The sequence below is a fragment of the Meles meles genome, chromosome 6 (genome assembly GCF_922984935.1).
Source record: "Meles meles chromosome 6, mMelMel3.1 paternal haplotype, whole genome shotgun sequence".
NCBI lineage: Eukaryota > Metazoa > Chordata > Mammalia > Carnivora > Mustelidae > Meles > Meles meles.
This window is the reverse complement of record NC_060071.1, coordinates 61,747,075-61,819,163: the sequence shown is the minus strand read 5'-3', so window position 1 is coordinate 61,819,163 and position 72,089 is coordinate 61,747,075. Positions and strand designations below refer to the sequence as shown.

The window sequence follows — 72,089 nt, the reverse complement described above, 5'->3', positions numbered from 1 at the left end:
CCCAGGACCCTGAGGTCATGACCTGAGCCAAAGGTAGAGGCTCAACCCACTGAGCCACCCAGGTGCCCCCATATTTTTTAAACTTCTAGTAGCTCCATTAAAAAAATGCAAATAGAAACAGGTACATTTTAGGTAATTTTAGAACAGGTAATTTTAGGTAATTACAACAGGTAATTTTAATAGTGCATTTTATTTAAATACCCAAACTATTATTTCATTAATAACAAATTATTAACAAAGTATTTTATCTCCCCCCAACTTTTTGTACTAAATCTTTGAAGCCAGGCTTATATATTACACTTATAGGACATCCCAGTTTGAACTATGTCCATTTCCGTTGTTCAGTCATAGCTGCATGTGTCTAGTGCTTGCTGGATTGGACAGGGCAACTCTAGATGGAAGATATTAATGCTGGGACACTGTTTCTTAAAGATTGTAAAAATTCGTTGTCAGCTGTAAATGAGAGTAACCTATTGAGAAAGGCTTGAACTGTAAAGGCACTTATTAGTTACTTAGCAAGTATACTGAGGGGAGTAGTGTGTTGTTCAGAGGAATAAAAATGCATCAGGGATCTAGGACCTTTCCGGCTTTTTACCTCATGGGTCTTCCTCAACACATTGGCCTTCTTTCTTGTGCTTGTCATCTCATGCTCACAAGATGCCTATAGCAGCTTCTGATATCAAGCTCTAATACCTAGAAAGAGAAAGTCTTCACCCAGGAAGGAAAAGATTCCCCCCAGCAAACATGCCCTGACATCTCATTGGCCAGATTTGCCTCACGTGGTAACTGTTTGCTGCAAGGGATCTTGGAAAACTGAAAAGTTGCATAGGGGAAGAGAATGGCATAGGACGGCTTTGCCTTCGAAGATCAGTCCTGATAAATTGCTGCGCCAAACAAAAATCAGATGTGGTGGAAGAAGAAGATGGCTACAAGGCTGGCAGTAAGTGATGTCTGCCTTGGGACATTCTTTCAAGGAGAGGGGGACAGAGGAAGATAATTTTATAATCAAAATGGCCTTATAATTAAATAATAATTACACTAATAATTGCTCCCATTTACTGAGTATTAATGTGTTATGTGTGTTTAACGGATTACCTAACACACACACACACACACAGATGGGTTACTGTCAGTTGTGGCTGATAGTATAATCAATGTGTAATTGTCACATTGTACTATGAACTACCCAGGAGCAGGAATACATCTGTCCTTCCCTGCTTTCCTTCCTTCCTTCCTTCCTTGGTTTTATTTCATATCCCATATCACAGTATTCATCAATATTTGTTAATGAGTGACTCATCTTACTCAAGATATTTTATGTCTCTCAAATTTTGTTTCTAACCTGTGTCACCTTTTCTCTTCAAAGTCTAGTGTGTTCATCTTCTTTTTTTTTTTAAGATTTTATTTATTTACTTGACAGAAAGAGATCACAAGTAGGCAGAGAGGCAGGCAGAGAGAGAGAGGGAAGCAGGCTGCCCGCTGAGCAGAGAGCCCGATGCGGGGCTCGATCCCAGGACCCTGAGATCATGACCTGAGCCGAAGGCAGCGGCCCAACCCACTGAGCCACCCAGGCGCCCCTAGTGTGTTCATCTTCTTAAAATCATTTGTACCTCTACCCACATTCTAGCCTCAGGCACACGCCCTGGCCCCTGAAACGCCTTCCATAAGCTCCCTATTGTTCTTATTTGGGAGGTTGTCATGGGAAATCACAACCAGCCAATAACTCAGCAACTTCTTCACTTGAGTTTCCTTTCTACCCAGACTTATCTGAAGACCGTAGGGAATTAAAACTAGTTTCTCCCACACAGAGTTGATGATTCCTGGGCCTATGTTGTATGACCTCTCTCAGTCTTACACTTCACTAAGCTCTTTCAGTTGGGGAGGAATAGAGATAAATCAAGTTTCCTCAATTATTGGGAATTTATTACATGGAAAAAAGAAAAGAAGTCTCATCTTCTCACCCATCCAGGCCTCACAGAGAACAGGAGTGTTATTTAGGATAAATCAGCAGTAGCTGGGATGACTATAGTAATTTCCATATTTCATCCCCTTAGAAACAGACATGCAGTGCTTGACCATTGTGGTGATGCATCCATTTTCTAATTCTGCTCCACTACCACATAATCTCTTTTTCTCCTGCCTACCCCATGGCATCTGTTTAGTCATAACTTCCACTGCTTTCAGGTCTCTGTGTCATTCTGCTGTCTACTTAGAGTTTCTCTGAGGTCTTCCTTCAGAATTCCTCAAGAGAGTGTATATCTTTGAGTTAACTTTCCAGGATCCTTCCAAGATCAGTATTCTTCATTGATTAGAGAGGCCCATGCCAGGTTACAGAACACCGGTAATTATAGATTTATGCTTTCTCTCAGGCTCCTTTCTCTAGTTCAGTCATCTGTCTTCAGAATGGAGTCCTAGGGTAAACAATGTATGATCTGTGTCTAAGTCAAGTATCTTAAAATTCTTTAGCCTTAATGTTTACCTAACCTATTATCCCCAATTAAAAATAACCCTGAGACTTTTATTTCAGGGGATTTTAGGAAGTCAAATCATTTATCAACCTCCCCTCCCCAGTTTTTCTCATCCTATCTTAGGACCAGAAGCCCTTCTGTTTGTTACATGTCAATTTTAATCAGCCATAACTTGTTCTTGGTTTCCCTTTCTCCATCTTGTAAAAGTGGTTTTATCTAGTGGTTGCCTCTTTGGGGTTGGAAGAGCTGGCCTTGAGAGGAGCATGAAGGAACTTTTTGGGTTATAGAAGTTTCATTTATCTTCTGAAGTGTTGGTCACATGATATGTACATCATAGTTTACTAAAATGAGTTCTTAAGATTTGTGTGTTTTTAATCTGTGGAAATTACTCCTTAATATGATTAGTTAACAACAACAAAAACAACAAAGTGGTTGTTAGGGTCCCAACAGGAAACAGATAAACATTCATTTTGGTAATTTAAAGAGAGTTTAATAAAAGGCCATTTACAAAAGCATCAATAGGGTATAGCACTCTAGAGCTGGAACTTAAGTTCCCATTAATACTCCTATAATGAAGAGGCAAAGGAAAGGGAGAAGTTGCCAGAATGTGATGTGCCAAATGGAGAAGACCGTTGAGGCAGAAGTTGGAATCTCTGGTCAGTGGCTATAGATAGTACATCTCAACCCTATGGTGCAGGAACTGGTAGAATAAATGCCCTAATCTCAAGTTCATCCTTCCCTCCCTCTGATCTCCTTGGACATAGCTAACCAGAAACCTGAGAGCAAAGAAGCCAATATACGTAGTCTATACAATGCAGTCTCACAGGAAATAGAAATAGAGTAGAGAAGGATGGAGAACAGATCTGGAGGGGCAGTCAGCCATCCAGCATTGGGTTTTCTGTTTTCTCTGAATTACTTCACATGTAGACACTGCCCCTCCTATAACTCTTTAAAATGTAAGGAAAGTAAGCAAGATTATGGCATGTATAATAGTTTCTGGAAAGCCTGAGATAACAGAGGGGTTTACAATGAAGAAAAAGCCATTTTAAAATCTCAAGTTGGCTTTCCCAACTCCTGAGCCCATTGGCCATGCCTTATACAGAGAGAGTGCCTCACTGCCTTCCTTCTCAGCCCCAGCCATGTTGTGTTGAAAGGGCCAGTCCACCTCCCCCCAGGGGTTGTTTCCTTGACCACTTCCTCCATGTCTGAAATCTGATCCTACTTTCCCAAGAGAGAGGGGGATTCTTTTCCTTTTCTGTTTCCTTTCTTATCCAGGCTGACCAATAGTGGGTGTTAACCTTAAAAGTAAAACAGCCATTTATTTTACCAGCAAACTGGGTTTATGTGTGAATAGCAGAGAGAATGCAATTCAGGATGAGCTATGGCAAACAAGGGGAAGTCTGGAGATCAAAAGAGAGGAGCATTTATAGAGAAAAGCAGGAAATTGGAGGTCTCCTTCAAATGAAGTCTGTAGGAGGGAAGCAAAAGTTCAGGGTGGTGATAGTTTTCTCACTGGCCAAGTTTTGGTATTTCTTATTGGCTAATCTTGTTGCTGGATAGGGAGAAATTCTTCCTTCCTCCTGCTGGGTAACAAGTAGGTTTCTTTCTGCTGGGGTCTGCAACTGACCATGAGTATTAGGGTGTGAGATCTCCCCCTTCTGGCCTCTTTACTCCATTTTAAATGAGTTATTATTTATTCAGTTTTGGATGGGAATATTCATTTTATTTGAAGAAACCATTATCCTCATTATAGGTAGTGGTCTGGCAGTGGTACATACTTCCAGTCAGCTATGGTCAGAAATGTAGTGTCATGAGCTCTGGAGGTTCTAGATGATGAGGGGTCATGTCAGGTTTGGGAAGAATACCAGTACAGCAAGGTTAGGCCAGGGCCTAGAAGAAGGTAACAGAGGCTAGGACTGTTACGTTGAGGTCTGCAGGTGGGTACTCAGGGCCTCTCAAGAGTCCCAGGTTGGAAGACCTTGAATTAAATTCCATGTTTATCATTTGGCCGCTATGTGACCTTGGGCAAGTGACATAATTTCTATCATTTCCATTTTTTCCACCTCCCCCTCATTTTTTTAGAGAAATGATTATGTGAAAATGTACATGGAAACACTATAAAACTCTGTGGTCCAAATGAACATAAGCACTTCCTTTTTTGTAACTGTCAATCTTTTTCTGTTGCCACAATAGTCACTCCCATTATGTCATGCAGTAGTTTTCAGGGGCAAAAACAAGCGGGGGAGGGGGGAAGAGAGGGGATGGGGAGGTGTGAGGAAATACATGCCTAAAGGTATATTGTGATTGAGAGCTTAAAAAACCCTTCATGGAGATTTTTTTTTTTTTTAAAGATTTTATTTATTTACTTGACAGAGAGAGATCACGAGTAGACAGAGAGGCAGACAGAGAGAGAGGAAGGGAAGCAGGCTCCCTGCCGAGCAGTGAGCCTGATGCGGGACTCGATCCCAGGACCCTGAGATCATGACCTGAGCCGAAGGCAGCGGCTTAACCCACTGAGCCACCCAGGCGCCCCCCTTCATGGAGATTTTGATATAAGGTTACTCTCCTATATCTCGCTGAACAGGATCATTTCTAGTTGAGGGCCACTTTCTAAGCAGAAGGTTACAAACTGATGGAGGTAGAGAGGGCGAGAAGATTTGTTTTGTTTGGCTTTCAGAAAATTATGAAGATTTAAAATGAGATATCAAAATTTTAAAATCAGATTTCATATGAAAAAATAATGTCTGTCTTCTCTTGAAATAGAGAATTTTTGGCAGAATGAATCCTACATTCTCAAATGCCAAAATTTGGCTGGAGCCAAATAGTGACTTCCCCTTAAGAAGCAGCATACAGCCATCCAGCTGTTGTCACCTATTTGTGTCACCTGCCCCTTGACAATGAAGTTTGCCATCCTTGGTCTAGACTATCAAGGAATCATTGCTACTGCAGCCAGAAGGAAGCTCAAGATGTCACTGAGACCTGGCTTTGCTTTTAGTCAGGTCAGGTTTTTATTTCCCCATTTATAGCAGATGCCTCCTGGTTCAAATGATATGCCCAGTCTTACCCAGGTTGGGGCAATGGAGGAAACTGAGCAGAATTGAGGTCAACTCCCTCCCAGTGAAGAGCCTTTTCCTAGCACAGTGTGTTCCTTCTCAAACAGCGTATCACAGTTTCTGAAGCCCCGTCAGTGGAGCCATTGTGAGGAAAGGTCAAACCTTAGATGAGCGAGGTTTCTGGACTGCAATGCTTCCAACACCGGAACACACACAAGTTCTCGTGTGGCTGACCTTGAGCCCAGCCGCCAGCTCCACTGGAACAAACGTGAACTTCAGAGCAGGGCCGGAAGGGCTGTGAGTTTGGATCAGCTAGTGTCCTTGACCCTTTGGCAAGGATCCCAGACTGAAGAAACCCTCTGGGTTTCTTGGTGTGGGATGGGGAATAAAGATGACAGAGGGGAAGGAGGGGAGAAATACAGAGTATAGCTGTTTTCTTTTCTCCCAGAAATTGAGCATTTGTGTTCCTGGGCCACACGTGTGCTGTGAGGTTTTCATTTTCTTTCTTTTTTTCCAGCTCAGGGATTGGTGTGTTGCTGTATTGCTGAGTGTTTGTTTTGGCTGCTAGAGGAAGTATTGACAAAGGAAGTGGTAGAACAAACATAATTTTGTAAGCAGCCAGCCTGAGAGGAACAATAAAGCAGAACTGGAGACAGCATGTCGGGGTTGAGATTCTTGGGGACTGTTTAATGCCAGCATCCCGGGGGCTTGCAGCCACTGAGGAGTGGGAATGTGGCGGCTTTTAGAGCAACAGAGGATTCTGTTGAGCTGTGCTTTGCAATTCTATTTCTGTGCTGTGGTGGATGCCTTCTCTGGGCCTCGGCTTCTCCCCTGACCCCCACCATTTCCTCCCATGTGTTAAATACTAGAGCCACAAGCCTTTTCTGAGGAGGGGATAATCTGTACCAGCAAAATGGTGTCTCTCTGTGTGTGTGGTTAAATAAATAAGATTATAATACGGAGTTATGAAGAGGATCCCATAAAAATTTGGTGTTAACTTTAGGAATTTTAAAAACACCTGAAGATTGTCAAACCCCCAAGTGATTATTTCATGAAATCTGGAAAGAATACTCTTTTACTTTGCACCTGTCTACACACTGGCTAGGTTTGGGAGGAGACTTTTCACACATTCAAGTGATAGTACCAAGGGATCTTGGTGGGCTTGAGAGATAAGTTCAAGAACTCACTTGTGAATGGTAAATATACACACAGCATCATGGATATATGTTGAAGAAACCCCCTTTGCTGTAGATTTAGAAAATGGATCAGGGCAGATCAGAGGGGGCTGAGGTACAGTCCCTGCCAGAGACAGGGGACAGAATAACATACACTTTGATTTTTTCCCAATGGTGAGAAATGAAAAGGTGTACGAAATCCCATGTTTGCATGATTGCTGGGAGTTATTAAGTGTTGGAGCCTTGACTTAGACTGAACACATTCTCTGGGCCTCTGGGTACAAATGTTCCTTAAAATGTTGATTTTTCTGAAGCATTTTCTGCAGCTAAGAAAAAGGTTTATCTTTTTCTCTGGAATAACCTTAGAAGGCCACCTAGATATTAGGTAACAGCTCTGCATGAAAAGCTGTATTGTTATCTTCGAAAGGCTAGATTAGCTCAAGATTTATAACATACTTTTATTTTTCTTCTGCTTTCATAAGGTAATAAGGGAAGAGGGTAAGGTGGTGAGGGCAGACATCAGTTAGAGAGCACTAGGAATTTACAGGAAATATCATTATTTTGTAAAACTGTAGCATGTTTGTGGTCATTTAGGCCATTCAGATATGTAAAGCCTTTGGTTCACTACTGTTTCTCAGGGTAAGGTCGTTTTCCCCATGTAGGTCTGGGCAAATGGAAAGATGGAAGTGCTATGTAGGTTGGATGGAAAGGGAGGTTGTGAATGTACAAGTCATTAAATGTGTGAAATATATCTCTAAATGGGTATCAGTTTAAATTTGTCTCTAAGTGGGTATGAGCAGGTGTGCCTAGCTGACTATGGTTTTTGGCACTTTTAGTTTTCTGGATCTCTGCTGAAACTGTCACCTTGGAAAGCAGCCGTACCTTATGCTTAAAGGTATCTGGAGCTCCTGCTGATTGTTCTGCATGAGGAGAGGATAGCCTTAGTACTGTCTCTTGACTGTTCTCTTGAATTTTCTTTTTTTCCCCATCTTTTTTTTTTTTTAAAGATTTTATTTATTTGACAGACAGAGATCACAAGTAGGTAAAGAAGCAGGCAGAAAGAGAGGGGAAAGCAGGCTCCCTGCCGAGCAGAGAGCCCAATGTGGGGCTCGATCCCAGGACCCTGAGATCATGACCTGAGCCGAAGGCAGAGGCTCAACCCACTGAGCCACCCAGGCGCCCCCCCCCCCATCTTTTTGATGGGGAAACTGACAAACTGACAAATAACTGACAAATAAAAATTGTGTATATTTAAGATGTAAAATTTGATGTTTTGACACATGAATACTCTTCACTTTCCATGTTATAAAACACAGAGAAATATCTTTTGGGAAATTAATATTTTTCTTAAAGTGTACTGGCATCTATTTAATATTTGAGTTAATGAGGGAGAAAAAGGGAGCTTTCACCAAAGAATGTGGAAACAGATTCTGGCATAAGCTCTGGGAGGGGGAAAAAAACCCCAAAAAACAAAACCCAACTTACTTTTGCTGGGCTGTTGGGAAAACCACATATCATCCCTGTACTTTGTTTTCACCTTTTCATCTCTGTGTCATGGAAAGATCTTATTGCAGCATATATTTTCTGAGATGGTCCCAATTTTGAACATTTATAGTGCCTATAAATCATTTAAATGCCAGAGAAATGCCAATATTTTATCATTTTAGTATCAATATAATGTGACTTAGAATAATTTTTTTATGATACTCTTCTGGGCCTTTTAAAATTTTTTTTTAAAATTAGCTTTATTGAGATATAATTCACATACCATAATATTCACTCATTTAAAGTATTTAGTATATTCACAAAGTGTGCAACTGTTATTGCAATCTTAATTTAAAATGTTTCATTATCTCATAAAGAAATCCCTTAGCCGCCCAGCCATTCACCATTCTCTTCTACCTCCAGTGCATGGTAACCACTAATCTAATTTTTCTCTCTGTAAATTTGCCTATTCTGGGCATTCCATGTAAATGGAATCATACATTATGTAGTCTTTTGTTACTAGCTTCTTTCTTTAAGCATTATGTTTTTCAGGTCGCTCCATGTTGTAGCAGGTATCAGTACTTCATTTATTATTTTTATTTATTTATTTATTTATTTATTTATTTATTTTTAAAAAGATTTTATTTATTTATTTGACAGACAGAGATCACAAGTAGGCAGAGAGGCAGGCGGGGTAGGGGGGGAGCAAGCTCCCTGCTGAGCAGAGAGCCCAATGTAGGGCTCAATCCCAGGACCCTGGGATCATGACCTGAGCTGAAGGCAGAGGCTTTAACCCACTGAGCCACCCAGGCGCCCCTTCATTTTTTATTTTTGAATAATATTCCATTATATGGCCATCCTACATTTTATTTATCTTTTCATCAGTTGAGATGTTGGGTGTTTTTACTTCAGGCTGTTATGAATAACGCTGGTATGAACATTGATGTATAAGATTTTGTATGGACATATGTTTATATTTCTCTTGGAAATATACCTAGGAGTGGGCTTGCTGGGTCATATGGTAACTATATTTGCTTGTAGAGGAGTTTCTAGAGAAGGCCAGGACCTGCAGCCTGGTGACCTCAGTGGTTACATAGCCCTTGTTATCAAGAACCTTTACAAAATGTGTCAGATAGCCGCTAAGGTGACACCTAGTTAACCCTGCCTCCTGGTGCTCACATTTTTGTGTAATCTCCTCCCTTTGAGCTGGGTAGGAACTTTGACTTGCTTCCTACCAATAGGATATGACAATCATGGCGGGATGTTCCTTTGGTGATGCTATATTAGGTAAGACTCCTTTTTTTTTTTTTTTAAGATTTTATTTATTTATTTGACAGAGAGAGATCACAAGTAGGCAGAGAGGCAGGCAGAGAGAGAGAGGAGGAAGCAGGCTCCCCGCGGAGCAGAGAGCCCGATGCGGGGCTCGATCCCAGGACCCTGAGATCATGACCTGAGCCGAAGGCAGCGGCTTAATCCACTGAGCCACCCAGGCGCCCCGGTAAGACTCCATTTTAACAGACCAGAGACTTTCCTTGAGGGTTTGAAGTAAGTAGAGATGCTCAAGAGACCCATGTAGCAAGGAATTGCAGGTGGCCCCAGGATGTAAGGGCAGCCATCAACAATACAGCTGTCAGTCGTACAGCTGCAAGGAGGTGAATTTTACCAGAACTGGAATGAACTTGGAAGTAAATTCTTTCCCAGTTGAGCCTTTGATGAAGATGTAGCCTGGGTAATACTTGATTGAAGCCTTATGAAATGCTAAGCAGAGGACCCAGCTAAGTAGTGTCCAGATTCATGGAAACTGAGATAATGAGTATGTGGTATTTTAATGCAGCTAAGTTTGAGGTAGTTTGCTATGCAGCATTAGAACAGTAATTCAGGTTTAGGATTTGGTTCCATTATATAATCTGAGCTGTGTGCCACTGAGTTTATTTGTCAAGGGAAATATCCTCTTTATTTATTTGTATGATTATCATAAAAGGACAAACTGCTGTAGAAGTTCAGGTGTGTGCTTGGTAGCTATGAAGAGACTGTGTCTGAGGTATAATTTCTAAAATGGGAAAAGGATAGTGGTGGAAATAAACAGTTCTGCTCTGCCTCCTTGGCTGGAATGGGATACATGGATTTCTAGAAACTTCCTTCCAAGGAGAAACATAATCAGAATAATAGTAACTTACATAATGAGTACTGCTATTTATTAGGGAGTATAGCAGTGGGAGGATTAACATGAACTTGAGGTCATGCCATTTAGAGTTATGGAATCTTTCTAATTTGACTAGCCCTCTATGCAGACATAAGCTTAAAACTTGATACTAGCTTTCCCTTGCACTTCATTAGCCACAAAATAACCAAACAATCCCAGCATGTTGAACATCACTTCTATTTTTAGAACCCAACTAGGACTATTCTGTCCTTCTTAGTCATCCATTTCTATATTTAACAACTTTTACAATCAGACTTTTTAACTTACAGCTTGCATAAATCCTTTCTTCTTCAGTTAAAGCCTGTGTTCTTCCATACCTGCCCCTGAACAGATGGGAACACCTGATTATATGACTCTCTTGATGGCCTTTGTCATACCATTTTGTTCTGTTACATTTAATTTTTTACTGACTAAATTGAAGAGAGTGAGGTGGATTTTATTCTGTAGCACAGAGACACATGTGAAATGCTTTTTACTTCCTCTGTGTTCTTACTTTAATTTCAAACACTGAATGGATGACTCAATGTGCAGTAACTAATAAAAAAAGTCATGCCGCTTCTATCATACAGCTAGATAACTAACCAGACTCACCTCAGATGACTTGGAAGTTTGTTATTAGGGGAACAAAGTAGTTGAAAGTGATAGGAAATGAATGTCTTATAACCAGTGGAATGGAAGATTGAATCATTACTGAGATTTCCATCTTCCCATATCTCATGCTAGTTGTTTCATAAAGAAGCCAATCATTGTTTTGTTAGGAATAAAATCACCTGTCTTTCTCCTTATAGTCACAACAGTGCCATCTACATTCTAGCCATAGTGAACAGAGATATAATGGATGGAATTTTTTTTTTTAGGTAATGTACATTATAGAACAAGTTTTCCAGGAAACAACGAAACATTATTTGGACATGGTAAGTGTAGCTCTTCCCATGAATAGGGTCTTACCATTTTTCTTTGTTTTTACTTTTTATATTGATTTTAAAAAGGTGTGATCGCTCTCTTATAGAACAAATAGGGATGATGTTTATATTTATATAGTTGATTTCATTTACTTTTGACCATTATTTTCATTTACGGTTATCAGAAAAACATTTTTACCTCTTTGCCATGCTGGGACATTAGGTTGTGGTATTGTCTTATTTCCCCATTCTATTCCCCATAGCTCTACAATATTTTACAATAGAAGTCTTTGGGTCTGTACTTAGTGTTCTCCATTTATTCCTCTTGGTAACTTGTGGGCAGGAATTTTCCGGATGGCAAATACTATCTTGGTTGTTCTTTATAATGCCTGGCTCCTTGACCCTCTTGAGTGGGAATATCAGTTGGTCACACCTTGTCTCTGTAATTGTAATTCCACATACTTCACAGAACCTTTTTATAGGGCATATTCCTGTTCATTTGGACCCAAACAGAATTAGTAAATGTTTCATTATAGTTATAAATTATAAAATGTTCTGAAAAGCAAGGTTTTAAAAATAAGTGTACCAGGCATATGTTGTCATGAGGATTAAATTGAGATAGAGCTGATTCTAAACATTTTGCTGTTTTTCTCTTTGTCCTAAATACAGGCTATGCTAGGTAATTTTCATACCATTGGCCCTGCCTATTCCAGTTCATTCTTTGCTGTTACTTGTTGTTCATGTGTTAAATACCACATTAACACCTCCCTGTTACTTCCACAAGAGACAGCATGACTTAGCTGATTTTCAACGTGCTTCACTCTTGGGACTTTATGGACATCAGACTCTGTTTAGCATTATTTTGCTTCTGAATTATCCTTTTAAGTGTCTGTGCTCAAGTTTCTCTTAAATTAGAAGCAAGTTGAGATAGTACATGCCCCAGTTATTCTTGTTTTACTCAGAGTTGCTCATTCTTGCATTCATCTAAGAATCATGCCCCTTTGTTTTATGTTTGTTTTGTGCCAATCATTGTGTTGGGTGCTCAGAATACAAAGATGAATAAAACATTATTCCCTGACCTGGAAGAACTTCTAAAGATGGAAAGAGGCATGAAAGCACATCATTATGACATGATTTAAGTACTCTAGCAGGGCTAGGAGCCCAAAATCAGCCTGGAAGGGTCAGAGAAGGCGACATGTCATTTGGGTCCTGATGGATGGATAAGGATTTAGCTGATGTGTAGGTATGAGGCGGTGGCGGCTGCAGAAATGATTTCTAGACTGAGGAAATGGCACAAACAACAGTGTGGAGGCAAGAAAGGACATGGTTGGCTTGGAGAATAGTGAGAAGTAGGGTGTGACTGCAGTGTTGGGTGTGTGTCTGTGTGTGTGTGTGTGAGTGTGAGTGTGAGTGATGGGCTCTGGAAGATGAGCTGGGGTGGGGGAAGTTTGGAAAGAGGGAGATGCTGTAGGCTGGGTGTGGAATTTCTAACTTGATTTTGTAGCAATGGGGGACAGTGGAAGTCTTAAATAGAATAGTTAAGTTACATGATAGGGAGACAGTGCACACAGAGGTGTATAGATTAGACTTGAGATAGCAGAGATAGGTCAGAGGGAGGCTCTAAAAAAGTCAGCTAATGCAGCAGCCATGGAACCTTCTAATAGTAAAATCTGACTATGAGGCTCTTGCAATTAGACTGAGAATTAAGTCAAGGGAAAAGCAATGCAGAGGAGGGGCTGCAGCTGAAAAACATTTCAGAGGTAGAATTGTCACGATGTGACTGATGGGGTGAGAATGAGGAAGGGAAAGTGAGGATAAAATTAATATCAAATGTATGTAATCAAGTAAATGGCTAAGTGTTAATAATTAAGTAAAGCGTAATTCCAGATTATGGTCTTTATGAAGGCAGAATAATGCTTGTTTTGATCCTGGGTTACATGGTACAGCATTTGGCAAATAGTTGATGTTCCACAAATAGTTACTGAATGTTGTAAATAGATATGAAAATAGCTAACAAGGAAAAATGCCTGCTCTCCTGAAGGCATATGAAAAATGGCCTAAGCTGGTCTGGGGGACAGGGAAAGCTCCTGAGGAAATGCTATTTAGGCTGATCTATAAAGCAGTTGTCATGGTGACTAAAGGCAAAGGAACAGCATGTGAAGAGACCCACAGGCAAGAGGGAAGCTGGTATGGTTCTATAATTGAGAGAAGTCTAACAAGGATCAGTAGGCACTGATGGGACCAGAGTGTTATATTATCTATTGTGCTGCATAATAGATGACTCTAGAACTTAGAGACTTAAAACAACAGACACCTATTATCTTATAGATTCTGTGGGTCAGGTATCCAGGAGTGGCTTAGGTGGTGATTCTGACTCAGGGTCTCTCATGTGGTTGCAATAAAAATATTGGCTTGGATGGCAGTCACCTGAAGGGTTGACTGAGGTTGGAGCATTTGCTTGCAAGAAAGCTCTTGCCTATGGCTGTTGGTTGAAATCTTGAGTTCTTCACTGGCTATAAACCAGGGACCTTGATTCTTTACCACATTGAGTCCACAGGGTTGCTTATAACATGGCAGTTAATTTTTTCCAGATAAGTGATTTGAAAGAGAGAGAAAGCAAAAAGATACAATGACTTTTAATATCTAGCCTCAAAAGTGATATGTCATCACTTCTGTATGCTATTGGTCACACACACCAATAGTAATACAATGCGGGTGGACTACATAAGGATTTGAATACCAGGAAGATAAGATCATTGGGACCATATTATAGGCTGGCTACCACAAGTGGTAATGAAACAAAGGCTAGATGGAGTACGGTTTTTAGGCCATATTATGGGTCTTAGACTTTATTTTAAAAACAATGAGAAGACTTAAAGGGATTTCCAGCAGGGTCCACAAATAGGACTGGAGATTTTAGGGGCAAGACTACTCCCTGAAGGGTGTAGCAGAGTGGCAAGGTGGAAGCATGGCCTTATTTCTAAGGCCTGAGTGCGTATTTGTTCATTCAACCAATACTTATTGTAGAGGTTGGATGTGCCAGGATATTTGTCAGGTATGAAAATGCAGAGGTGACAAGACCTACTCATGCCCTGACCTCCTGTGCCTTACAGTCCAAGGACAAATAGAGGTTAACAAATGGGAGTTTGTTACACAAATGGAGTTACACTCCAGCACAGTGTGTTCTGTAATAAAGCACAGGTTTCTGTGAGAGCATTTAGAAGGGCACATTACTCATTTGGGAAAGGAAAAGACTCCTGGAGGAGGTGCCATTGAAATAAGGACCTAAAAGATGAGTAGGCAAATGGTCATGTTCATACATGAACGAAGGCCAGGAAATGAGAAAGCAAATGGCTTGTTTGGGGAACCAAACTAGTTCAGTGTGTCTGGAATCTTGACTGAAGGTGGATGTGGGTGGAAGGGTGAGTTGTATGAAGTCAGTGTGGTAACTGGGATCACATCAGGATGAGCTCTTGGTTCTTGTTAAGGAGTCGGGACTTTGGGGGAGAAAGAGGAGTTTTCCAAATGGCTTTAAGAAGAGAATGGGTACTTTAGAATGAATACCTTGGCTGCAACATAGAGAATAACTTGCAAGTGGCAAATTTGGAAGTTGGGAGAAGAATTTAGAGGTTATAATAATAATAAAACAAATGTGAATTGATGGTGGCTCAGGTTGGGGTGAGTGAGAATTGGACTTAAGAGATATTTAAGAGGAAAGTTGCAAGAATCTTGATTATTCGGTTGGAAGGTGAGGAAGAGGAAATCTAGGGTAGTATCCAGGATCATGGCTTAACCTTCTGAGTTCTGAATGGTGACTAAGACAGCCACAAAAGAAGCCAAAAAGGATACTATGATAAGAACTTTAGTAGAAGTTCTGGTCTGGATCTCTCTGATCATTTACTGAGATTCAACTATTGGGGGAGAAGGAGATCAGTTAAGGTTGGCTTTGTCAAAATCTTCTGAAAGTTATATCTTGGACCCTGCGAAGAGGGAGCTTACAAATGTAGAGTAGCTTCTTACTAGGGAGTTTGGAGGGCAGGAAATAAATAGTTCTTAAGAGTTATAAGGATTTGATCCAACTCAAGGGCAAATGAATAATGAACTTTTATATACCCCAGAAGATAATGGAGTAAATTCCATGAGATTTTATATGGTAGGAAAGGGAAAGTCAATTCTTATCTGGGATATTTTGCCAAAAACATTCTATAACAGCAAATTTTCCACAAAAGGAAACTACATCCTTTTTATTGGTATAAAATGCATATCATTTCCAGGCACTATGAATGCATATCAGTTATTCAGTACTTTTCTCTTCAAGGTTCTTAGTTCTGAGAGAGTTGAATTAGTGATGAAACCCATTTTACAATACCAATTTCCGAAATTACACTTCTTGGAAGAGTGAATTATCATCAGGAAGCCACTGTGTGTGTGTGTGTGTGTGTGTGTAGATATACATAATAGTGGCTCTAATTGAGACCTCATTGACATTGGGGGTCAAGAGTTAAAATTATGTCAAACACAGAGAGCCAAATAACTTTTCATTTGACTCCCTCTTCTCCTCACTTTATCCTAGATCATTACTACTCCCACCACTGCTTTTATATACCCAAGCTAGTCTGATTCATCTGCTTCTCCTTCCTTCTTTCCTCCTACAGAAACTGCTAAAATTATTTTCTATTGAGTTATATCAGTATTTCTGTAGAACTCAAAGCTCCACCTTTAGGTTCCATTGAGTATAGGCTCAAAGATGAGCTTTTATTTGGGTGATTTTTCTGACTTTTCTTGTTTTCCTTTCTTGCTTGTGTCAGAGAAGTTCTTTGTGGTCCATTCTGTGATTTTATGAAAGAAGTTTTTGGAGTTCAGTAGCACTTGCTGTTTTGCACCAAGTGAGCTGAAGACCCTTTCCAGGAAGCAAAGGTAGTTTTCTTCAACTGTTTGTTGTCCTGTTTTTTGCTTCTCTCACTTTCTCCCATCACTGCTCTGTAGACTCCATCTCGCACTAATTATTAATGCTTGATGTCCTGCCCTTTTGGAGGAAGCCCTTTATGCTTCTAGAATTATCTGGGCTGTTTTTTTTTTTTTTTCTTCAAAATGTAACTCTGCAGACAGACCCTGTGCTGTACTCTCTTCCAAAATATTTGCATTTGAGACATTTCATAGAAAAATTAATCCATGAGCAAAAGCGAGTTTGTACAGGTAGATGCATTTGCTGAGAATTATTGAAAGGAATGTCAACACTAGTTGAGCCAGTCACTCAAGTCAGAGGTTTGTCCCATGGGGCAGCTGCCATATGATGAGGCTCAAACAGGATGAATTAATTTGAAGTTAGCAACTCATTTCTGAACTCTTAAGCTCACTTGCTCAGCCTTTTACCTATGAAACTGGTTTTTTGAGCTATCTTTAACAAATGCACAGACAAAAATAATTCTGTTAAACACCATTTAGTCTTAATTACCACTGACCTTAAATATCTTTTAAGGTGTCTCCATATGATCAAATTTTTTTCTCATTTTACTGTTGAAGAAAGTAAAAAATAGGGGGTTAAGTGACCAGATCTAGTTACTATATTACACTGAGTAAGAGATGAGATAGTTGGAGAAACCAGTTTTTAAAAATTGTAGCTTAATATTGGATCCCCTTAAAACATCCTAAATTAAAATTTTTCTTTTCCTTCAATAGCAAATGTTTATTGAGTACTTATTTGCAAGGTACTATGCCATTTGTTAAAGACAAAAGACGTAGATTCTATCTGCAAGGATCTTGTAGCCGTGGAGATCCTGGGGATAATGATGTACTCAGAAAGAAATAAAATGAGTCAGTGTATGTTAAAGATGGTTCTAATGTGCAAACAGTATGATAAAGCATGTCAGGGTGATTAGGAAAAGGATTCTAAAAAAGGTGGAGATAAGAAATGAGAAAAGATCCTTCTGTACAATCCTCCAGACTGGTAGATAGAAGTGCATGCTGGTAGGAGGGTTCTGGAAACTAGGTGACCATTTTAGTTGAAGAAGGGATTTAAATAGGCTAATTGTGGGAGCTTCTCATCTAGAGGTTAGTAGGCCTGACTGCAGAGTCTTTAGTAACAAACTGAGACAAACTTTCCTCTGGAAGTTACTAACAAGCTCCTGAAGATTTTGGACAGCAAAATGATAGCTTTTCAAAATATATTTATGGAGTGACAATTATGTGTCAGACACTATTCTAGTATAGGATGCAATATCAAGTAAGACAGAGTCGGCACTGTCATCAAGCTTGCAGTTTAGTGGAAACAGACAAGTAGACAGGCATCTACAAAATGTATGATAATTCGACAATGAGACAAGTATAGGTAGACCTGGAAACACATAGAGGAAGGATCCCTAACCCAGGATTAAAGGATTAGGAAAGGCTTCCTGGAGGAATGTATTGTTGAACTAAGTTTTTCAAAACACATATTTTACTTTCTCTGAAAAAATAATACGCTCATATTTTAAATATCAAACTATTGTCAGGACAATGAAGTAATGTAACTGGCAGTAATGAGCTGGAGATACCTGTCCCCCCAACCCGTTCCGCGGTTGAAGTGATGTCAGAGAAAGCCAGGTAAAAGAGAGTCTTGAAAATACCAAATACCAAATTATAATAAAAAAAAAAAATCACTTATTAAAAACCAGGAAAACCTCTTACTGAATGAGAAAAGACAATCAGAAGATGCCAAAACAGATGAAAAAAAACTGCTAGAATCATCTGCCAAAGATTTTAAGACTGCTGTCATAAAAATCCTTCAGAGTAATTATGAACATGCATGAAATAAAAAAAAAAAACCCTTCTCAACAAAGAAATAGAAGATATAAAGAAGAACGAAATGGAAATAATGCAACTGAAAGATACAGTTACTGAAATGAAAAGCTCAGTTGATGGTCTCAAAAGAAGAATGGTGAGGCCAGAGAAAAGAATCAGTGAACTGGAAAATAGATCAATAGAAATTACCTTATGTAAACAACAGACACTGAACAACTTAAACAGAGCATCAGAGACCTGAGGGACTATAACAAAAGATGTAACACAGTGTCATTAGAGCTCTGGAAGAAAAGGAGAAAAAGAGCAAGATTTTAGAACTATCTGAAGAGATAATGGCTGAAAACTTTCTAAATAATAGCAAAAACCAAACCAAAACAAATTCAGAACTTACAGATTCAAGAAGCTGAGTTAATCCTAAACAGGATATACCAGAAGACACACTAGCATATGTCACAGTCATACTTGTGAAGGACTAAAGACAGAGAAAAAATTTGAAGGCAGGTGAGAGGGAAATGACACCTGACCTGTGGGGGAAGAACAATTTGAATGATAACAGTCATTCATCAGAAACTGCAGACAGGGGCGCCTGGGTGGCTCAATGGGTTAAAGCCTCTGCCTTTGGCTCAGATCATGATCCCAGGATCCTGGGATCGAGCCCCACATCAGGCTCTCTGCTCAGCAGCGAGCCTGCTCCCCCACCCCCCCCGCCCTGCCTCTCTGCCTACTTGTGATCTCTGTCTGTCAAATAAATAAATAAATAAATAACTTAAAGAAAAAAAAGGAAACTGTGCAGACAAAAGAAACAAATACAATATCTATCTTAAGTGCCGAAAGAAAAGAACTGTCAGCCCAGATTCCTATATCCAAGAAAAATATCCTTCAGGAATGAAGTGGAAATTAAAACAATTTTGGATGAAGGAAAACTAAGAGAACTTGGTGTCAGTAGACCTAACCTAAAAGAATAGCTTAGGAAGTTTTAATTATCCTTTTTTTTCCTTTCTGCCAGAGAAATTATTAAAAAAAGAAAAAATCTTAGAACATCAGGGAGGAAGGAAGAATATGGTAAGCAAAAATACAGGTAAATACAATGACTTTCCTTCTGTTGTGGAGTTTTGTAATATATTTGATGGTTGAAACAAAAATTATAACACTTCTGACAAGATTCTCAGTCTATATAGAGGAGTTATTTAAGATAATTATAATAAAAAGAAGAGGACAAAGTCTAAAACAGTGGTAAGTTTTCTATACCTTATTCAAACTGGTAAAAGGACTAGTAGCCTATATTGTGTATATATTATGTAATATATTAGAGCAACCACTAATAAGGTCTGTACACAGAGATATACTCAAAAATACTATAGGTCAGAATGGAATTGTAAAAAATGTTCAAGCAATTCACAGGAAGGCAGGAAAAAGTAAAAAAAAAAAGAAAAATAAAACCAAAAAATGACATAATAGATATAAGCCCTAATATATCAATAATTATATTGAAATAAGCTGTCCAAATGCATCAATTAAATGATAGCTATTCATAGAGTGAATTGAACAACTTGATCAAACTACATGCTGCCTAGGGGAGACTCACTGAAATTTAACAGTATAGCTATATTAAAAATAAAAGGATGCAACAAGAGATAATATGTTAACATTAATTGAAAGTAAGCAGGAGTGGCTATGTTAATATCAGATAAAGTGGATTTCAAAGCAAAAAAAAAAATTACTAGAGAAAGAGAGGGATATTATGTAATTTAAAAGGACCAACCACCAAAAAAATCCTGTGGCAATTTTAAATATGTATGCACCAATCAACAGAACTATAAAATATGTGAAATAAAACCTGATAGAACTAGAAGGAGAAATAGACAAATCTATAATTATAGTTGGACACTTTAACATCTCTCTCTTTACAATAGAAAAACTAGACGGAAAATCAGCTAAGATATAGAAGAACTCGTTAGTACCATCAATCAAATGGATCCAATTGATACTTATATAACACTCTTCCCCCAAACAGCAAAATACATATTCTTTTCAAGTGCCCATGGAACATTTACTAAGATAGATCATATCCATGGCCATAAAAGAAAACTCAACAAATTTGAGACTGGAAATCATACAAAATGTGTTCTCCAACCTCAATGTAATGAAAGTAGACATAAATGACAAAAAGATAAGCATGGGAAATAAACAACATACTTCTGAATAATCTGTAGGTCAAAGAGGAAGTTTCAAGGGAAACAAATATTTAAAAAAGTTAATTGAAGAAGTGAGTGGGAGGAAATCAGAGGGGGAGACAAACCATGAGAGACTGTGGACTCTGAGAAACAAACTGAGGGTTTTGGAAGGGAGGAGGGTGGGGGGTTGGGCGAGCCTGGTGGTGGGTATTATGGAAGGCACGTATTGCATGGAGTGTGGGTGTGGTGCACAAACAATGAATTTTGGAACACTGAAGAAAAATAAAATTTAAAAGAAAAAGTAAACTGAATAAAATGAACTGAATAAAAATATTTAACTGAATAAGAATGGAAATGATGGGCGCCTGGGTGGCTCAGATGGTTAAGCATCTGCCTTCTGCTTGGGTCATGAGCCTGGAGCCCTGGGATTGAGTCCCGCATCGGGCTCCCTGCTCTTTGGGGAGCCTGCTTCTCCTTCTGTCTCTCTCTGTCTGTCTCTCATGAATAAATAAATAAAATCTTAACAAAAAAGGAAATGAAACATCAAAATTTCTGGAAGATAGCTAAAGCAGTAATAGGAGGAGAATTTATATCATTAAATTTAGCTTATGTTAGAAAAGTAGAATAGGTTCAGGGGTGTCTGGCTGGTTTGGTTGGAGGAGCATGAGACTCCTAGTCTCAGGGTTGAGTTTGAGCCCCATGTGGAGTCTAGAGATTACTTAAATGAATAAAACTTTAAAAACAAAATAAAACAAAAGTAAAGTAGAATAGGTTTGATTATCCAAGCTTCCACCTCAAGAATCTCCATGTTCCCCCCCAAAAGAGCAAAATAAACTCAAAGCAAACAAAAAGAAGGAAAAAAAAAAAGCAGAAATAATAAATGATATTGAAAACAAAAAATGGAGCAACCCAGTTCAATAAAGAGCTTAGTTCTTTGAAAAGATCCATAAAATTGATAAATCTCTAGAAAAACTTACTAAGAAATAAAGAGAGAAGAAACAAATTACCAGTAACAAGGATGAAACAGGATATCACTATAGACCCTGCACATATTGAAAGGATAGTAAAGGGAAACTATGAACAACTGTACATATAGATTTGACAGCTTATATGAGATTAACAGATTCCTCAAAAAACACAAACTGTTATCCAATATTAAAGAGTTATAATGGCCTATAACTATTCAAAGAAATGGAATTTGTATGGGAAATTAAAACGGAAATCAAAACTCTTCAAACAGAAATTTTCAGACCAAAATGGTTTCAATAGAGAGTATTACCAAATGTTTAAATATGAATTAACATCATTTCTGTATCATCTTTTCCAGAAAGTAGGAGAGGGGAAAGTATTTCCTAATTCATTTTGTGAAGCTAGAATTACTCTGATTCTTAAACTGGACAAAGGTAGTACCAAAAAAGAAAACTACAGACCAGTGTCCCTTAAGGATAACAATATATTGGCAAATAGAATTCAGCAGTATACACAAATAATTAAACACCATTTCCAAGTAGAGCCTATTTCAGGGATAAAAAGCTGGTTCAATATTAAAAAAATCAATCAATGTAATCTGCTGTATTAATAAGATAAAGAAGAAAAATCATACAGTCCTATCAATTGATGTAGAAGAAACATCTGACAAAATTCAACATTAATTCAGGATAATAATTCTCAGAAAAATAGTAGTAGAGGGTAACTTTCTCCACTTCTTAAAGAACATCTATAAAAAACCTGTAGCTAACATTATACTTAGTGGCGAAAGACTGAATATTTTCTTTTTTTTTTTTTTTTTTTTTAAAGATTTTATTTACTTATTTGACAGAGAGAGATCACAAGTAGGCAGAGAGGCAGGCAGAGAGAGAGAGAGGGAAGCAGGCTCCCCGCTGAGCAGAGAGCCCGATGTGGGACTCGATCCCAGGACCCTGAGATCATGACCTGAGCCGAAGGCAGCGGCTTAATCCACTGAGCCACCCAGGCGCCCAAGACTGAATATTTTCTGTCAAAGATCAGAAATAAGACAAAGATAACTGCTTCCACTACTCTTACTCGACATAGTGATAAAAGTTCTAACCAGTGCAATAAGGCAAGAAAAAATGGCGTGCAGATCAGAAAAGAAGAAATGAAGCTGTCCTTATTTACAGATGAAATGATTTTCTATGAAGAAAAAGAATGTATTAAAAAAAATACCCACAAAAACCCCAGAACTTATGGGTTCAGCAGGGTAGCAGATATAAGATCAATGTACAAAAACCCATTGTATTTCCATATACTAGCAATGAACATATCAACACTAAAACTAAAAATACTGCATTATTTTAAATCATCTAAAAAATAAAATGCTTAAGGTGCAAATGTAACAGAACACGTAATAGGACTTGTGTGCTAAATAAAACTACAAAATGCTGATGAGTCAAATTAAAGATTAATGGCATGAAGCAACATACTTTCTTTACGGATTAGAATATTCGACAAAGTAAAGATGTCAGTTCTTCCTAAATTGATGTGCAGATTTAAAGTACTCGCTATAAAAATCCCACCAAGGTGTTTTTGTAGATATAGACAAGATTATTCCAAAATTTATATAGAAAGGCAAAAGAACTGGGGAAATAAGATAATTTTGACAATGACAAAAAGCTGGAGGATTCAGTCTATGTGATTTCAAGACTTATTAATAGTAATCAATATTGTGTAGTATTAGTGGAGGAATAGACACATAAATCAGCCAAACAGAATAGAGAAGCCAGAAATAGATGCACATAAATATGTTGAACTTACTTTTGGCAAAGGGGGAAAATCAATTCAGTGGAGGGAAGATAGTCTTTTCAACAAATAGTGCTGGAGTGATTGGTCATTTGTAGGCAAAAAATAAAACTTAATCTAAGTCTCCTACCTTATATGAAAATGAACTCAAAATGGATCATGGAATTAAATATAAAATATAAAACCATAGACTTTCAGAAAAAAAAAGAAAATCTTTAGGATTTAGGGCTAGGTAAACAGTTCTTAAACTTGGCACTAAAAGCATTACCCATAAAAGGAAAATTTGATAACTTAGAATTAATCAAAATGAGAACATTTTTTTTCTCCTTAAAAGAGCCGATAGGTAGAATGAATAGGTAAGCTACAGACTGAGAGAAAATATTGGGAAACCATATATCTGACAAAAGACTAGTATCCAGAATATATAAAGAACTTCCAAAAATCAGTGGTTTAAAAAAAAAAATCCAATGAGGGAAAAAAAGCCCACGAAGATCCATTTCACTAAAAAGGACATATAGGTGGAAAATAAACCCATGAAGAAATGTTTAACATCAGTAGCCATTAGGGAAATGCAAATTATAACCACAATGAGGCATCACTTACACCCATCAAGAGTGGCTAAAATAAAATGACATCACCAAATGCTGGTGAGGATGTGGGGAAACTGGATCATTCATTTACCGCTAGTGGAAATGTGAAATGTCACACTCAGTCTGAAAAATATTTTGGTGGTTTCTTAAAAACAAAGAAACAAGCAATCAAAACCCCAAATCTAAGCATGCAACAACCATATGATCCAGCAATTGTACTCTTGAATATTTACCTCAAAGAAATGAAAACTTAAGTTCACATAAAAAACATACATGAATGTTTATAGCAGCTATATTCATAATAGGAAAAAAAAACGTTAAATAACCCATATGATTTTAATGGCTCATGGTTGAAAAACGGGTCAGTAGATGAACAGATACATCTACTCCATGTAATACTATTTAGCAATCAAGGAATGAACTATTGATATCTGGAACAACATGGATGATTCTCCAGAGAAGTATGTTGTATGAAAAAAACCCCAGTTTTTCAAAAGGTTACAAACTATATAGTAAATTTTATATAGAATTCTTAAAATGACAAAATTATAAAAAAGGAGAACAGATCAATGGTTTCCAGGGATTAAGTAGGGGCCAGGGGTGGGAGAGAAGTGAGCATGACTATTGTGGGGCAATATGAGAGATCCTTGCGGTGGTGGAACTCTTCTGTATCTTGATGGTATCAGTATTAGTGTTTTGGTTCTCATACTATACTATAGTTTTGCTTGATGTTACCATTAGACAACACTGGCTAAAGGGGTTATCTTTACTTGGTTTTCTCTGCATTGGGTTATTTTTGGTAATCTTTGTATTTTGTCTTAAACTGTATGTGAATCTACAATTACCTTAAAGTTAAAAGTTTAATTTAAAAAATTAAACTGTTTTGAGTTCACCAAGAGAAGAGAGTAGAGAAGGGCATTCTAGAGGATGGATAAATGGAACTGCAAGTAGGTCAGCAAAACTGGATGGAGTGTAGGACATATGCTGGGGTGGGGGGTGAAATAAGGCTGGAGTGGTCAGGCCAGGCCAAATTATAAAGTTAGAAAGAATTCTTTGTCTAAAGAATTTGAAATTTTAAAAATCTATGAAGAGCCTTTGAAGAATTTTAAGTAGGAAAGTGACACAATCATATTTCTGTTTTCAGTGATAATTGGAAGATGATAGGAAGTCAGACTAGGGGAGAAGTGGGATTAAAGGCTTGGATGTATAGATGAAGTATAAGAATAGAGACAGAGAATAAAGAGTAAAAAAAGGTGGAAAGATACAATTTGGAAGTGGATATGAGGCTTTTGGTTTAAAAGGTGGAATAGTTTTGGAAATAGCAAAGAATTGGATTTGGAATAGCAGTAGATTGCTGAAACAGAGTGGAGGTCAGGAACTGTGATGTCAGGTTGTGTAGGAGGACATCAGATTCACCTAGATCTTTGAATGACAACAGCACCAGAGAAGAAAGGAAGGTAATGAGATGATCCAGGTACTTAAATCAGCAAGAAATACAAGTAGTAACTAGAAAGTCAATAATAACAATGGCAAGGGAAGGAGTGGGAGCTACAGACAATGATATAACCCTCAATGGAGGTGTGTTTATATGAAGGTGGAGGGATAATAGTCTGAAGGCAGCAGTGTAGATCAAGAAAAATGTGGTGGTTTTCTCCATCTGAACAACCCAGAATTGGAAGTGGAAACAAACAGCTAGAGGGAGTGTTTGGGAGAAAGGTGGAAACTTAGGTGGTTGATGAAGAATGAGGATCCTGCAGAGTATCATGAGAAGGGCTGATGGATTTGTCAATAATGGGAGGATGAAAGGTGGATTTGGGGTGAATAGAGAACTGAACTGGGGAAGGAGATCAAATGAAAGGACAAATGACCGGAGGAGTTTACACTTTGGGTCCTGGCAAAGGATGACAGTTAGTGACAGGCATGACTGAATTAACTGGCCTCCAGATGCTGCCTGGATTTCTGCCATCAAATGGCCTTTTAGACTGGCAGAGGCATTAGGCCCTGGTGGTGTCTCAGACAGGATGACATTTGGTGTTTGTGTCCCAGTCAGTGGTTTGTAGCCTTCAGATAGCAGTTTCTGCTGTAGTAAAGCCTAGTCCAATGATGGGAAGTGCAATTAGGCCAACATGAGACTGAAAAGAATTATCAGCATTGGTAAAACTCTGGCTTTAGTAGGAAAGGTTGCTGTGGTTAAGTTCAGGCAGGCTTATCCCTAACATTTGAGGGACCTGGAACAAAAGGACAAATGGAGATCCCTCGCCTGTGGTTTATCCTGTTGTCTTCTTAGCCCTGGTTTTGCTCTGCCCCCGGGAGTCATCCTGGGAAATCCCCAGCCCATGCATCCAAGTTTCGTCCACTAAATCCTGACAGCTGTCTTGTGGCTGCCATTCAGGCCCAGAGGCGAGGACACTGTTGCCCTGGTTTTTGCTCAGAAGGTTTGTGCTGGGAAATCATCCAGGCTATCTGAGTACCCAGAACCTCAGAATTCTGTAGTTAATGGATGGTATAGTCTTCCAAATGTTTGCATATGTTGTACAATAATTGCTTTTTTAAAAAACATAAACGTTTCATGGCTATGTTTATCAGTTGGTAAGCATAAACATATAATGCATTTTAAATAGTAGCATAATTTTTGCTAAGGGATAGGCTTACCCTTATTTATTTTACTAGTGTTAAGATTATTTCGACTTTTTTCACTATTACAGTGTGGGGATTTACCCATTCATTTCATATATGCTTATTGAACACCTACTGCTTTAAACTATAATGAACTTTGTATCCTTTTAGCAACTGAAATTTTGGCTCTTATCTGTTACAGCAGCTCATACTTCCTTAATTAATGTTTTTGGTTTTTTAGGCAGATAATCATATCATCTGGTAAGAGTATTTTAGTTTCATAAGAAACTGCCAAACTGTCTTCTAAAGTAGCTGTACCATTTTGAACTTCCACCAATTACAAATGAGAGTACATGTTGCTCCACACCTTTACCAGCATTTGGAGTTGTCAACGTTTTTTGGATTTTGACCAGTGTGTGGTGGTATCTCATTGTTTTCTAGTCCCATTTTGACCCTCTGTATTCTAATTGAAAACTTTCTTTGTCTTGAGACTCTTTAAATACTCTAGAATTATGTATTCCACTTTCTTCCTGTCTTATACTGAGATGAAGAATGAGAATAAGGAAACCTTGTAACAGAGGGAAATACAATAAGCAAGTTTAGGCTTATGGGGCAGGTGTGTGTGTGTGTGTGTGTGTGTGTGTGTGTGTGCATGCTGAATGGGCATTGCACCTCTGTTCATTAACTCAGAAATCCCTCTAACTCTTGGAAGACAATTCGAGTAAATAGAGGTTGGTAAAGTGAGGGTCTGTGAGAAAACTTGTCATTAGAGTTGGTGAATTCATGAATTAATATATCATCTCTTTTATTATTTAATGAATAGGAATTGCAAGGAGGGTGAAAGTTAGTTAAATGAGTTTCTTAGGAAGAGTAAGAGTAGGGGGACTGAAGAGAAACCAAGGGTATTTGGTAACTATAACGTCTTGAAAACTGGGTAGATAGATTTTGAGACCCTTTTATATGAGAAAATATACATGAAGCAAAAATCAGGTAATATTCAAGAGACTTTAATTTTGTTTTTGTGTGTGTGTGATAGCATGATAATCTCCCAAAGATATCCATGCTTTCATTTCTAGAACCTGTGAATATATTATGTTCTACTGTGAGAGACTTCAAAGATGTGATTAAATCAAGGATCTTCAGGTGGGGAGATTATCCTGGATTGTCTTGTGGGTCTTGTGTAATCACAAGAGTCCTTGTAGAAGGGAGGAAAGAGGGATGAGTCAGACAGAAAATGGGAGGCCAAGAGCACAGGTCAGAGAGGAGAGATGATATCCTGCTAGCTTTGAAGCTAGAGGAAATCACCATGAGCCAAGGAATGCAGCTCACCTCCACAAGGTGGAAAGGGATATGGATTCTCCTATAAAGCCTCCAGAAGAAATGCAGCCAGGAAAACCCATTGTAGACTTCTGACTTCCAGATCTATAAGTGAATAAATTGCTGTTATTTTAAACCACTAAGTTTGTGGTACTTTGTTACAGCAGTAATGGGCTGTTTTACCCACAATACTTCTATCACCAAATGTGTGGGTTTTCCATACCAAGCAATTCTCTAATTCTCTGTGGACACCAGTTGGGTGTCCTACAATTTAGTTCATTTCTGACACTAAATACCCAGAGTTAGTACAGACTGTACAGGTTTTGGGCTGAGACACAAATACTACTCCTCCTTCAGATGCCCTTCTCAAGTCCTAGGTGCATGTACTGCAGAACAACTAGTTATAAATTGGGGATTTCCATGACCTCCTCCTCAGGTTCAGTAGTTTGATAGACTGGCTCACAGAACTCAGCAGAGTCCTTTACTTACTATTATTATATTTTATAGAGGATGTGATAAAAGATACAAATGAATAGCCAGGTGAAGAGGTGCATTGGGCAAAGTCTAGAAGGGTCCGCAGCACAGAGGTTTCTGTCCCATATAATAAGGGTGCACCACCCTTCCTGCCTGTATTTACCAAATCAGAAACTGTCTGAACCCTATTGTTTAGGGGTTTTAAGGAGGCTCCATTACACAGGCATGATTGTTTATATTGGTGCTCCTTGGTGATTGACTCAGTCTTTAGCTGCTCACCCCTGCCTTGAGATGGAGGAATGGGGCTGGAAGCTCCAACGCCGTAATCACCTGATTGGCTTCTCTGGCAACCAACCTTCATCCTGAAGCTTTCTAGTAGCCCACCAGGAGTCACCTCATTAGCATTCATTCAGGTATGGTTACTGGAGGGCTGATTGTGAATAACAAAAGATATTCCTCTTACCTCTATCACTCAGGAATTCCAAGTGTTTCAGAAACTCCTGTGCCAGGAAGGGGGATGAAGATATCTATTTCTTATAATCATAGCATCATAAACAGCAAAAGGAATCAAGTAAACATCGTCTTAAAGTTTGGTATCTGGCAAAATAAAATTGAAAAATCTATTAGTGTGAGCTCTTGGAATCTTGATAAGTATATTTTGTTTATTTGCTATTTTCAGTTATTGTATTTTGAAGTAATAGAATGGCTCGTTGTGACTATCAAACTCAAAATAGGGGAGGAGTGGAAAAAATGAAGCAAGATGAAACCAGAGAGAGAGAGAGAAACCATAAGATTATGACTCTTAATCATAGGAAACAAACTGAGGACTGCTGGAGGGGAGGTAAGTGGGGTGATGGGATAACTGGGTGATAGACATTAAGGCAGGCACATAGTATGATGAGCACTGGGTATTATTTAAGACTAAAGAATCACTGACCTCTACCTCTGAAACCAATAATATATGTTAATTGATTTTAAATTTAAAAAATGGAGAAAAAAATAGATTGAATTAATGAACACAGAGAGATACCAAGGCATCATGAAGGGGATCAGGTATCTGAAAGGTCCCTAGGTGTTAGCAAATTGGTATTGCTGAGACTAGAGCTCAAGCCTCTAGAGCTCAGTGATGACCCTGTGCCTGTTAGTGATGTATTGCATCTCAGCTCCAAATCTGTCCTGTGTTGTCATGCTTGATAGCGGAGATGGATCTTAGAAGCATTTTTTTCTCTACTTCCTGGCGCCATGTTAAATTTTGTCAGTAGAGGGCAAAAGAGGAATACTGCAGGTAGGGGCTTCTCTTCCAAGGGCAGATGTGTTTTTGCTCCTCCTTGTTCCTGTGGTGCTTGGCTATCCTGCAGGACACCCCATGGAGGTGACCTCCAACAGGTGTCAGTGGTATCAGCTGCAGGCAGCTGCTTTCCCCATGAGTTTTGTATCACCCTAGTGGGTACCCTCCAGGTAAGTTCTGTGGGTGCCTCCAGCAGCTTCCTAGGGAATGCCACAGCAGCCTCTGATGGCAGTTTCATTGGCACCCAGTCATGGTTCCCTGCCCATCAGCCTTAGCCTAGAGCAGCCCAGCAACTTCTCTGCCACCCAGTAAGCTGCAACCACTGCCCTCTAACCAGGTCTGATTTCAAACCTGGGGGAGGGGACCCTTTCCAAGTATGTTTCTTTCTTCGGTTCTCTTCACTGAGACCTCAGGTAATCTTTAAAGTTCTCTTTTGGTAGAGGAAATTAGCTACCATTGTTAATAATTATTTATAATAATTATTTATATTAAGCCATCCCTATTCAGATTTCTGTAGAGTTTCTATCTCCTTTGATATTAGGACACAAAGCCAAGAAAAGAATTCGTGTTCCACATGGGGGTGGGCTAAATTGATGCTTTATCATCTCTTCTCTTCAGAATCCTTATCACAATGTTATGTTTCCTTTGGATATTTTTGTTGTCATTCTAACATGGATTTTGATATTGTTTAGAAACATTTCCCCAGTACATACCGTATACTTGCAAACTAGTCAGAGTGTCTAAAAGCAATTCACAGTGAGCCACAACACACACACACACACACACACACACACACACACACAATCACTGCGTTAGGAATTGAGACAGTAGACTCTGACAATTGTCTCTGACTCTACTATCTGACTCTGACTCTACTATCTGACTCTGACTCTATTATCACGAGAGTATCAGAAAACATGAGAGAGAAATTGCTCTGAACTTTTTTTCTTAGAGAGTCGATTAGGCAAAGTTAAGATATTTTCAGCTCAGGCCACCTGGGTGGCTCAGTCGGCTGAGCATCCGACTCTTGGTTTCTGTGTATGTCCTGATCTCATGGCTTCTGAGATGGAGCCCGCAGCTGGTCTCTGCAGTCAGTGGGAGTCTGCTTGGATATTCTTTCCCTCTGCCACTTCCCCCACTCCCTCTCTCTCTCTCAAATAAATTTTTAAAAAAAATTTAAAATAAATTTTTAAAAAATTTATTTGAGAGAGAGAGAGAAAGAACAGAATCCTCGCTGAGCAGGGAGCCCGACATGGAACTCGATCCCAAGACCCCAAAATCATGACCTGAGCCAAAGGTAGACACTTAACCGACTGAGCCACCCATGTGCCCATTAAATAAATAAATCTTTTTAAAAAAGGATATTTTCATGAATCTCAAAATTTCTGTGATATTTGATCTGAGTGGTATGAACATTCAAACAGTAAACCGTTAGTGAAACAAAAGGACAGTTTTGAAAGCTAGTCACAGATTCCAGGACTGGAGAGAGACACATGTGACAGTGAGACACAGGGAATAACTATTAACAATGAAAAATGTTCTGGACTGGAAGCTGTTCTTGTGCCAAATTCACGGAAATCTAGAAAAATCCTCTCATTACCACCATGGCAGGTAGAAGCCATTCCTAGGCAACTACATAGCAGACAGTTTTTTCAGAGTTGGAAGAGTTACATAGAAATGCATGGGAACGATGTAAAGCTACAGAAATATGGTTGATGCTTCCCTTTTATTTTAAAGTCTGTGCTGAGCATTTGCAGACCAAAAGACTGAGAATTTTTAAAATTACCAGTCCTACATTATACAATAAGCAGACCAGTGTGAATTAGATGAGTTTAGTGTTCAAAAGGTCAGCTGATGATGGAGAGCCAGGAGAGCTATGAAATAAAAAGATTTTTTGCAATATTTATTCTGGGCAATTAAGGGTCTTAGATGTAGTGAATCACTTCTAGAACAAAGACAATCCAGCAAATGTAATGGGATGTCACTTCTAAGATTAGGTTTAAAAAGATGTTGACTTGGATCTCTCTTACCTCTCTTCTGCTCACTCTTGATGAAGTCAGCAGCCATGTTGTGTGCCGCTCTGTGGAGAGCGACATGTGACAAGGAACAGAGGGCAGTCTCTGACCAACATGCGATGAGAATCTGAGGTCCTCCGTCTGGGAACTTATGAAGAACTATATCCTTACCCATGCCTGCAGATGAAACCAGAGTCCACACCTTGATGAGAGCCTTGTGAGAAACTTTGAGTTAGTGACATAGCAAAACTGTGCCTAGATTCCTGATCCACAGAAACTGTGAGATAACAAATATTTTTTGCTTCAAGCCACCAAGTTTTGTCATGTGGCAATGGAGAATTGATACAAATATATAACAACAGTGTAGTTTCCTATGTTTCCATAGTCTCCTATGGCTGCTGTAACAAATTACCAGAAATTTGGTGACTTAAAACAATAGAAATTTATTCTCTCACAATTCTGGAGGCCAGAAGTCTGAAATCTTTATCACTAGGCAGAAATCAGGGTGTTGGCAGGGCTGCACTTCCTCTGGAGCCTCTAGGGAAAAATCCTGTCCTTGCCTCTTCCAGTTTCTGGTGGCTGCTGACATTCCTTGGCATGTGATCTGATTAGTCTTAAGGCCAGCACCTTCAAATCTCTCTCAGCTCCATTTTCACATTGGCTTTAATTGAGTAAAGCCATTTTCACATTGGCTTTACTTGAGTGTGCTCGGGGGTGTGTGTGTATGTGTTTGTGTGTGAAGAGTCTCTCTGATGCCCTCTCATAGGGATACTTGTGTTTGCATTTCAGGCCCACTCAGATAACCCAGGTAATCTCTCCATCTCAAGCTCCTTAACTTAATCACATCTTCAAAGATGCTTGTTCCATATAAGGTAACATCTCTAGGTTCCAGGTTTTCAGATGTGAGTATCTTTTCAGAGAGCCATTTTTCAGCCTACTACAAATAGCTGATGTTTAAAAACCCTTATTATGTACCAGATACCATGGTAAACACTTTACCTATATTTTTATTTACATGCACTTCATTACTGTGTACTATTACTCCTCAGTTATACACAATGAACTGAGTCTCAGAGAGTTTGAGTGACTTGACTCAGGTCACACAGCTGGTAAGTGGTGAAGCCAAGGTGAACCCAAGAAGTCTGACCTCAGAGTTTCTACATGTAACTGCTCAGCTGGATTGTCTCCTCACAGATTCATATGCTTAACCTAACTAATTAGGAGACGGTATATCTGTTTCACTGCGTATAATATATGCAATGAGCTCCTAGTAACAGTGTGTCTTTTGATATCTTTATAATTTCCAAGTTAAGATAAAAACCTTTTAGTTATTTTTAAGAAGAGACATTTGAACTGGGAAGAATTTCTATAACATTTAGAATCAATATCCTATTGCCTAGAGCAGACAGACCACGTAAATAGCCTTTCTTACAGAATGGATGCTGGATAAGCTCTGTTCCTCTTTGGGTGTGCCACATTTACATAAACCTGGTCTCTGATGTGGGAGTCTAGAGAACTGGAAGAGCCAAGCTGGGCTCTTACCTGCAAGGCTCTCCAAGAGAACTGATTGCTTTGAGCACTTAGAGACACTTCTCCATAATTTGTTTTGGATGGATTTATTTTATCTTTCCTGGGAGAGTGGGTCTAGAGATGAAATCTGAATGAAGGTAGAGAAGGGGTGAGTCATATCAATCAAAGTTCAAAATGTGAATGTGTATAATGGATTCCAGATTAAGTTCTGCTCAGCATTTGCTATGCTATTTCTTTTTTTTTTTTTTTTAAGATTTTATTTATTTATTTGACAGAGAGAGATCACAAGTAGACAGAGAGGCAGGCAGAGAGAGAGAGAGGGAAGCAGGCTCCCTGCTGAGCAGAGAGCCCGATGCGGGACTCGATCCCAGGACCCTGAGATCATGACCTGAGCCGAAGGCAGCGGCTTAACCCACTGAGCCACCCAGGCGCCCTGCTATGCTATTTCTTTAACAGTTTGCTGATTTTCTATGTATGACCTGGTAGTCTAAAAATTCAGTTCACACAGAAACTTCAGCCCTGTGTAGTTTAAGCTTTAAGTTTATGAATCTCTTCCATATGTTTCTTTATGGAAATAGATTCCAAGTTTAAGGAAGTAACGGTGTCAGAGGCCTTAGAGCTATTTCCTGAGCTTTTGTTTTTTATTGCCACTGCATTAATGATGGCAGGGCCATCCCTGCCCCAATGTGACATGCCTGAGCAGGTGTGCAGATGGCTAAAGGGCTGGGGAGATGGGACTCAGATGGCAGATGGTGATGCCTTGTCAGACTTCCAACTACACTTTGAACATTCTGTCCCTCCTCTGACATGCATCACTTCAGATGGCAACCTCATTTGGAGGTGAATTGTTCTTTGCGGTTTTTTTTTTTTTTTTTTTTTTTCATGTTGGAATTGACCTCATGCCTGGCACTGTGTGAAATGCATTGGCCTAGTTTCTGCCCCAGAGAGGACAGAGGCTTATTGATATTTAGTGTATGCTTTGTCATATTGATTTTAGAAAATAAAGTCTGAAGAGATCTTCTGATTTTATCAAGATTACCTAGTCACTGGCACTGTTGTATTTACCTTAAAGCAGTATCTCTCCAAGGACAGATGCTTTATATATAAAGGAATTTCTCAGTCAGATTAGTTAGGATGATTTGTGGAAGAAAGCATTTCGAGGGCAGATGAGGTGAGAAAATAATTGATTTTCATCCCTCCCCCACTTTAATAGTCAACACTCACACCTTATCTCTTCAACCCCTCTCTGAATTTAGCCCTGGTAGATGTTTCTGGAATGTGAATAGCTTCCTACCTTGAGCTGGCTCTCTTCTTTGCCGGAGGGCTTTCTTTAGCACTCTGGGAACTTCTGGGCTCCCAGCAGGTACAACCTGGAAGTATGGGACTGTTCATACCTTCAGGACAACTCTTAACCATTGAGAGGCTGGCGTTAATAGGTAAATGCCTAAGTCTCCCTACTCTCTGTGGAATGTTCTGAAGCCACATCATAGTTTCCCAGAGAGTTTCCAGCAGAATTGAGCTCCAGTTGCTCACTGCAGTAACTTGTTCACTAACATAAGTGAAGGATTTTCTCATTTCCCTATCTCAGTTTTCCCTGTCTCATTTGTGTTTTCTCTTTTTGCCTCTTACGTAAACTGCCTGTACCGGAGTTCTTGTCTGAGAGTCTGTTTTTGGAAGAACCCCTCCTTTGAGTAGTCCTAATGCATAGGTTTGAGAAGTCCTGGAGTAGAGGAATTAACTTAATCCTGTTCCCTAACCTTATAATTTCATGGTTTTTTGTTGTTGCTGTTGTTGTTGTGTTAACTCTGAAGTTTTAAGTGTCTCATCTTCTTTACAGTAGAATTCCCAAATGACTCTGGTTCTTGGAGTATCTGAGAGAGGTATTTCGTAAGAGTGTCCCATGAAGGAGCCCATGGATTTGCCTTTTACAGCATATTTTTGTCTTTAGGTGGATACCCTTATCAAAAACCTCAAGGTCACAGCTCTGGAAGGGACCATAGAGTCTAATTGCCTCATTCTGTCACTGGAGAAACTAAGACCTACAGTGATTCACTGTCAGCTAATTCAGCCATCTGAGATTTTGTAAGGAGTGTGTAGAGAAAGAGGTTTAGGAAACTGGCTCACAGGTAAAACTAAGCCTGCTACCTTTTTTTGTATATCAGGCAAGCTAAGAATAGTTACTACATTTTTAAATGGTTGAAAAAAATTTTTAGAGAACATTTCATGACATGTGAAAATTAATATGAAATTCTGATTTCAGCACCCACAAATAAAGTTTTATTGGAACACAGTCACACCCATTTATGTATTGTCTGCAGCTGCTCTTATGCTACAATGACAGAGTTGAGTAGTTGTGACAGAGACTGTATGATCTGCAAGCCTGAGATATTTACTTTTGGGTCCTTTACAGGAAAAGTTTTCCTATCCTTGCTTTAGATTCACAAGACAAGATGAAGGGAAGTTCATAGCCAATATATATATTAGCATCAGTCCGTAGAGTGTAGCAGATAAGCATTGAGTTGGGAGTAGTGCATGACAGTCCTATTCCTTGCAGCACTGCTAACAGGCTTTACTGGATTTTGGATAAATGACATTATGTCTTTAAATATCAATTTTCTCATTTATAAAATGGGGGGACTGGACTGAAGCCCTTTAAAACTCCCTTAAGATTGAACCGTGTTTTCTTAGATTCTGTATTTGTCTGTGTGGCATCCATTAATCATAGGTATGCAAAAATCATGTTACAAACTCCCCAACTGATCCCAAGTCCAAACCTCCAGCCACCTCCTTTATTATCTAATTCTCATATCCCAGGCCAATATTTTCCTGCTGTAGTCAGTCAGGGCCAGGTACCAGACAACTAGAGGACCACTCCTTATAGTCCAGATGCTGCCAGCATTACTCAAAGTAGCCTGTCCTAAGCTACTTTCCCTTTCCCGCCTTTCCTTTTCTGTGGAAAGCACAACCAAGGCTCTAGGTCATGGTTCCCCCCTTCCTGCTTCTGCCTCCTGATCCACTCTGGTGCTTCGCCATGTGTCCTTGTGTAGCGTGCTTTCCTCTCATTTCCAGGGGAACCATGAGTATCAATAAACTTCTCTTTCAGTGGCCTTGACTTCATTCCCTTGTCACTTAGTCACCTTTATAAATTAAGACTTGGGTGCACATCGCTTAAGCACAAATAATTGATAAATCTGTGCAATTATCTCAGAGTTCAGTGCATATAATTCAAGAATGTGATTTGTTCCTGATGTTCAATCCAAGCCAAATCCCCTTGACTGCAGCTCATTTCTATCACTCCTCATCTGTGAGAAAGCAAACACAGGCTGCATCCTTGCCACACAGGGAGCCTTTGACTATTTCAAAAGTTCATATGACTTGTTAGTAAGTCTTGTGGTTTGCCTCCTCATAAATCAAGAGCTGAGAGTCAGGAGAACTTTTTTATCCCATCATTATGGTTTTTCAGTTGTCTCTCTCTCTCTCACACTGCTCTGAGTCCCTGGAACCTCTCTGTGTTCTACGTAGCCCAGTATGAGTTGTGCTGTGTTAATTTTTCTCTAGAGATTACCTTTAATTCTGTCTATTATGACCATATTCTTTTCAGAAAACTGTCTTTTGGTACTTGCCCACACTGTTGGCATCATCTTCCTTTTAAGAATTTTCTCTCCATGTGCCCCTTATCAAGGTCAGTTATGACTTACAGGGCTTGGGCATAACACTGATGAGGCCAGGTTTGATACAGTAGGAGGGATGGGGACTGTGGTAAGCAAATGGCCATATAAGTCTACTGACTTAACTGTTATTTCTCAGTTTTGAGCAGTTATTGTCACATGAGAATTCTGTCTAGTGATGACAAAACTTGTGTTGACAAAACTTTTAATTCTTTTTAAAAGATTTTATTTATTTATTTGATAGAGAAAGACAGGGAGAGCACAGAGAGGGAGTGAGAGGGAGAAGCAGACTTGGGGCTCAATCCCAGGACCTTGAGATCACGGCCTGAGCTGAAGGCAGATGCTCAACTGACTGAGCCACTCAAGTGTCCCAAAACTTTTAATTTTTTAAAAAAGAATCCTACAATCTAGACTTTAGATGGCATCTCTAGGATTTTAAATATTTATAACAAAGGTAAATTTTTAAACACCATAAGAGGAACAAAAATGCAACTGTGAATTAAGCTTATGAGCCATTACTTTGTTATGTCTGATCTATGATAAATGGAAAAATTTCTCCAGACTCATTCTTGCTTGTACCTCAAGTCATTCCTTGGTTCTAGAGCTTACGGCTGTTGAACTCTTTGACTTTTGTTAACATGTAGTTGTCCCATATGCTCTCTTCTCAGGATCTAGCTTTTTGCTATTCCAAGGGTAAATTAGCCAATCCAATGAATTTATTCATTCTAATGGGAATTTTTCCTGGGGTCTTTCCTTCCTTCTCTGCTTAGATGTTTATTTTATGAACAAAGTTACAGGGGTAAGATGCTTAGCAGTTCTTGTTTAAAGTTGGGTATTTAAACATGAGAAAGGATCACAAGTGGGGGGGGGTCAGAGGGGGATATTTACATACAATTGCAAGTGGCACCTTGTGCTTTCTCCCAAATCATAAGTGGTAGCAAGCTGCCAACCTCTAGGACCATGTCTGAAAACCTGGACGTGTGTCATTGTACTCATGGTTGTCATTGTTACCAGTGTCAGGTAAGGACTGCCTTACAGAGGACCATTAACAAACTTAGTTCTCCCTTTCTAAAGTTGAGTGTGTTTTTTGGTGTTGACAGGTAACTGTATTTTTAAAATTCTTTTTCTATACACCTGGTAATTGGTTCCATTTGGTATCTTCAATGTTGCCTAAGCAGAGTTTAGCATACTTAATGAGATTCCCCTGAGCTTTTGAAACATTTAAATGAAACATTTAGATTCCAGAAGAAGAGGCAGCTGGTGAGACTTGGTCATATGATTAAGGCGGAAAGCATATTTTTGGGTTTAGAAGTCAAAAACAGATTTTGGTTTTCTCTGCCCATTGGCCTGGAAGGCACCCACACTGAACCTGTCTTTATTCAGTGACACAAACGAAATGTCTCCTGCTCCCATCTTCTTTGACTTTAGCAGCACTTACAAGAACCCAGTGAAGAGACTTAGATGGCTAGTTGACCAGCTCTCCCCAGGCCACCCCAGCTCCCTCTCAGGAATAATAAGCTTCTGTGCCAGGATTGCACGCACATCCAACAGCCCAGTGTGAGTCATTCTCTCACGTTCCATCAGTAAAGATTGAATCAGAGAGTTGAAAAGAATGGTGGTTTGGTTCCATCCGTTTCCTCTGGGAAGCAGGGTGGGGATGAAGATTAGGACAAACTATTGGAGATGCTTATTTGCAGAATTAATGTATAGTCGCTTAGACAAGTGATGTCTTGACCACAGTGAATATAGCTTTGCCATTAATGAGAGGGAAATGGACTGTTTTCATTTTGTTTTTGGGCAATTTTTTTGAGGCTAGCACCACCATGTGGATGAAGTAGATAAAGCTTGCATAACAGGCCAGCCTTATGCCTCTGAAAATTTAATTTTGGTATCTTGCCTATTTTTTGCCTTCATTTCATCTTCATTTCTTTGTTTCTTTCTTTCTTGAAGTGTAGTACATACAATGTTGTATTAGTTTCAGGTGCACAAGAATGATTCAACATTTATATTACGAAGCGATCACTATGCTAAATCTACCTACCAGCTCTTGCCCATTTCTGACATCTTTTCTGACCCTTCATAGAGTAGAATAGTTATAAAAATACTTTTTTTGTAGTTGTGTCCTACTCTGCTGGGTTTTTAAGGATCTTGTGGTTCTACAAAATGACTGAACTTCAGCCAGGAAGATGACAGTGGGAGATCCATAGAGTAGCTCTGTATTGGGCAGAGATAAATTAGAGACTTCGTTTTCGATTAGCTACTGGGCTTTCAAGTGAAAGTTTCTGATTTGGACTCTGAGAAAAACCAGAGCCATTCCTGAAGCAATTTTCTGATCTGTATTGCTTAAGAGCTACAGACTGAATCAGACAGAGGAAAGGAAGAGAAATAAAATCTGGTTGTAGGATGTAAAAGAATTTTACCAAACCACAAGGTTTGCTTCCTGTGGGGTGGGAAAGTGAGGTGGAGTTTTTTCCGACTTTTGCAAAGAAGAGAGTCATGTAGAGATTCTCCATTGACTGTGGCTTTGAGTCTTAACAACATGGTGGAGGAGTGGTTGGCAAAGATAGGAGATAGAAGTTTACTTCCATAGTGTGTACTTCCATGCTTCCTTTCCTGTGTAGCTGGCATCAAGATCCCTGGCGAGGGGCAAGTCTTGCTTCTCCTTGAGCTACTGGTTGGTTCTTCATTTCTAAATCGACTAGGATGTTAGGAGTAGACTGTCATAGGTGGAGGTTGGGAGAGCTGTTGCTTTTAAAGATTTAGCACTGTTTAGCACCTAATAGATCACTTTTCTAGCCTTATTCTTTCTTTTGCATTGTCCCCTGACCTCAAAAAGAGAAAATATTACCAGCACTTAGAAGATGGAAGCTGGGGTTGTAGAAATTGGAGGAATCAAAAACAAATCAGGGTGTGCTAACATTTCCTCTCTTTGATGAGCTACTAACGTGATAAGAAAATGTATGGAACAGTCCTTGCCACCTACCACTTACTGTTGCCTTTATACATCCCTTTATACCCACTTCCCATAATCAGCCTGGCTCCTACAGCTCTGGATATTTATGTGTCTGGGATTTCAGATTAGAAGAGCTTCTTGTGGTTGAATATGGGCTGCTGATGTCAATCTGGAAGGAGTTTCTAGGGTTGAGTTGTGGAACTCTCCTTTGTAGAAGGCCTTTTATCAAACTTAAGTGCCATAGGAAAATAGGTGGGCTAGCTGATCTGTGAAATACAGATTTTGGATTAGATTAGAATTAGAGCAGAGATAAAAGAAAAAAGAGAAGTAGAGAAAACCAATAAAACCAAAAGTTAGTTCTTCAAAAAGGTCAACAAAATTGACAAACCTTTAGCTAAATAACCAAAAAAAAAAAAAAAAAAGAACTAAATAACTAAAATCAGAAATGAAAGTGCGGGCATTACCACTAATGCTACAAAAACAAAAATTATAAGAGAGTACTATGAACAGTTGTATGGCAACAAATTGGTAGCCTAGATGAAATGGACAAATCCTAGAAACACAAAAATCTGCCAAATCCAGATCGTGAAGAAGTAGAAACCTATGTAAGCAGACTGAATCAGTTATTAAAAATCTCCAAACAAAGAAAAGCCCTGGACTTGATGGCTTCACTAGTTAGTTTAACACACATGTAAGGAAGCACTAACGTTACTCTTTATCAAATTTTTCCAAAAAATTAAAGAGGAGGGAATGCTGTCTAACTCATGTTATGAGGCCAATATTTCCTAGATGACAAAGCCAGACAAAGATAATACAAGAAAAGAAAGCTATAGATCAAGTTCCTTTATGAATATTGATGTAAAAATTTTCAAGAAAATACTGGCAAATCTGGGGTGCCTGGGTAGCTCAGTCCTTCAGCATCTGCCTTCAGCTTAGATCATAGTCCCAGGGTCTTGGGATCGAGCCCCACATTGGGCTCCCTACTCACTGGGAAGCTTTCTTCTCCCTCTCCTACTCCCCCTGCTTGTGTTCCCTCACTTACTGTGTCTCTGTCAAATAAATAAATAAAATCTTAAAAAAAAAAGAAAAGAAAATACTGGCAAATCAAATTTAGCAGCATAGTAAAAGAATTATGCACCATGACCAAATGGAACTTCCTAGAATGCAAATGTGATTCAACATATGAAAATTGACCAACATAATACAATACATTGAGAGAATGAAGGAAGAGCCACATAGTCCTCTCGATACAGAAAAAAAACATTTGACAAAATTCAGCATCCTGTCATAGTGCAACATTCAAAAAACTAGAAATAGAAGGAAACTACAAAATTGAAAGCCATGTATGAAAAACCTACAACAAACATCCTACTGTGAAGTAAAAGAATGAAGGTTTTTCTCTGAAAATCAGAAATGAGACAAGAATGTGGCTTTTACCATTTCCGTTCAATATAGTACTGAAAATTTTAACCAGAGCAATTTGACATGAAAAGAAATAAAATATATCAAATGGGAAAAGAAGAAGTAAAATGATCTTTTCACAGATTATATGATCTTATATATAGAAAACTCTAAAGATAACACACACATACCCCTTTTAGAACTAATAAATTTAGCAAAATAACAGGATACAAAATCAATACACAATAATCAGTTGCATTTCTAGACATTAAAAGGAACAGTTTGGAAGGAAAGTTAGGAAGCCATTTACAATAGCTTCAAAGTGCTTCAGATCAGCTTAACAAAAGAGGTGAAAGACTTACACAATGAAAACTACAGAACATTACTGAAAGAAATTAAAGGAGATGTAAATCAGTGGGAATATATCTTGTGTTCATGAATCGAAAGACTTAATTTTATTAAGATTTCAGTGTTATCCAAAGGGAGCTACAACTTCAATGCAATCCCTACCAAAATCCCAATGATTTTTTTTCCCCAGAAATACAAAAACACATTCTAAAATTCATATGGAATCTCAAGGGACAATAGCTAGCTGAAACAATCTTGAAAAAGAACAAAGTTGAAGTTCTCAGACTTCTTGATGTACACCTACTGCAAAGCTATGGTAATCAAAACGATGTGGTACTGGCATATAGACAGGCATATAGACCAATGGATCTAATGGAGAGCCCAGAAATAAATCCTTGCACATACACTCAAATAATTTTCAACAAAGGTATCAAGACCATTCAATGGGAAAAGTTCAGTCTTTTCAACAAATGGTGCTGAGAAAACTGGATACCCACATGCAAAAGAATGAAGTTAGACCTTTACTTAACATGATGTACAAAAGTTAACTCAAAATGGATGAAAGATCTAAACGTTAAGAGTTAAAACTATAAAACTTTTGGAAGAAAATATAGTAGATAAGCTTCACAACATTGGATTTGCAATGATTTCTTAGATATGCAAATACACCAAATGCAAAGGAAACAACAAAAACCAAATTGGACTTCATGAAAATTTTAAAAAATTGCACATCAGAGACACTATTAACAGTAATAACAGACACTATTAACAAAGACACTATTAATAGAATAGAAAAAAATATTTGTTATGTTTGTCTGTCCAATAACTGATAAAGAACTAATATCCAGAATATAGAGAATTCGTAAAACTCAACAGAAAATTGAAGTCTGATTCAAAAATGGACAAAAGACTTGAATAGATGTTTTCCCAAAGAAGGTATACAAATGGCCATTAAGCACATGCGAAGATACTCAACATAGCTAATTTTTAGGGAAATGCATATCAAAGTAAAACAAACAAACAAAAAAAAACATTGCAATGATTAGGATGGCTAGTATATAAAAATACTAACAGAAAATAAGAGTTGGGAAGGATGCGAAGAAATTGGAACCCTTGTACACTCTTGGTGGGAATCTAAAATGGTACAATGGCTGTGGAAAACATTATGGCATTTCCTTAGAATTAAAAATAGAATTACTATATGACCCAGCAATTCCACTTCTGGTTGTATATCCAAAAGAATTGAAAGCAGGGTCTTGAAAATATTTGCACATCCATGTACAAATAGCAGCATTATTCGCCATAGCTAAAATGTGGAAGTGAACCTAGTATACACTGACAGATGGATTAGCAAAATATGGTGTATGCATACAATAGAATATTTTTAGCCTTACAAAGGAAGGTGTTTTGACAAATGCTACAATACAGATGAACTTTGAGAGCACTATGCTAAATGAAATAAGCCAGCCACAGAAAGACAAATACTGTATGATTCCAGTTATATGAGGTAACTAAATGTTTTATTTTTGCTAACTAAATTTCTGTGATTCTCTGAGTTCTGCCATCTAATACGAGTTATCTGTAGAAATTGAGGCAAATCACTTAACTTCTTTGGGACTCAGTTGTCTTGGTTGCTTTTTCTAGCCCTTAAACTCTACAAATTTTAGAAGCTGAAGAATTATAAAGGCACATTACTTTTTATTGATTGGTTCTTTGGTTAGAAAAGGCTCCAACCAACACATGTTCTTGCTACAGAGAATATAGTAAAATTTTGTTTAAGTTTGGGAAGATTAATATGAATTAGTGAGAAACTGAGTTTCAGGATGTATTTTATTTTATTTATTTTCTTAAGAAATTAAAAAAAAATCTCTACACCCAGTATGGGGCTCAGACTTAGCAACCCCAAGATCAGTAGTCAAATGCTGTACCAACTGAGCCAGCCAGGTGCCTCTCAGGACATTTTAAATAAATGCAGTCTCAAAAACAATTTGATTTTGGAGGGGGGATCATAGGGTACCTGGATTGAGGCCATGTTTCAATTAATAGATAAGAATGAGCAAGTCAGGTGCACCTGGGTGGCTCAGTGGGTTAAAGCCTCTGCCTTTGGCTCAGGTCATGATCCCAGGGTCCTGGGATCCAGCCCTGTATCCGGCCCTCTGCTCAGTGGGGAACCTGCTTCCTCCTCTCTCTCTGCCTGCCTCTCTGCCTACTTGTGATCTTTATCTGTCAAATAAATAAATACAATCTTTAAAAAAAAAAAAAGAGTGGGCAAGTCAAAACTTCAGCTTGTACACATCTGAATGAACATAGATTCTAATTTAAGGATACCCAAGGTAATATGGGTTATTATTCTGCCTTGGAATTATGTTTTCATGAGTCTTTGTGATGTCTGTAAAAATGAAAAAGTCAACCTACTTGATTATTTTCTTAAAAATAGAATGAAAAGGAATTTTTTAAATTTCTAAAAAATGTCTCTTTATTCTGGTATAGAGTACAGCATTTCCTATATGTATCCACAGAACTCTAAAAAAATTGTAGTATATTGCTAGAACTCCTATAGAAGCTTACAAACATTATGTACTTTGGATGAAAGAAGATAGGAAAAAAATATACAACTTTGGTTCATTTGCATTTTATATATATACATACATACCACATTTTCTTGATCCATTCACTTGTTGATGAATATTTAGGTTGTTTCCGTATCTTGGCTATTGTAAATAATGCTGCAGTCATCATTGGGAGTTCAGATATCTATTTCAAATGGTGATTTTATTTCCTTGACTATATACCCAGAAGTAGGATTGCTGCATCATATGGTTGTTTTAGTTTTTGTTTGTTTGTTTGTTTTTGGAGAATCTCCATACTGTTTTCCATGGTGGCTGTATCAGTGTATATTCCCATCAATAGTGTAGAAATGTTCCATTTTCTCTACATTCTGACCAATATTAATCTTTTAGTTTTTTGATAAAGCCATCTAGTGAGTATGAGGTGATAACTTACTGTGGTTTTGATTTTCATTTCCCTGATTATAATTGATGCTGAGCGTCTTTTTATATACCTGTTGGTCATTTGTATGTCTTCTTTGGAGGAGAGTCTATTCAGGTCCTTTACCATTTTTAAATTGGGTTATTTTTACTTTTTGTTATTGGGTTGTAAGTATTCCTTATATATTTTGGATATTAACCTCTTATCAGATATACTGTTCATAAACATTTTCCTATTCTGAATGTTGCCTTTTCAACTTTTAAAAATACATTTTATTTTTTGAAGATTATTTATTTATTGGAGAGAGACACAGAGATAGTGAGAGAGCATGAGCAAGGAGGAGAGGGAGAAACGGGCTCCCCGCTGAGGACCCTGGGATCATGACCTGAGCTGAAGGTAGATGCTTAACCAACTGAGCCACCCAGCCGTCTCTAACAGTTTCCTCTTGAAAAGATAAAGTTGACAAACCTTTAGCTAGACTAAGAAAAGACTCAAATATTAACAGAAAAGAGAGCATTGCAACTGACACCATAGAAACACAAAAGATGTTAAACTACTATAAACAATTATATGCCAATAAATTGGATAATAGAAAAAAATGGATAAATTCCTAGAAATACACAATAAGACTAAGTCATGAAGAAATAGAAAATCTGAACAGACTAATGAGGAAGGAAGTTGAATCAATGATCAAAACTCTCCCAACAAAGAAATGAGCAGGACCTGATGGCTTCACTGGTGAATTCTACCAAGCATTTAAAGAAGAATTTATACCAGTCCATCTTCCAAAAAATTAAAGAGGGGTGAACACTACAACTCATTTTACAAGACCAGCATTACTGTGATACAAAAGCCAGACAAGGACACTATAAAAAACAAAACAAAAGAAAATTAGAGGCCAGATCCCTGGTGAACATAGCTGCAAAAAAATATCTTTGACAAAATACTAGCAGACCAAATTCAACAAGACTTTAAATGATCATACACTGTGATCAACTGGGATTTACCCAGGGTTGCAGGTTTGTTTTCAATATATGAAAATCAGTAAATGTGACACACCACATTAGCAAAATGAAAGATAAAAACCATATTATCATCTCAATAGATGCAGAAAAAGCATTGACAAAATTCAACATTCATTCATGATAAAAAGCTCTCAGCTAAGTGGGTACAGAAGGAATATATGTCAATATAATAAAGGCCATGTATGACAACCCACAGCTAACATTATACACAGTGGTGATGAGCTGAAAGCTTTTCTAAGATTATGAACAAGACAGACATGCCCAGTTTTACTACTTTTATTCACCATAGTACTGAAAGTCTTTGCCAGAACAATTCGGCAGGAAAAAGAAATGAAGGAATCCAAATCAGAAAGGTTTAAGTAACATTGTCTCTGTTTGCAGAGGATATGATCTTAAAGATAGAAAACTCTAAAGACTCCACCGAAAAACATGTCAAAACTATTAAATTCAGTAAAATAGCAGTATACAAAATCAACATACAAAAATCAGTTGTGTTTTTATGCACTAACAATGAATTATTAAAAAAAGAAATTAAGATAATAATCCAATTTATAATAGCATCAAAAAACAAAATACTTTGGAATAAATTTAACCAAGGAGGTGAAAGATCTATATACTGACAACTATAAAACACCTAGGAAAGAAACTGAAGAAGACACAAATAAATGGAAATATATCCTTTGTTTATGGTTTGGAATAATTAATATTCAGAACAATCTACAGATTCAATGCATTTGCTATCAAAATTCCAGTGGCATTTTTCACAGAAATAGATACTACACTTGATCTTAGCCAAAAGGCCGAGAAGCGATTTTTTTTTCCCACAGAAATAGAAAAAGCAATCCTCAAATTTGTTTGGAACCTCATAGGATACCAAATAGCTCAAGCAAACTTGATCAGGAACAACAAAGCTGAAGGCATCACACTTCCTGATTTCAAGCTATATTATAAGCTATATTACTGCAGCTTTGGCTGCAGTAGTCAGAACAGCATGGTATTGACATAAAAGCAGACATACAGATCAGTGGAGTAGAATAGAGAACCCAGAATTGATCCCGTACATATATGGGCAACTGATTTTCAGCAAAGATCCCAAGACTGCACAATGGAGAAGGGGTAATCTCTTCAAGACGTGGTGTTGGAAAACTGGATATCCATGGGAAAAACAATAAAAGTAGATCCCTATTTTATACTATATATTAAAAAAACCCAACAACTCAAAATAGATAAACTAAAAAGACTCAACTCTAAGACCTGAAACCATAAAACTTCTAGAAGAAAACATAGGGAAAGAACTCCTTGACATTGGGCTCTTTGGAGAGAACTAAGAGGAAAGAAGAGATGCAGAAGTTTCTTCCATAATCCAGACACCACCAGGAGCCATCCTCTGGCACTAGCTAAGATTGCCTTTCCTGCCATCTTCCATAGTCCATGTAATACTGTTTTTTTGTTCTTTTCCTGAGGATTTCTGCAAATCTTTTCTACTTACTTTTCCATTCTGTAACTTATGGGTATTTCTTTTTTTTAAATAAAGATTTTATTTGTTTATTAGTGACAGTGTGCAGAGAGGGAGAAGCAGACTCCCTGCTGAATAGAGAGCCCGATGGAGGGCTCGATCCCTCATGACCCGAGCTGAAGGCAGACATTTAACCGACTGAGCCACCCAAGTGGCCCTTTATGGCTGTTTCTAAAGCTCTGATCCAGCATTGACTCAAACTTGAGTCAAACATAATTGCTTTTCTCTCCAAATCACTTGTAAGAGTCCGCAAAAGGCAACTTGTGGAGGCAAATATCTACAACGATGTGTGGTAGATTTTAATGGTGACTGAAGTAAGCATGTGGGAGCATACATTGCAGGGCCAGTTAGGAAATCATCTAAAATTGGATATTAGCTTTTCTGGTTTTCTGAAAGTTTCATGCCCATTTCCATGAACTTGGAGTTTAGGGTATTTTCATGTCATTCAGCTTTCTCTCCTTCTTCTTCCAGATGTGACAGAAATTCCTTGTATTTTATTATTATAAAGAGCATTTCAGCTCTAGCACTTATCACTCCCCCACAAGTCACACTTTGCATAACTGAAGATCTATTAAGGTGCTCTGCTAAAAAAAGGTTCATGTATTTCAAGTGTTACCCTTTCTTTTCTCCACTTCTCTATTAATTTTTATAGGAGCAGGGGGAGAAATATGGAGGCTTATTTCCCCAGAGTTAAGAATTATGACTTTACCTTAGAAGACAGGAGGGTACAGTTGGTTTTGTTTTTAAATAACAATTGCAACAGAATCTCCATTATGTTAGTGCCCCCCTCTAAAGAGTTGGGAAATGCTAGTTTATTAGAAGGGCCACTGAAGGAAGACACAAGAGACTAGGTTCTTATCCTAGTTCTGTCATTAACTAGTTGTGTGATTTAGGGGAGAGTACCCTACTGGGCCTGAAGGAGCAGTCTCTAAATTCACTGCCAATTCTAGGAATCTGAGTTGTCTGAGAGTCTCCCTGGTGTCTAATTCTTCTGTAATTGCAACCATGGTTGGGATTTCCCCCTTGACAGGTGGGTGAACATCCCACCACTCTGGACCCTGCCCTACCCCTGGCTAGCTGTCTGGGTCAAAGTTTGCTGTCAGAAACAACTGAATTTTTATAGGTTAACCTTGGAACCAGATGCAATCACAGATTCTGATTTTTTCAACTCAGAACTTCAGTTATATTTGCTCTCAGAACTGGCTTCTTATTTGTATACCTGGCATAATGTCTACCTTGGAAAATTGTGTTTAATAATGCAAATGAAACACATAGTAAAGTGCCTGACATAATATGCCCTCAGTAAATGGAATTAATTATTTTTAAATATTTTATTTACTTATTTAGAGAGAGAAAGAGAGCACACAAAGGAGTGGGAGGGACAGAGGGAGAGAGAGAGAGAATCTCAAGCAGATGCCATACTGAGCATGGAGCCCATCTTGGGGCTTGATCTCACGACCCTGAGATTATGATCTAAACCAAAATCAAGAGTCAGTTGCTCAACTGATTGAGCCACCCAGGTGCCCCAGTAAGTGGAACTGATGATCATTCACATCATATCTGTTACAAAGGGGCCGGGCGAGGGTCTTGGCACTTTCTGGGTTTGCTGATACATCTTAGTGTGTACTCTGGTTACACACTATGTACTCTGGTTATACAGATTGACTCCCAAGCTTTGGTTTTGCTAAGTGGTAAATATAATCTGAGTGGGAGAGCTGAATGGCTCTCAGCAGTATTTTTTTTTTTTTTTTTAAGGTTGTATGAAGGAAGAGGAAGGCTGATTGAAGAGTTGGGAAGGGGAAGATTTTGAAAAGGGAAAATAAGCATGGACCAAAGGGGAATTGATTCCATTTCTGAAGAGTGATGAGCAATAGGCATCCTTTACCTCTGTCTCCATGATTTTTTTTTAATTGAATTATAATTAACATACAGTGTTAAAGTTGTTTCAGATGTCCAGTATACTGAATCAACATTTCTATATGTTACTCAGTGCTCATCACAAGTGTGCCCTTAATGTCCTTTATTTATTTCACCCATCCATGAGTGTTAAATTTATGTGTTTTTATAACACTCGTAGAAGTAGCACTGTGGAGTGAGATCTGTTTTGGGGATTTATCAAAGTGTGGAATCCTCCTTCATGGATCTTCATGAATCTGCCTCTTCATAGGCAGAGATTATGTAAGGAAATCCCTTCACTCAAGACAAACATTCTGAAGATTTTAGGCAGATTACAGTTGTAGTTAGTGCTTCAGCTCTTGGGATCGGGTACTATATCTGTGCTGCTGATGTTCAAACATGGCTGGCTATGGCCTATGAACCTGTGAACAATGGGACAGATTTGCCATTTATCCTGGATTTCCCTCTGTCTGGTCTCATCCATACTTTTCCTTTGCAAAAAGAGGACTTTTGTGGGTATTATAGAGGGCATGTATTGCATGGAGCACTGGGTGTGGTGCATAAACAATGAAGTCTGTTACGCTGAAAAGAAAAAAAAAAAAAGGACTTTTGAGATTCTGCATACCGTGAAACAGTGCCCTCTGCTGTTCCTGGGGGAACTGTGCAGGCGCGGTGAAGTGAGGAAGAGCTCTGTTGCAGAGCCAAAGCAAGCTGGTCTGTTTTCGGAAAGGATTTGGACAGCTGCTGCACCTAGAGCCAGTCTCCGCTGTAAATACTCAGCAGGCGAAGCAACAGCAGCTTTCCTCCCCTGTACTTGTTTCTAGGCTGGTCCCCGAGCCCACATTACATATGGAGTCAGACAAGCTACCGTTGCTCCACCAGGTCAGCCCCCACATTACATCATTACATATGAATGCCCCCTTCCCATTTTCACTTCAAACACAGAAGAAAACTGTTTTGACGAATTTCTCTACCTTCTGAGAACAATTTTTTTTTTTTTTTTTTTTTTTTTGGCTGATCTCTAAGCAGACATTTGTTCTGTGAATCCTCTCAGCTACTATCTTCTGGGTATAATGGCAAACAACAGTCAACATTTACTTTTACTTAAACAACAAACAGGGAAATTGGACTTTAAGCTGGCGTTAGGGGTTTGTGCCCTCTATAGTAACCTTTGAGCTGTTTTCTCAGCATTATTCCACTTGGCTACAGCAAAGAAAATTCAGTGAACAATGAAATCTATATGAAAAAAAAGTTAAAAAAAATTTTCTTAAGATAAATGACTCTGAAACCACAATGTGGGAGAGTACTTTTTTTTTTTTCCCATAATTCCGAGTTTCAAATTCATGAGTTTAGAAGGTATGGATTTCTTGCTTTATCATGTGGTAGGACACTGGTAAATGGGAGCTGGCCCAGCCTTATCTTTCCCATCTGCCAAGAATGAAATCCAGGTTAATGTGGTGTAGGCTGTCCAGTGGGAAGAAACTGCTAGCTTCCACTGAATCCCAAAATTCCATTGCCATTCACTGTAGGAATAAGTGGTGCATGCAATGTAGATCTTTATTGACATGGTGGAAGGTAACTCCATTTACAGTGGTAGGTAAATAACTCAGAGTTGTTTGTACTGTCAGGTTACAAGTGTTTTGTATTTTACTCTAATAATTGCCAGGAGAAAGGTTTTTTTGTTTTGTTTTGTTTTCTGAAACCTGGGATTAAGAAGTAATTTATGATTCTAGGTAACTTGTCAAGAAAGAGAGTTGCTCAATTTTATGGTATTTCTATTTGGTTACTTCTATTTAAAACATCCATCTAGGGTAGAAGATGCTTTAGGTCTTTCGATAGAGAATGGCTTTGCTGACACATGGTTTATTTAGTGCTTGGCCTGTCATTCTTCCTCTCAGGCTAGCATAATCCTTGGATCTGATAGTACCTTCTACTGGGCGTGGGCATGGGGAATTAATTCCTCCTTTTTTTTTTTTTTTTTTTTTTTCTATTGTGGGACTCATCATGTATGCAGGTGACTTACCTTTTTCTTCTTTTTACCTTCTTTATATCCCCAACACTGCACAGCAGTAGGGATTTAATTTCTTTTTCTTCCTTTTCTCTTTTCTCTTACTTTCCCTCTGCTCTCAAATCTTGAGCAGTATGAACTCATTTTGAGGGACAATTATTTTAGAATGTAGATGTATAGAGATGTTGCTCAAACAGACCAGTTAAGACCAAGTTAGAAAACCTCTTTGTCTCTTTTCTTCTTATCTACCTCCCTAGGAGATTGGATATATGATTCATGGATTCATGCTTGAGTACTCCCATTTCTTTGGCTGCATGGAGTGTCGGGCAGGGGTAGGCACTTGGCCCCAGCTAAGGCAGTTTCTCTGAAGTTTCCTCCTGGAACTCTTGAAAAGACTGATTTTGCCAAGGCTGCTAATCTTGTACTATGGGACTTAGGCTTTTGGCAGTCTCTTGCCACTAAAAGGAGAATGCCAATTCAAAGAGAGAGTGGTGAAACCCCTTTAATCTTGCTTTGAGACTTCTGGATTCAGCCATGCTGGGATTTTTAGTTGCACGAGGCAATATACCAACCCCCCGCCTTTTTTTTTTTTTTTTTTTTTCCTATGAATTTATAAATTAGTTTAAGTTCAGGTCATTTGTAACCAAATAATTCTAATGTAAGTAGTGAGCAATCTTTTGCATTGCAGGCAGGGATCCAGTCTTTCAGATTTTAAAGATTTTTCTAGAAAAGTTGTTCAACTCTAACTTTGCTTAGCCTCCATGACATTATTCTAAAAATGGTCTAGTTTGTTTACTATCTGGTACATTTAACTTATCTGTAGTCCTAGAAATCTATTGACAGAGCTTTTTCCCGGGCAAGGTCAGTCTTGGAAAGACAACATGGAAAGAGAAGGTAATCAAGTAGACAGACCTCAAGGGAAAACGAAGAAAACCTTTTCCCTCCATGAATCCCGCTGTCTCTTAGTCTACAGACTCAGACACCACTTGCCTTTTTTTGCTCAAGGATATTTCTTGGGGATCAGTGAGGTAACATGTCCTCTGTCTCAAGTGTGAGAGATGGAAAGAGGAAGCATCTTAGCTTCCACAGGATGTCCCTGCTCAGTATCTTGGGCAGTATGTTGATAAGGAGATCTGGATTTATAAAACTTATATGGAAAAACAAGTAGCCCAGCAGTCTGATGAAAAATAGGGTGGTGAAAAAGACATATTGAAAAGTCCTGAAAAGAGAAAGTTAAGAAACTGTTAACCAGAGGTTAGAAAACCAGGAACAAAATAAAACATTCCTAAGTGCATGCATTGCTCTTTCTTGCTATTCAAATTGTTGTCTTTATTACCAACAACGCCTTGTAAAGGCAGCCCCTTCCCATATACTGGCTTGCCTGTTACTCTTTCTTCCATTACCATGTTTTATTTTCTTTGAACATTTATCACTATCTGAAATGATCTTGTTCTGTTATCTTTTGTTTTATTTTCGTTTTTGTTTTGCCACCCTGTTTTCCAAAGCATTGGCAACAATTTGTAACCATCAGCAGGGTATGTGTTTCTGTGAGTCCACATTTTTTCCGACACATGATAGCATCAGATTTTAAAAATTTTGCCAAATGGGTGTAAAGTAATGGTCTTAATTTGCATTTCCTTGATGAACAATGATGCTGAACATCTATTCACAGGTCTTATGTGTTTTCCTCATTTATCTATTAGGTTGTTTGGATTAGTCTTACTGATTTGTAGAAGTTCTTTATATGTTCTTGATATCAATCCTTGTCCACTGTGTGTACTGTGAATATCTTCTCTCTACTTTAAAACTTTTACTTGCTCTAAGGTGTTGAAGAACAAAAGTTATTAACTTTAATAAGGTCTAGTTTATCAATCTTTAATTAGAATCAATGCTTTTTGGTCTTATTTAAAGAACAGTTCCCCACACCAAGACCTAAAAGATGGTCCTATTTTCTACTAACACTTTATGATAGTTTAGAATATGTCCATACATTCTTTGGTATCATGACCTTCAAGAGACTTTTCTTCCTTAGCATGTGGCCGGGACTTAATGACTTGGTTTCTAAAGAATAGAGTATCATGGAAGTGTGTGTCTTCCTGGATTACATACTAAAGGCATTGCAGTTTGCTCCTTACTCTTAGGAGGAAGCCAGCTGTCATGCTGTGAGGATACACAAGCAGCCCTGTGGAGAGCTCCAGGTGAGGAAGAGCTGAGACCTCCTGCCAACAAGCTGCAAAAGTTGCCAGATGTATGAGTAAGCTACGGAGGAACTAGATCCCCCAGCCTAGCCAAGCCTTCCACTGACTTTAACTTTGGCCAACATCTTAATTGCGACCTGGTAGACAGACCATGGACTAGAACCACCCAGCTAAGCGGCTCAGATTCCTAATCTACAGAAACTGTCATATAAATGTTTGTTGCTTGAAGCTGCTAAGTTTTGGGACCATTTTTTGTGTGGCAGTAGATAACTGATGCCAAATTCTAAAGTTTTTTTTTTTTTTTTTTTTTTTTTGGACATTTAGTCCTTAATACATCTGGCCTCTTTTTAAATATTCTGTATAGTAGTGATCCAATCTCATTTTTCTCATTTTTTCCTCATCTGGATAACTACTTTTTCCCCCTACCATGTTTACTGAACAATTTTTCCTTTCCTCTCTGGCATATAATCACTGTCATACATCACATATTGAAGTTCTATATATGCACTGTTCCTATTTCATTGATTGATTTTCCTATTGTAATTACTGCAGCTTCATAGTAAGTCCTGATATCTGGGAACGCATATTCCCCACTCCTTGCTCTTTTTAAAAATTATCCAGGTTGTTTTTGACTCTATTCTTCTATATAGAGTACATTTTAGAATAACTGTATTTAATGTCATGAAAACCTTTAGGGCAGTTTGGTTGGAACTGAACTAAGTCCTATTTGAAGAGAATTGATATATTTATGATATTATGGCTTTCTATCCATGATCATGGTATTTCTCTTCTTTCATTCATGTTACTTTTAATGTTTCCTGATTTCTATAAATTCCTCTGTGGTGGTTCTGATTTCTTTTTTAACTGATGAATTATTTTGGCCTTGTGGTTTTACTCTGATTTGCACAAGTGAATCTCTACTTTTTCCTTTTCTGTATTACCCTAATCCAGCTGTGCTGGGCTGCTGCCTGCTGCAGAACAAATTCGCTACCTACCTCCTCCAACCAGTGAAAAACAGCCCCTTCCCCACCAGTTTCCTGAAGTTTCTCTCTAGAATTGATCTTGGTGACAAGAGGCAGGGTTCATTATAGTACAGCATCTTGGTCAGAATTAAAATGAGAAACCCTTTGCAAACCTCTTCCTAGTATTCTCCTTGAAGCTAAATACAGTATTCATGAAAAAGTTCTGGGATGACATTCCCACAGAAATCTTAGGAATAATCCAGATTTCTTATTTCTTGAGTCAGTACCCAATACACCAGTGCTCCATAGGATACTGAAACAGAGCAAGAGGAGAGACCTTTTTAGTTTGATATGATGAGCTAGACTTTTAGGATGTTGTCAGGTTCTCTTTGGGATACCAACTCTTTCAAGGCAGACAGTTCCTATCCTGGGAGCCCACATGGGCATTTCCATGTGAGGCACTGGTGTCAAATTATAGGCTAAGGCAGCCTGGGAGTTCTAAGGAAATTCTGCTAGCTGTTCTGGGAACATTGTATTTCAGGTAGCCAGATATGTAACACTTCACTTATCTGGTATGAGGGCGTATCCCCCATAAGTAAATTTTCCAGACAACTGGACGTGACATTTAAGCACCAATAATTTTGTTAACCATTTTGATGGAACTCTTTCTAAATCATATTTCATACCACTTTGAATATATGTCTCTCTGTGCCTTCTTAAACACATCATATTGAACATAATCTGACCTTTTTTGGAAATGCAAGGGCTTCATCGAATGCCAGTTTATTTTGCTATCACACTGATTCCCTCAGGACTAATATCTACTTGGTTGTGGTGAATCTTGAGCTCTTATTCAGTTTAACAAGTATTTTTGAACAATTATTATAGGCTGGGTACTGTTGGGTATGATTCTCTTTCACAATCATTTTTTTCTCTTATTTACTATTAGGCTGGGGTATATGTGCATTTACAAGTTTTCTACTATTTCTAATGTAACATATTGACATTTTAACAATATCGGGGGGAGGCACATCTGACATAATAGTGTGAAAACCCCATTCATCATCCTATAAACCACAAAAGGATCTTCCCATTCATAATCTACTGATGTTTTTGGAGAACTAGATCCATCAAGCTAATTCATATTGTTAAAGGGAAGAGGGACTATCAGTTTGCCATATTTCTCTTAGGCGACAAAATTCCTATTTCTGATTACTACTAGGCTATTCACTTCTGAAACTGGGAAGTTGAGATTAGGAATTGCCTTTGGACAAGGAAGTCATACATTAGAACTGAGAAACATAGTCATCAATGACACTAGTTTTTTGACTTCCCTCTGGGAGTATGTGTGTATACAAAGGTCTCCTTGTCTAGAGTTTATTATTTTCATTTTTATTTTTATTATTTCCAGGATGGCTAAGTGGAACTCCCAGTTTTCCAGGAAGTTTACTCAAACATATTTACCTACCTTTTGCAGAACCATGTTCCCTTCTTTTGTAGAGAATGATCCTGGGAGAATAAAGGACATGGATAAATAAGCAATTTCTGGGAGCTATCATCCCTATCAAATAATATTTAGTGAGCTATTAGTTAATGTTATATTTCGATAGTGTCTTTTTTTTTTAAAGATTTTTATTTATTAATTTGACAGAGAGAGATCACAAGTAGGCAGAGAGGCAGGCAGAGAGAGTGAGAGGGAAGCAGGCTCCCTGCCGAGCAGAGAGCCCGATGCAGGACTCGATCCCAGGACCCTGAGATCATGACCTGAGCCGAAGGCTGCGGCTTAAACCACTGAGTCACCCAGGCGCCCCGTATTTTGATAGTATCTTAACAATTTTTTATGTGCATAACAGATGGAATTTTGAAGACAACTACGTGTGTGTGTGTGTGTGTGTGTGTGTGTGTGTGTGTGTGTAATTTTGTATCACTTTTTTATTTATTGGTAGGAATAAATGGAGGCATAAAAAGGTAAGATGTGTCATACAGCTAGTAAGGGGCAGGACCAGGCTTGGAACCTGGGTCCTCCAAATCTGCATTCAAGGCTTTTTCAACTCTGCTTTTACCTCCTACTTAATCAGTAACCCTTAAAAAAGTTTATAAGCTATGAAAACCATATAAATATATTCTAAGAGAAGTTTTCAGAGCTATAAAAATGTAAAGATGAGGATATATCCTGGATTTCTGTGGCATCTCTCTTCCAAAATATTTTCTCAGTTATTTCATTTTCCTTTTAGCTTCCTTATGAGATAAAAAAATGAAGAGGAATTACAGTCACATTTTAAAATTGTGAAAGTGATGCTCACAGAATTAGAATTAGAAAGAAACTTTTTGGGTTACAAATTTGGTTCTGTAATTTGAGCAGCATGTCAAGTGGTTGGTTGCTCAGGTGGACTCTGTAAAGATTGCTCAAACATCATAGGTCATCAAACCATCATGGAACTTTGGTAATCTTGATGAAGACAACAACTCTGCTTTTTCTCCAGTGGTTGGTAAGAAGGGATGGTTTGATGAGTCATTGGGGGATAGATGGTGGGATATATCAGGGAGCATGGTAAGCTTGGTTCTAGAGAGGTGGGGTCCAGTTAATTTCAGGAGTTTTGTTTTTGTTTGTTGTATAATATGCAAGGGTGGGACTAGAATGATTTGTATAATATACAAGGTTGGAACCAGAGTGACCCATGACTTCCCAGTGGGAACCATGGTCACTGTGAATGTGGTCTAATATATATCCAAACATCTAGATGACCCCAGGGACAATGGTTGATTGTGGGTATTTGCTTTTTAGGGAGAGATGATTTTTTGTTTTCTGACATTATGAAGACCATATATCCAATGATGAAATTTCTGGTGAATGTAAATTCTGGCTCTAAAGCCAATATAAATTACAAAATTAAAGTCTAATGAATGTTTTATCTTTTTGCCCTATGTACTTGCTGCCACAAGATGCCAAGCAGGCCAAGAGGCCTGGTGCTCTACTCTACATCCAACTCTGTGTCCTTTAGATCTCTGCATATATGCTAATGGCACCATGGTGTTAAATATGAACAGACACTGAAGCTGTATCATAAAGAAGTAATGTCTTCTCATGTTTTTTTTTTTTTTTAAAGATTTTATTTATTTATTTGACAGACAGAGATCACAATTAGGCAGAGAGGCAAGCAGAGAGAGAGGGGGAAGCAGGCTCCCGCCGAGCAGAGAGCCTGATGTGGGGCTTGATCCCAGGACCCTGAGATCACAACCTGAGCCGAAGGCAGAGGCTTAATGCACTGAGCCACCCAGGTGCCCCGACTTCTCATGTTTTATCTCATGGGTTAGATTAGCTGGTGATGGATGCCCTGGTGCTCTATGTAGTGAGAGATTTGGGACCATGTTGGAATCACCAGGAAAGAGTACGGTGATTCTGGGAGATGGGAGAAGTGGTATATGTGTCCTGTGTTGGCTTCCTCTCCATACAGTGTACCCTCAGTTAATGTTCCTTCTTGCTTCCACCTGGAACAATGTGAGGTCTTAGGGTAGTTTCTTTGAGAACACATTATTTGGATGGCGCTAAGAGAGGGAAGATCATTGTTCCATAGCATCTTCTTTGTTTGTGTGTTTAGGGTTGGAATGCTTTAGAATTATGTCTGATACTATTCTTGGAATCTTCGAAAATGCACATGGGAAAATTGGTATGTGTTTGGTGGCTGATAGTGTTTTGGAAGCTCCCTTGAAGGCATTGACACTGAGAGAAGCTGAAGGTGGAGTGAAATGCTTACCTTATGATTTTGGCTGTTAGACTCTTTTCTTATAAAATTCAAGCTCAAGACTTTTGATCTAGGGGAAAAAGAACCAAGATAGGGACTGAATAAAGTACATACAAATATTCATGCTACATCATTGTTATTTATAAACAGTTTTATATTCTAAAGCTATACTGTCCACTATTGTAGCCAGTGACTATATGTAATTGTTTACATTTAATGACAATAAAAAAATCAGTTCCTCAGTCACAGTAGTCATCTTTCAAGTACTCAGTAGGTGACTAGTGGCTACATACTGGATAACACAGAAATTTCCACTGGGCAGCCCCATTCTAAAATCTTGGCTTAGCAATGAAGCCACACTTAATGTTCAGGAAGGATCTCAGGAGACTTGAAAGTGTTCTTTAGGGGCAGGGACCTCCAAGTCCTGGTATTCTAGCCTCCAGGCCACAGTGTGGACTGAGTTTGCTTAGAGGCTGTGTGAAGTTTAGGTCTTTTTTTCTTGATCCCAAGATTCTAAAATATTTAATAAATGGAAATATTTCCCAACTGATTTAAGATTTAAATTCTAAAGAGGGTCAGGAAATGACAGTGAGGGTTTTGGCTTTAGTTTCTCACTATTTAGACTCTTTTGACAAAATCAAGGATTAATTTTTTTGGAGGGGGCTTTTCTCTATTATTTCTTTTTTTCCCCCATTTTATTTATTTTTTTTCAGCATAACAGTATTCATTGTTTTTGCACAACACCCAGTACTCAATGCAAAACGTGCCCTCCCTATTACCCACCACCTGTTCCCCCAACCTCCCACCCCTGACCCTTCAAAACCCTCAGGTTGTTTTTCAGAGTCCATAGTCTCTTATGGTTCACCTTTCTCTATTATTTCTAATTTTCAATGTTCATAGTTTCGTATAGTATATAATTTGGTTCTTACTATGATAGCCCTAGTTTGTATCTACAGATTAGTTTCATGTCTATTCCATATGGTTGAGTTTCTATATATTTTGGGGAAGTAAAGGTGATATTAATTTTAAGACCTTTTTGGTAAAATTTAAGGAATACCTTTCTTTATCAAGGTGCCAGACCAGTAACCCTTTTACAGCATGTGTTCCTGCCTTTAATATAAACCCAAATAACTGGTAATGTGATAAAATTATGAAGGAAGGTGTGTTTCTGCAGTCTTTTAAGAAAGATGGGAGGACCTGCATTTTGATATAGGTGTGGTTTGTGGGGTCAACCAGCTCGCTAAGAGAGGGGAAGGTTATATGGTGTTGGGGCTCACTCAGTTCCGAATAGGAATTGGTCAGAGAGAAGTTTGCTCTGACCCAGGCTGAGATAGAGTTACCACTAAAACCAGGATGTTCCTTTGTTTGCCAAAGCTCACACTTCTCTTTCAAGGAACCGAGTCTCTAGTTCTTCTTCTATTTTCCTCAATGTTTCCTGGTACTTCTTCAAAGGGAAATAAAAGAAACCACAGTTATTAGCCAGAAGCTTTATGCTCTTTCTAATTATATTAAGCATGTTTTCACTACATTGTCTTGTGAATGGTTGGTATTCCCACTGCCATGGTGTCTCCTTTCCCAGTCCCCTAGCCTTCCACTACTCCAGATCTCTCACTGCTCTTCCCCACTGGGCAGGTGCCTGTGGTTATCAGGATTATAAATAGGAAAAAGTGCTCATTATTTTTTTTTAAAGATTTTATTCATTTATTTGACAGAGATCACAAGTAGGCAGAGAGGCAGGCAGAGAGAGTGAGAGGGAAGCAGGCTCCCTGCTGAGCAGAGAGCCCGATGCGGGACTCGATCCCAGGACCCTGAGATCATGACCCGAGCCGAAGGCAGCGGCCTAAACCACTGAGCCACCCAGGTGCCCCAAAAGTGCTCATTATTAATTTAAGTGCACAGAGCTTGTGAGACTAGGGCACTAATAGAATGATTCTGGTGGTAGAGTGTCATCCTCCCTAAAAGCCTTTGTAATGCCACCTTGAAGAATTAATGTTGTTGCAATGTTCTTTAAAAAGCCTGGTTTCGGGGTGCCTGGGTGGCTCAGCGGGTTAAGCCTCTGTCTTTGGCTCAGGTCATGATCTCAGGGTCCTGGGATCGAGCCCTGCATCGGGCTCTCTGCTCAGCAGGGAGCCTGCTTCCCCCCTCTTTCTCTGCCTCCTGCTCTGCCTACTTGTGATCTCTCTCTTTCTCTGTCAAATAAATAAATCTTAAAAAAAAATAAAAAGGCTGGTTTCATTTCATTCTGTACCCTAACAAACCCATTGCTATCCCTTTACTGAGAAACTGTACCTTTATGCAGAGGGCCTGATCCTCACAGAGCTGAGTCACAAATACATAGTCTTCCATTACCTGGGAAGCCAAAATTCAGTCTTAAATTTTGTTCAGTAAATTGCTATAAGAACAGTAGTGTACTTGGTGCCCTAGGTTCTAGGCCCTAAATGTGTTTTTCTAGTTGTTCTAAATATGTATTTCTGTACATATAAACTCATATCTTTTTTAAAGGATAAACAAGCTATACTTTATGGTCCTAAAGAGAATTATTTGGGGACAGTTGGGAGAAAAATAGATACTAATTTGTTGATACAGATTATGGAAGGTATCCTGCAAAAATGTTAAAGAGAAGGTGATCTGGAAGACTGTATTCACACAGTCTAGTACATTCCTTCAAACTGTGTGACCAAGGATCAAGATTTCCTTCCTTTGGGAGAAGTAGCATTGAAGTTATTGTCATTACCTTGGCTAGCTCTTTTTCTTGGTCTGCACAGGAAGCTTCCAGCTGTTGTAACTTGGCCTATAGAAAGTGAAGAAGACTGGTAACTCAGCCAGGCAAAAGCGGGGTTCCATTCTGAAATGGGATCTTCAAGGTTATCTTACAGGTGGTTCAAGCACCTCAGGACCAATTTCAGATGTCTTTTTAATGGAGAGGATTCAAACTTGAGGTGGGATGACTCTTGAGTTTGAATTTAAATGGTAAATATTAGCCAAATGGAGTACTGGAAGACATATTTCCCATGCAGAGATTATAGCAAGGACCAAGACTGTGAAATAGCACAAATTTGGCATATTCGATGAAGTTATGTGGTGGGAACCTAGGGGAGATTGGTTTAGAATGAAGTGAGGTGGGGAAAGGTAGCCACGTATGAGATTATGTAGGGGTTTATAGCTTCTAGAGAGTTTGATTCTTTATTCTAATTGCAGTGAGAAGCCAGGAGAGAGCTTGAAGTTGTAAAGACACAATTTGGTTTGTTTTCTTTCTAAAGAAGAGTTCTTTCTGTGTGTGGAACATGTATTGTTTAGGGGTAAGTGTAAAAGCAAGAAGATCAGTTAAGAGGCTACTTTAGCATCCAAGTGAGGGTTTAGAGTGTTTTTCAAAAGGGTGGTAGTTATAGTACTAGTAGATAGAGAGGAGTAGATGCATTTGGGATATATCGTATAAGCAGAGGGGACATATTGCAGTCTTTCCTCCTTTCCCTTTTCAGTTCTGTTGTTTCCACTCTCATCTCGCTACCATTATTTCATGTTTGGACTCTTCTCACAGTTCCTTACCCCTTCAGGTAATTACATCTAGGACCAAATAACCAAATGTGCTAAGGGCTGTATTTTATTTATTTTATTGTGTTTCAAACAATTTTTTTTTTAAGATTTTATTTATTTATTTGTCAGAGAGAGAGAAAGAGCAAGCACATGCAGACAGAGTGGCAGGCAGAGACAGAGAGAGAAGCAGGCTCCCCGCCAAGCAAGGAGTCAGATGTGGGACTCGATCCCAGAACGCCGGGATCATGACCTGGGCCAAAGGCAGCCGCTTAACCAACTGAGCCACCCAGGCGTCCCTCAAACAAAATTTTTATTTATTTTTTTCAAATTTTTATTTAAATTTTAATTAGTTAACATGCAGTGCAATACTACTGGTTTCAGGAGTAAAATTTAGTGATTCATCACTTACATACAAGACCCAGTGATCATCATAACAAGTGTCCTCCTTAATGCCCATCAGCCATCTAGCCCAGTCCCCACCTACTTCCCTTTCATCAGCCCTCAGTTTGTTCTCTGTTGTTAAGAGTCTCTTATGGTTTGTTTCCCTCTCTCTTTTTTCCCCCTCCTGTATGTTTCTTTGTTTTGTTTCTTAAATTCAACATATGTATGAAATCATATGGTATTTGTTTTTCTCTGACTTTCACTTGATAAGGGCTTTATTTTAAAGATTTATTTATTTCAGAGAGAGAGACAGAGAGTGAATGAGCATAGAGGGAGGGAGAGAGAGAGAGAGAGAGAATCCTCAAGCAGATTACATGTTCACCCTGGAGTCTGACATGGGGCTTGATCCCAGGGTCCTGAGATCATGACCTGAGCTGAAGCCTAGGGTCAGATGCTGAGCCACCCAGGCAACCCTAAGGGCTGTATTTTAAAGACAGTGGTCTGAGTCACAAGTTATTGAGGTAGGCATCCTGTTAAACTACTGAACTGATCACCGGCATGCAGGAGGAACAGAAGCAACAGAGATGATGTATATTTCATAGAATTAGAGATGCCACCTGAGAATTCTACAAAATAGGTGGCAGAAGGGAGTAATTCAAAGGGTTGATAATACTCTGGAACGCTATAGGGCTGGGCTGAGCACTGCCAGGAAAATAATGGCCATTGTTGTGCTGGGAAATGTCTATCTAAAGTCTATTGGAATCAGCTCACCTGACGTGGCCAGTATCGCCAGACTTAAAAGTGTCACCACTAGATTCTGGAAGGCTTACATTAGCAAAACACGTTTTGGGCAGAAGAAGGAAGAAAATTAATCTCCTGATTGTTGCAGAGTTATGGCAAGGGTAGTCAAGGAACTTCATATTCCTTTGTAGTCTTAGTTCCAATTTATTCCCGAGATACACACAGAGTCCTGATTTCTTTCTTCCCAAATAAGTTTCCTGGATGGGCATGCCCAAGCAAGCTTACTTGGTGGCTTTAGACTTCCTCTTTTTTTCATTGCTATCAACACTGATTTGTCCAACAGAACATAGGGCAGTAATGCTCTCTTTCATTTTCTATTTTCAGTGTGTCCATATCTTTGGAGGCTTCATGTACACAGTGTAGGCTTAAGTATGGGCTTAAATGTGGGCTTAAGAAGCAAGAAAGAGGGGCACCTGGGTGGCTCAGTGGGTTGCCCCTCTGCCTTTGGCTCAGGTCATGATCTCAGGGTCCTGGGATTGAGCCCCGCATCGGGCTCTCGGCTCAGTGGGGATCCTGCTTCCTCCTCTCTCTCTGCCTGCCTCTCTGCCTACTTGTGATCTCTGTCTGTCAAATAAATAAGTAAAATCTTTAAAAAAAAAAAAGAAAAAAAAAGAAGCAAGAAAGATTGAGAAATAGGGACAGTCTGTTTTAAAGCCCATTGTATATTATACTGTTAGGTAGTGAAACAATTTTTATCTTTATGCTGAAGAATTCTCTCTTTATTTCTTAAATATATAAAAATAACTATCAGTTTAAGAAAAAAGAAACAAGGGGCACCTGGCTGGCTCAGTCAAAAGAACATGCAACTCTTGATTGCAGGGTCGATAGAGATTACTAAATAATAATAATAATAATAATAATAATAATGATAATAGTAATAATAATATTTAAAAAAGAAGAAAAAGATTAGGTAAGGCAAGGACAAAGAGATAATCCTACAGAAATGATCAAGTAAGGATTTTATCTGCTCTCTGAATAAAAAAGTCTAAATCTTCTATCTTTGATCAGATGGGTTGTGGCTGTGCTCATGTTCTTAGCTCTGGAACACAACTAAGGAAATGCTAAGCACTCTATGATGAACTTAGCAGAGGTCACTCTGTACTTGAAGGACCAACTGACTGAATCCTTTTCTGGATGGGAGTCAATGACAGGATGTGTAAATTACCTAGCACACAGTAGATTTACAAATCCAAACTCTGCCTGTGAATTCATACATGTGCTTCACCCAGACTTTTAAATAATCACCTTAAAATCATGACCCTTTAATGTTTTAGAATTCCAAAAAGAGAATATTTTGTATACACAATTTCATTCAATTTTCAAAGTGAGGCTGGGAGGGACTGATTAAATTGCCCACCTTCGCATATCCTCTGTAAGTACCTCTGGGGCCACGATTTAAATGAGGGCCTTCAGCTGCCTCTAATATTAATATGTATTTGTGCATTTGTGTTCTGCTCTTTTTGATGGAGAGAGAACAAAAATACATGGCTTCAGACTGAAATTCCTTACTAAGGGCAGAAGAGAATTCAGCACTTAGCGGCCAAGGCTTAAGACTGGCATACTACAAAGAATTTGTCCTAACTTTGACAATTGTTTCTACTTGAAGGCTTGTTTCCTGGTCATGCAGCCCAAACCCATTCGAGATTGCTTTTTTGTTTACCTTTGACTCTTCTGGGGATCCCTTTGTTTTGTCTTGTTCACACTTGGTTGCCCTATGTGATTTTCTTGTAAGCTGTGGGTTCAATTAGAAAAAATAGATTTCAAGTAAAAAATATATCAAATTAAAAAATATGGAAGACAAAGATATTCTCTGGTGTGTGGGGCCAATAACTTGGCCTTGATTGAAGCTGCCAGGAAATGGTCTTTTGGTGGATACTTGGTTTATTTGGGAACATCTTTGTTCTACCTCCATCTTCTCATTAATTTTGACCACCAAATAGAGTCTGCTCAAAGCAGGAGTACTTCCCTGAACCCCCTAGTCCAGGCTGGCTTACTCAGGGCTCCAGGCATGGGTCAGAAAGTAGGGTAATCATAAAGAAGCCCACTGTATTTTGATCAGGAGTTGAGGTAGAGGGAATACCTGGACAAAGAAGAGTTAACTTTTTGGCATTAAGTATTTTAAAAGTCTCTAGTGAAAGTAAAATTAACCTCTCACCGTAAGGGTCCCAGTCAATCCCTTCAACAGATTGTCCATTGGAATCCATTTCTTGTGATAGAATGAGGAAGCCATGGGATCACGGACTACCTGGAATACCCTATGCACTCCTTTCACCCGACACTTGCAGGCCAAAGCCATGGGGCACTTAGCTCATGAGGTTCAGCCTCAGGAGAGCGGAGTAGGAGTAGTAGCCATCCCCAGCACAGGTCTCTCTGACATGTGGGATTCTGCATGATCTTTTCCCCTCCCTTGCCTCTTTGATGACTAGGGGACACCCAGGAACACGAGCGCTCCACCCCACCTTTCTTTGAAGTTCTGCTATACTGTGGACCAGAGTCTCATTCTTCCTATCCTGTTGAGAAAAAGAAGCAGAGTATAAATGTGCATCTGCGCACCATCATCTGTTTTTATTCAGTTAATTGTTCTCCATTTCACCCCAGAGATGTTTTCCTGCAGTAACTGTACCTTCCTGCATAATGGCAGGTGAAGGACCTGTGGTTTGATCTCAGTATGGGCACACCAACTTACCAGGGACTGAGATGTCCACATGCAGGCCTTCCTAATATTAAATATTACCAGAGAAACCCTACCCTCCACACATCCCCTTCCCATGGAAGAACACAATTTGCCATGACTTTGGAGTTGACTATTCTTTGTATGTAAAAAAGGGAGACTATTTTATCTGACAGTGCTGAGGAATCAAACCTATCAAATTGCTCTTCTCTGCTTTTTGCTTACGAGTCTGGCTGTTTCTTCTTCCAGCTCCTGCAAGGCTTTTTCCCTCTCTACTGCAGTGCAGTTCTCCTCCCACTCCTCATCTTCGGCCAAGTCTCTGGTCTGGGTGATCTCACTTTCCAGCCTGGATAACATAAGTACACACTATGAGGAATGACAGCCTTCGAACTGGTAAAGCACATGTCAGTTTTAAGGGTACTTCAGTGATAATACAAAACTCAAGTTGGAAATCCTCTCTTTCCTGGAACCTTAGGATCAGAATCACTTTAAAGATAAGACAAGCAAGATTCCCATGATTTCCACGTCAAACACCGCAGTATTCTTTCAGCTCAGGTAAGCATCACCCATTCTTTTAGTATTCTTTTTGAAAACTGCTATATTTCAGGGTTTGAGACATAGACAAACACCAAAGAATGAAGAAGAAACTCTTTACATATATAAGATACAGGTCCCCAGAGTAAGCTGGAAAATTCAATTGTGTTTCATTTCCTCCACCCAGTTCTTTGGGTTAGGAACGTCCCTCATGAAGCCCCAACACTCACCTCTGAATCTCGTTTTCTTTCTCGTGGATTTTGAGAAGAAGTTCCTGATTTGCTTCATCTATTCTCTGCATATCCCTTTCAAGGTCCATGTTCAAACTGTTAATGTTCCTCTTTGACTGGACCAATCTTAAGATTTCCACTCTCTCTGACCTATAAACTCAGCCCCCCAAATGAATAAGGGCCAGTTATCTTAAGATCAATAACCTTTGGACCAAAGAGGATATCTAGAAGACATGTAACTCATTAGCCTGGCTATTTCTGGTAGTGTACTTTTCCTTTTTTATATTTAGGAAATTGCATTTCTTAATTATGCTTTACAATTTGTTTCAGTAATTCTTAACTCAGCAAGGGAGGTTTTACCCAGCCTTTCTCAGCCAAAGTGCTCAGCATTATAGTGCACCTCCACTTTGGTTCCAGGAGAAGTTTTGCTTCCTTAAATAGCCTTTTGCATTGGAGAGAGTGGTTTTTCAAATTGTTCACAATGCTATACACTTTAATCAAGTACTTCTATTTGGGTAGCAGATACATAATTTATGCTTGGACCCTGCTTTATGCAGAGCCACAAGAAGTTTCCATCACCAGTTAGGGCTTGGTCTTCTCCCACCTCCCTCATCTGAAAACTTCTCCACTGCCTGCTGTAAAGCTTGAGAATCTACTATGGGAGTCACTCCATTGAGCACACAGAAGTAATCCAGGCATTCACTTTCATGAATGCAGACATCTTTTTTGAAGTAAATTTGAATGAAATAATAGTAACTTAATGCTAGTATATAGTCTAGAAAGTTACCTGGCACATGGGAACCTCTCAATAAATTTTTCATTTTCTTTTGTGGCACTTAAGTAATTGGTTTCTCTCTAAAATAATTAACTAGAAATAAGATAGTGAGGCAGAGAGACTTTTGTTTTGAGTAGGCATGAGGGATGATTTTGGAATAGAAAATTCCTACCTTGGAAGGGCTGGTTTGGATGGGGGATTTGCAGTGGCTATCACTTCAGGAGGGCAATGGGGTGCTTGGGGCGAAGAGCAGTGAAGGATGGATGGATAGGAGCTGAAGGAAAGAGGGAGACTAGACGATGAAGAAAGGAATCAACAGCAGTCATGCTTCATACCTTGGTCCTTGGTTGTGGCTTTGCATAATCATGACTACTTACTCATAATCTAGCTGAGTGTTCTTGTGTTCTTCCATTGTAGATTCCCTAAAATACCAGCAGAGATGTATCTAATAAATCAGGGGAAATAGGTCCATTTATAAAACACAGTAACTGGCTGAGAGTACCAAAAGATAGGAATAAAATTAAGTTAACTGGTTTTCTCCCTCCCACTTCTACATTTTGGACATAACAAAACTTAGCCTTCTGAATCTTCTGTACATTATATGATTATGCTTCAGTAAGGATATGGTGAAGATAGAGGGATAATCCTGGAAAATTCAATATATATCCTGCTAGTACTGAGATGAATCACCAACCCAAAATCCTTTGGAAATGTATACATGGAAATAAGAATCAACAGAGGTCATCAATTGTTCTTAAATCTTTTTTTTTTTCTCTATGCCCAGCTGCTTCTCTTAACACCCCATGGGCATGGATACATGTGCATAACTGCCCTGAAAAATAATCTCTTTGCTTTTTCGCCTGGCTTCTGCAAGGATCTCCAGATATTAAGATCTCTAGTATTAAATAGGACTCAGAAAAAATAAGCAGTAGTAAATAATGTGGCTTATTCTGGTACTTAGTTGCCTCCTTTTCTCCAATAAACTCTACCTCCCTTCTAATGTATGGTCTTCTTGATTCTGCCCTAGTCTGTTAGCTTCTGAAGAGTTTAATCTTTCCCCGCTGGAACCATCCAATAGAATCTCAGAACCTTCCATTGGGTCATGAGTATGCTATTGACATAGGATGGGTGGGGCAGTATGTCACAGTAGGGTGGGTAGCAATGGTTTCTCTTCATTTGTGCCAAGTTCGGAGCCTGGATGGATACACGTTTCATGACTGAGTCTTCCCTTTGGTGGCGGTAGTTTCAATGGATCTGATTTCTAGGCAGTTTGAAGGGATAGCCTCTGTCTATTCCTCTGGCAGACTGAGCACTTTCCTTGTCCAAATGTGACTCATGTGGGAGCTCTGGGTCCTAACACCAGCATCCCAATCCCATAAAGTAGCCAGCTCACTACTCATTCATTCAACAAATACTGAAACTTTGAAAGAGCACTTATTTTTGCCAGGCACTCTTCTAAGTACTAGGGAGACAGGGTGAACAAAATAGCCTGAAGCACCTGCCTTTATGGAGTTTACATTCTAGGTTATGTGTGTCGGAGAGATGGGACAAGCAACAAAATAAATGAGTAAATTTATCTTATCTGGTAGGTATATTTTGGCCAGATTCTGCACAATTTGTAACTTTTTGTGTGTGTGCTAGTCACAGAAACCTGGAAGTTTCAGATCTTGACTTAATAAGGACTGCATTGAGTTGATTTGTGGGCCAGAGTGACTTCTTAACATACTGTAGTTTCTAACAAACTATTTGTAAAATTAATGGCCTCTGATGACCCCCATTACCATCTCCCTTCTTCCTGAAAGAAGGCATTTCATTGCTTTATGAAGCTGTACACAGAAGAGTAATTAAGTAACAATTCAGGCCAATGGCCTCTCCTAGGAATTAATGGTAGGGAGAGTTCATTAACCCCAGCTGGTTATAGCTTCTCCAGGAAATGCCCTGGACCAAGGTTATTGTAGCGATTAATGTATTGGATAGAGACTTTAACTGGGATAAAAATAAAGCTCTATCTATCTCCTTCCTGGGGAGGTTTTCTCCTTGAGGGTCTACCAAAGGCAAGCCCGTAGGAGCAGCAGAACCTCAAGCTTGGGGCCTTGTGTGGGATGAAGACAACAGATTGCCATTAGTGAGACCTGTCCTGCTAAATCAAAGTAAAAACAGGGCCTTGGGGGCAAATTAGGGTCCTTGATATAAGCTTTCCTGCTATTTGGGAGGTGGCTTTTGATTAACACCCAGTACAGCTGTTTCCACCTTGTTAACTTTTCCATGCCATACCTGCCCTGCGCAGAAGAGTGGTGGAGCGTTGCAGATTTTGCTGCAGTCTTGCCAGGGATGGAGTGGCCTTTATGTGGAAGTCTGCTGTGTAGACACCCTGTTTCCACAGGCTAGACATTTGGACTCTTTTTCCTGGGGCTTCACCCTTCTCCTGTAAGGGCCCTGATCAGATACAAGAGTCCCTGATAACCTGCCTGGGCTCAGGTCCTTTCTGCTGCCTCACAGGGATGGAGACATATTTCTTCTGCTCACTTCAGTTGTCCTTACTTTACTTTGGCAAAGTCTTCTCTGGTATTTTTATAAATGAGCCTGATTGTGAGGCTCATAGCCAGGCAAGGCTCTAGAACCTCATTTTAGATCAGTTTTCAAATACAGAATCAAGTATACTATTTTCCTTATGTCCTTATTTATTTTTAGTGACTATTTCTGTACAGTCTTTAGGCTCATAAAATCTTTGAATTTCCTTTCAGAAGACTTCTCAGAATAGCTTTCTCAAAAGCAGAAACTTGAACTAAATTGAAATGTGAAGCAAAGAGAGAGAGAGGGAGAATGTACCAGTAGTTAATGTTGTCATTATTTAATATCCAGTAAACTATGGTAGTTTAAATTGATAAAAAGTCATGTATTTTCTTTTGAAACTAAATCTTTCTAAATTTATTGCATCATTGCTATTACAATAGCAATAAAGAACTAAAAATGAAAGTTCATCAAGGATCTCACTTCAGCAAAAGCCTTGTATTTTTTCCAAGTTTTCTTCTATTTTTTTTTTTGGCCTGTTAACAAACTGTCTTTTATAGTTATCATAGAATAGATATATTTTGCCTTTTCATGAACTTCTCCCAGGTTGCTACATACTTTCTATAATTATATTTTTAATTGCTACATAAAATTCTGTTGAGTTGATAATATTCATAATCTGCTTCATCATACATTTCTTACCATACTATTTATCTTTTTGCATACCTATCTTGAACGCCAGGAGTGTACCTATATTAACTTTTTAGAGCTGTCATGATAGGTACTACCACAGACTGGGTGGCTTAAACAACAGAAATTTATTTTCTCACAATTCTGGAGGCTGTGAATCCTGAACAAAGTGCTGGCAAGGGTGTTTCTCCTGAGGCCTCTTTTCTTGGCTTAGATGGCTCTGTTCTTTCTCTGTCCTTGCATGGTCATCCCTCTGTGTGTGTCTGTGTCCTAATCTCCTCTTATAAGGACACCAGTTATATAGGATTGGGGTCCAAACTAATGACCTTATTTAAAGTTAATTACCACTTTAAAGACCCTGTCTCCAAATAAAGTCACATTCTGAGGTATTAGATATTAAGATTTCAACATATGAATATTGGGGGGGCACAAATCAATCTATGTGAAGTACTGTACAGATGCTTTAACTGGGACCAAATTTATGAATGTTCAGGTTGTTCTCCCTTCCCCTAAAAAACAACGCTTGAAAGAACATATGTATAGTCATTGTCTTTTTCAGGTATAACCAGAATAACAAAGTATATATACACTTATATTTTTACCAGTTTTGAAGTCTGTTCACTAGTGTATCAGTCAACGGCTTTTTATTTTACAGATGAGGAAAATAAAGGCAGGAAAGATTAAATGTCTTGTTGGAATTAGAAAAGATTTTAAGAAATCTGTCAAACCTGAGGCCACGTCTCTCAACATTTTCTGGTTCATTCTTCTGTATGCCTAGGAAAATATAGGAAGAGGACATTTCCTCAATTGTACACAGGGCTGGTATTAGGGACTAGCAGGTGTTCAGGGTGTCTCACCTGCTAGTGACATGATTTTTGTTTTCATTGAGGTCATTTCAGAGGTAACCATGCTTGATCTCTGCTTTAATAACTCTTTGCTTTTCTTTAAATTTGCTTCTGTCGTTCTCAGTTAGGAAGTGATCACTAAATGGAGGATTCCTAAAAGGGATAACTAGAGCCTCTGCAACCTAACTTGTAGAAATGTTACACTGAAATCTAGTATCATTTTATACTCCCTTCTCATTTCTTCTGTGTTCTGTCTGCCATGTACTGGGAACACCTTTAAACTTGCTGATTGGTCCCCTTTGATCATTATAGAGAAGTCTTTCGTACATTGAGGTGTTAGGATATCTTTAACTTAACAGAAGTAATATTATGCTGGAATATTTATATTATGAGTGCCTTATATTTAGCTTAACTTTGGCTATATAATTCTTCATTCTTCATTTATTTAGCAGGTATTTTTCTGAGTACCTAGGTAGATAACAGGGTGTCCCAAAGAGGACTCGAGTACTCAGTTATGTGAGGCACTACAGTGTGATAAATGTTATAGTGGAGACAACTAAAAATTGCTTTGGGATTCCGATGGGGAGCATCTCACTTTATGAGTTAGGGAAGCTTCAAAGGAAAGGTGCCTTTTGGATTGCGTCCTGTAGGAAGGGAGTAACGTTATAGAGAACTGGAAAAGACCTTCTAAGAGGAGGCAACAACAGGTTAAAAGGCACAGTATGCTCAGTGAGTGGTGAAAATTCACTGTAGTTTCTGTCTGAAGTAGCACATTCCAGTGTGTGGTACATGAATTATTAGTCGTGTAACTGATAGTTTTATGTGGGTGGAACATGGCGATAACATTTTTTTTTAAAGATTTTATTTATTTATTTGACAGAGAGAGAGCTCACAAGTAGGCAGAGAGGCAGGCAGAGAGAGAGGGGGAAGCAGGCTCCCTGCTGAGCAGAGAGCCTGATGCGGGGTTCGATCCCAGGACCTTGAGATCATGACCTGAGCTGAAGGCAATGGCTTAACCCACTGAGCCACCCAGGTGCCCCAACATGGTCATTGTATTTGAGAAAGATCATTCTGGAGCAGTGAAGGATGGATGGGAGGAAGAAGGCCCCAGGGCTTTCCATAATGTACGTTACAATCAGACATCTCAGGGGAGATATTTTACTTTGTTTCTATTTGGAATGGAAACTCAGGTTTTTATCATGCATTTTTTCCCTGCTGGAAATTGTATATTGGAGTTTTTTCCCCTTTATATTATTTTCTGTTTGGCTTATAAAGGCGATATTAAATATTCTTGGTGAACAGAGTCTTATCACACCTGTAATGAGAGGGTTTTTGTCCATAACTCCTCACTTTAACTTATAGCCATTGCTTTGAATATCTGCAGTCTGTAGATGGTTTGGCCTCTCCTTGTTCATTCAGATTGTTTTCACTGGGGCTAATTCTTCTTCCCATAAATGGAAATGTGATGATCCCATGAATTTCCTGGTTGCTTTCAGTCACAAAATGATGTTCTAGTTCAGTAATCAAAGGATCCAGTAACAAGTCATAATAAAAACTCTGCCCTTAGTGTGGAGTGGAGGTTTC

At 38.8% G+C, this 72,089-nt stretch overlaps 1 protein-coding gene, 1 non-coding gene and 1 pseudogene across 2 annotated transcripts; all 3 read right to left on the bottom strand.

Moving 5' to 3' along the window:
* Nucleotides 1–45,859: 45,859 nt before the first annotated feature.
* Nucleotides 45,860–46,022, bottom strand: LOC123945210 (annotated as a pseudogene).
* A 5,628-nt stretch (nt 46,023–51,650) lies between these two features.
* On the bottom strand, nt 51,651–66,871 carry TMCO5A (transmembrane and coiled-coil domains 5A). The gene is made up of 12 exons (XM_046007154.1): nt 66,837–66,871; nt 66,632–66,751; nt 65,685–65,834; nt 65,146–65,266; nt 64,709–64,759; nt 63,910–63,981; nt 60,268–60,324; nt 59,823–59,882; nt 58,913–58,977; nt 57,546–57,603; nt 55,259–55,299; nt 51,651–51,849 (listed from the first exon to the last, which is right to left on the bottom strand). The coding sequence occupies exons 1-12, from the start codon at nt 66,869–66,871 to the stop codon at nt 51,651–51,653; spliced, it is 1,029 nt and encodes a 342-aa protein (XP_045863110.1).
* LOC123945226 lies at nt 54,775–54,876 on the bottom strand. The gene has a single exon (XR_006819128.1). It is a non-coding gene; the product is annotated as a small nucleolar RNA U13 (small nucleolar RNA).
* Nucleotides 66,872–72,089: the final 5,218 nt, after the last annotated feature.

Excerpts from the sequence above, each read along its gene's own strand:
- TMCO5A (XM_046007154.1), bottom strand. The coding sequence starts at position 66,871 with ATGGAAGAACACAAGAACACTCAGCTAGATTATGA. Across the intron at positions 64,760-65,145 it reads AAGAAGAAACAGCCAGACTC|GATAGGAAGAATGAGACTCT; the intron begins GTAAGCAAAAAG and ends TTTTCTCAACAG. Across the intron at positions 58,978-59,822 it reads ATCAGGCCCTCTGCATAAAG|AAGTACCAGGAAACATTGAG; the intron begins GTACAGTTTCTC and ends TTCCCTTTGAAG.